The sequence below is a fragment of the Cygnus atratus genome, chromosome 1 (genome assembly GCF_013377495.2).
Source record: "Cygnus atratus isolate AKBS03 ecotype Queensland, Australia chromosome 1, CAtr_DNAZoo_HiC_assembly, whole genome shotgun sequence".
In the NCBI taxonomy this organism is placed as follows: domain Eukaryota; kingdom Metazoa; phylum Chordata; class Aves; order Anseriformes; family Anatidae; genus Cygnus; species Cygnus atratus.
The window spans coordinates 101,020,912-101,078,215 of record NC_066362.1 but is presented as its reverse complement, the minus strand read 5'-3'; the positions used below and the strand labels follow the sequence as shown (position 1 = coordinate 101,078,215).

Below are 57,304 nucleotides of genomic sequence, written 5' to 3'. Positions count from 1 at the left end.
AGCTGCAAGGCATTTCATACTGTTACAACATTACCCCTAATGCTTATACTCTCTGTGGAAAATACTGTCTGCATCCAAGTTCCTCAATTCTAAAATAGGATAATAATAATTTGATATGGAATGGTTTTCTAAAAGTTTTGTGTTGAGTTAAAACTAGAATTAATCTGTGGAACACCTACTATTTCTTAATATACATTAAGGATCAAAATGTGTCATAAAATAGTACTTGTGGTCTTATTAGAAGAAATTAATCACTGAGAATTATAAATCATGAAATTAACAAGTCAAATAAAAATACAAGTCAAAACAAATAAATTAACATTTATTTATCCATGTGTAGTTGTTTAGTTTAAAGGTCATAAATCCAAATCAATATAAATCTCTGCCAGGACATTTGCTCCTTTATTTAAAACTGGTCCTGCTAACCTAAAGGGCTGATCTGTGCAAAACCAAAATAAATAATTTTTAAACCATAGTATTATATTTGGAAAATCTGCATATGTTTCACTAAGGCGATATGAGATTGTACTATTCCTTAGGCATGTGTATAGATGAGGTCTAACTTATCAAGTTTTGTTTTGTCCAGTGCTTTTATAATATAGCTGAAATCTCCTGCTTATAGTGGAACTTTTTCTGAAAGGTAACAAGCCCCCAGCAATGTTGCCAAAGCGTGCAGAATACATGCTGAAGGATATAGAAAGGATGGGAAAATATTACCAGGTGCCTGTAACAATTTCAGCAGATGACTTCCAACGTATCTTTGGTAAAAGTAAGTAAGAGACTTAACTTAGATGATATTTTTCAACTCTGGCTCAAATTTTCCATGACAGTAAAGGTTAAGATAAATTCTCTTACCACAGCCCTTTCCTTTATCTGGGAGCACTATGAAGTCTGTGCTTTTTTTTTTTTAATCATGAAAGGGAACTTCTGGGGAAAGATACCTGTAAATGATTTTAACATTGAAGGTACTGTGAATCAACATAAGCTTTACCATTTGGGAACTGTTACATAGACGGTCATACTGGTTTTAGGTAATACTTCTGCAGTCCATATCTGTTCCTGATCCTGTGCCTTGTTTCAGCATGTTTCTTTGTCTCCCCATGAAACCCAGGCAGTCTTGGAGCCATGCGCTTTATCACAGCCGCTGATATGACACAACCAAAATACCTGGAACCCTTATCTAGAGAGTTCTGGATGCGTTTTTGGTCACAGGTCGGTATTTTATGAAGCCAACATCTTGATCCTTTCTGTCACCATTCCTGTCCCACTTCATTCAAATGTGGAATGTGAGCAAGAGAAAGGAAAAGTCTTTTCATTAAAAGTCATGGCAGGAAACATAAAGTGATAGTGGTTCAGGAATCACTACGAGAAAAGAACTAGCTTCTAATCAGCTTAATTTGCCATTTCTTATTTTCAGTATGGATAGTGAGTTCTGTGGGCTGAGTGAATCAGTAGTTCGTGTCAGAAAACACGCAATGCGTTCCTTGATCATGTCTTAAAACTTTTTCTGAGAAAATTTTTCCAGTAGTATCAACTAACATTGTTTTTATTTCTGTTTTCTTAGAAAATTTGCTTTCAAGTCCAGAACTGAGCTTTTGTTCATATGTACTGAATTACTTATTTTATTCTTTCACCAGCGTGAAGATATCAGTCAGCTGGAGAGTATAGTGGCTGTAAGTGTCTCCTTTCTGTTGGTGCTTCTGCATTTCTGGTACAGATTCTTACTGATGGCTTGTATCATTAATAACCATGGAAACAGCTTAGTGCGGCCTTACTAATTACTAATTTGTCAATTGATCACTTGGAGTTTTGAAAAACTCCGTTACGAAAAAAGATTTAATTTCTCTAGCTGCTCCATTTGGATTTATTTATTTATTTTATTTATTTATTTATTTATTTATTTTATTTATTTAATTAATTTATTTATTGTCATGCTTTGAATAATACTTGGAACCAGAATCTCCCTTTTTGTTAATTCATGTGGCAAGATACCCAGAATGGACAATGACTTATTTGTTACTACTTTTTTATTAACAGTAGTGAAAGTATAAACAGAGTCTCCAGAATGCATTGAGATTTTGCTACATATGAAATCTTCTGGTGAAATGCAACACTTCACTGGGGAAGTTAACTCTCAGTGGGATGATGAAGCCAAGCTTTACTATTAAATTCAGTGCTGTATTGCCCCCTTATATGCTTAGACATTGTACTTGCTTTATGTATTTTCTTTTGCTGGCGAGATTTTGTACAGGTTGTAATGGCATCTAGGTTTCTGTGTAAGACCTTTTTTAAGGGATCTCTCTTCTACATTCTTTTATTTTTAAATTCTTAGAATATGAAGAAAAGAAGAATTGTCCATGGCTAAGGGGTACAGTCTCTACTGCCCAACTTCCCTATCTGAAACTTGAAACTTGCAGTCCAGCTGTTTTCCCAGAGTCTAGTCCTTGTACTTTAGCTTCATCTTAGTGCATCGTTTTACCAGAATTTCAGAAAAAGTTTGCATTTTGCCTTTTCAAGAGGCAAGACTTGAAGGATATGTTTAAACATACAGGGAAAAAGTCCTAAGCCTATGAATCCATCATTATTTAAATAAAGATAAAGCAAAGACATGCAGAACTTCAGAGAAACAAACCTAATACTCAAAAGATCTGTAAGTAATTTAGCCATTCCTTGGAAGTCCATGAGTATATTCATGTTCAGCAAGGCACACAGGTAGGTATCTTCTCACTTGTTTTTGTCTGTTTTCATTCACTCTTGCAGCAAGTACTAGACCTTCCTCTCTTGTGGAACTATACCATTCAAAGCTGCAAAGGGTCCTCAGCCTTTTCATCTGAGTATTTATAGGTGAATGTATTCTAAACAATGATTGAAAAATGTTGTTTACTTGACACAGTTCCATTGTGTGTCTGTGGTATTTTTTTACTCAGTTTTCAGTCAGTAGTAATTTCTCATAACTTGCTATAGAAGCAAAGTAGTCTTTGAATCTTGTCCCAGTCTTCCTAAATCTTCCTGCACTAAAATGGTGAGCATCAGATACTATGTCTCTGTGTAAAGACTGCAGTCTAAACACTTTGGTTACCCTGCTTGCACAGCATTTTGTACTACTATCAGGCTACACTTGTTTATCTCCCATTTGAGTAGCATCAAAAAGAGCTCCTGATTGTCCTGATGTGGAGGGAAGAGGAGAAGGTACAAAAAAAAAAAAAAAAAGTGGATGCTAAATGAAGATGGAAAAAAAAAGTGATTGAGAGTGTTTTCTTTCAGGAATACTTTTACTTTTTTAAAAGTAAAAACAAAAAAAAAAAACCAGCATGTTATTTCAGCAGGTGTTAGAAGTTAACATTCTTTGTGAGATACTTTTTAAAAATAGATATTTGTAACTTCAGCATTACCCAATAAACATTTGACCTTTACCTTTGGCACCTTTATTTCATTCCTGTACTGTTTGTGTGGCAGTGGCACAGAGGAGACTAAAAAGATAGAGCAATAGTACTAGCAACTGTTAAAATTCTGTGAGTTACAAGTATCATTTACAGCTCCTATGTGGCCATATTTGTAGTAAAAACTGTGTCTTGGCATGCTAATATGGTAAGATTCTTGATTTTCCTTTTCAGAACAACTTATTTTTTTAACTTTCAAGTTACCTGATAAGTTATTGAAAAAGATGTTAAACTCAGCATTCTCTCTATTTCTGTCTAACTCCTGAAAAAAAAATTTAAAAAAATCCAGACTTAGGGCTTTAGGGGCTAGGAGTTGATAAATGATGAATAGGTTGGGAATACAGCAAGACAATGGGCAAGAAGTACTTCACAGACATTTTGTAATTTTTTGTAATAGATTTTGGGTGGTAACACTGAAGATTAAATTAGTTAGTCCATAATAGGAATTAGAATGCTTCATGGTAAAGCACTCTTAATTATATTGTCTTTCCTCAGGTTGCAGGACAGGCTGGGCTATCATCAGAGTTCACCCAGAAGCTACTTGACATGATTTCCTCCCCTGAAGTGAAGAATCGTCTGAAGGAGACAACAGAGGAAGCAATAAAATATGGGGTGAGATGTTTCCAGTGCCTCTTTTATCACAGCTATGCATTCCTTCCCTATTAAAAAAACTAGGAAACAAGGAACGTGATCTATATAGATCATCTCTCTTAGCTTTCACATGTTCAAAAAGCAAAAGTGACTAACTCCCTGTTATTAGGATTTTTTTTTTTTTGCATTGTCATCTGGGAAACTCATTCAGCCCATTCCACTTGGTTGACAAGGATGGGCAACTAAGGGACCAGTATCAAGTGATACTGTTTATCACTACTTGAAATAAATCTGTGAGTTTGTCAGGTTGCTTTTTTAGCTCACTGAAAAGGGGCACGCAGTCTGGATCCAGAGTCCCCTACTTTCTGATGGCTCCATTAGATTCATCTCTCAAAATGAAGAAGGTGAAATGAAGGGGAGGAAAAAAGTCAGCATTCTGGGGTTCTATTCCTGAAGATTGATCATGTACCTACAAAAATTTGATAACATTCTCTGTTTAATCTCCATGGTGTCAATAGGCATTTGGGATGCCTGCTGTTGTGGCACATTTTAATGGGAAACCTCATCTCTTTTTTGGCTCTGATCGTTTAGAGCTGCTAGCCAACGTTATAGGTGAGTGTACCTAATAATACAGCTAAACGAAACACACTTAATGTCTTTCAAATATTAAAAAATGTTGAGTATACTTCTTAAAATGTTGACTGGAATGTATTTCAATACAGTTAGAGTGACCAAAGATGTGAGTTCTCCATCCTCTCTCACTGGTTTGTTTCAAGGCTTTGCACTCCACATGCCATTCTCAAATTACTACTAAGTTCTTTAGTTTTCAGAATGTTCATGTTTAACTATTTGATACTGGATATTGGATCTTGGTTAAGATTAAGACTATGGCTGATACTGATTTTTTTTTTGTAGTTTTAACATTTTTATTTTAAGTCTGTTCCTTCTTAATAAATAACACTATCAGAGCTCCCAAATCCATATCTTATTGTTACATAATTACACAACTTTAATAGAAATTCATTGATTGACCATCGTCTTGGATGTGAATGTCCTTATTTTCATTTTCTGTATTAATAAAATACAGATTTTAAATTTTTAAACAGAACTGGGTTAAGTTGTGATAACTAATACAAAATGGAATTTGGCTACAGATCTCACATTTGGCAGCACCTGGAAAAGAGGAGAGCAGTAACCAGAAAGACTTATGTATATGATTAGGTGTGTTGCATTTGTGGAAAAATTTCAGCAGCAAACCTTCATTACTGTAAATTAAATTTGGCCATAAGCTAAACAGAAGGGAATTTTGGACACTTATTTACTTGTTCTGGATGGGTTTCTGATTGTATAAAAAAGTTCTTGATGAAAATGAGAGTGAGGAAGATTCGCTTTCCAACAGCCACTATCACAGTAACTAATCCTAATTGGAATGTTCTGTCCTGGTTTCTAGTCTCCACTCCAAACTGGGCAAGGACTTAAACAGATTCTGTTTTTGTTTCTCTGACTCCCCAGCCTTCTACCCTTTTTCTCTTCCTTACCACCAGCCCCTCAAAAAAGTAGTCCTAAAGACGCTTGATTTCACCCTCATGCAGAGTGTTCCAGACTTGCAGAACTTCTCATCTGTAACAGAGGAAAAGAATTCTTCTGTACAGCTGCGGTTGTAACTAGACAGCAAAGGATGTAGGAAGCAGGCTGCAGCATGCCAAACAATATAAATATCTGTATTCCATCATCAGTAGTTACCCTTCAAAAGAGGAGTAGGAAGAGTCACCCTGCTACAGAAATGTGACCAGCCAATCACTTTTCTGTATTAAAATTTAACTTTCTCTTTTTTCTGATTTGTCTTACAGGTGAAAAATGGCTGGGGCCAGTTCCTTCAGTTCCAAGCTCCAAGATGTGAAAAGTCTTGGGAAAATACATAAGAATGAAAGAATTACACAGATATGGTCAATCTTTGGTGATTATCTGAATGTATCCAATGAATGTGTTTTATGGTGAGATGGCTTTCTCTTCCTTATCTGTTAACTCTACAGATCAGTCTTGTTTCTAGTTAAGAAGTTAGAGGTTTGCCAGTATTACCAGTCTGGTTAGTTCTTTACAAACTTGTAAAAATGTGATTCTTTCAAAGATTAATGCTTGACGGTAAAGATTAAACATTAAAGATTTAACTTCTTACCAATTAAACATCTTCCCTGACTATATCTTTCCCTTACTCTAAAAGTATGAGAATTAAATTATTATGGGACTGAGATCTTGATGGTTCAGAGATTTCTTGTATCTTCCTGCTTGTCCTTTAGAAATACATACATACATGCTAAAAAATGTTGGTTATGTTCTCCTTTTATTATAAGTCTAAGATACAACAAAGACACTAGAAGTACACAACAAGGCATTCATGCTTCTCTTTACCCTGCAGCATGCCAATTGGATAGGACACCAGAGAGACCAGTGGAAGAGAGAGGGACAATTCAAGCCCAAATCAAAATCTGGGAAATCAATCAAGTACTTCAAAAAGAACTGTTTCCCAACTTGGACAGTATTTTATACACTTTGCATTGTAGTGACAGACATTTGAGAAGAGATTGACAGCACACGCATGCATTCTTGGGCACCAGCTCCAGCCCTTGTAGGGGTTTTTAATTAATGCCAGCTTTACAGTAGGGTCCTTGGAGGACAGTGGTAAATATGATGTAAACTCACTTGGTAACTGAACTAGACTGTATTATGCTTCCTCAAAGATGACCTAATTGCTGCCTATCTAAAGGTGATCTTGGATATGGCTGTAAGGGACTTCATGTTGTGTGGTTGGCAGGGGGGAAGATGTGCAAACAACAACATTAAAACCAAAACATGTAACTTTTCACTCTCTCCTCTGATTACATTAGTTAGAAATTTTACACTGAAATAGTTTGAAGTTGGCTCTGTATTAGATGAATTGGGATACCTCTTGAATTAATTTGTGTAAGGCTTGATTTTTCTGTGATTCCTTGCTGCCTCTGATGCATCACTGAAGGAAGAAAGACTAGCAGCAGCTGGAATTCTGCTTTTGTCTCTTTCTGAACTTAAAGATAAAGCGTAGGCATGCTCAGTCACTTGAACAGCAAATCAGCAAGTCCTGGAACAAATCATAAGAAAAAGACCAGTATCCTTCATGGTTTTTTAGCTCTGTGTGTTGTGGAGTGTCATGTGTTCCCCCATCCACAATTTTTCCTTCTTACACCTCTTTTACCTGTTCAGGGAATATCCTATAAATTGAGAACTCCTTCCTCCTTTCCACCAGTGCACCCATTAGTCTGGGCAAATCAAGCCTGGAATTTAAGGAAATCTTTGTGAGATATAAAAAGCTACATTAATTTAGGACCAATTCGTTTTTGATCATTTCACCCCTGAAATTTGCTACTCTCCAATCTGTGCTACAAAACTGATTCTGAGGTTCTGATGAAAATGGAGTGAATGAGACATTGCTTTAAGTCAGAACACTCCGGTGACTTGATTTACAGTGCTTGCTCAGAAACAGGTAAAGTGCATTTTTTTTGTGGAGGTAATGAACTCTGGTGGGAAGGGAGAATGCAAGGAACATCTTGAATTAATCTCATGGTGAAAGCCAGGTTCTCGTGAAACTTTATCCTTTGAAAGAGCTTAACTAAAAAAAACAGCCTCTGAGGCAAAACTGTGTTGATGTGGCAGATGGATCAAATGAGGTGGATTTTACAGTCTGCTATGTACTTCCCCAAGTTCTCTTCAAGGCCCTCAGACCTACTTGAAGTCAGTGGAAATTAAATGCTCAAAGACTTAGGTACTAAAATATTTAAACACTACTGAGAAGATTAACAAAATCTGAACTGAGTTGTTTTCCTTATATGACTTATTGTCTGTGATAACCATTAGTACATGATTACATCCTTTGCATTTTTGTCAGTGAGCATGCACATTGCTGCCACTCTCTATACCTACCTTGAGCAAAATTTGCCTGTTTGGGAATGGAGGTTTGAGCAAGTTCTGCCTCTTGTTAAGGCAATATTACTCCTCTGTTACAGAGACCTGATCATGAGCACCTGCTCTTGGTACACACTCTGACACACTCTGGTGACTACCCCAGTAAACACTGGCTGGCAACTATGCCTCTCGCAAAGCAGGCATTTAAGTAGTCTCAGCACTAAGTACTAGCTTCTTTACCTGGCCTCCCTTTCTGATCTGCTCTCTATATATGTTAGCCTACTGGGACGCCAATGGCCTGGTAACATCCACTGTGGGAATTCAGCTGTTTATATGTATGTTCTGAATGCCACCAGGTGGCAAGGCAGCTAAAAGTTGAGCATTACCTTAAAAAACATTGAGGACCTAAACCGTTGTGTCTTCTACCAGACACAGGGGTCAGTGCTAAGCACTAGTAAGAACTGTCAGCTATTTGGAAATAGCTGGAAGAATGTTCCATAAAGTTGATATCTCTTCTACTAAATTAGTTCTTCAGAGCTTTACATCCACATGACTTTCAAGGTAGCATGATGTTTAGCTGTCAAGACAGAGAGGATACCAAGCAAGGAGATGGACTTTTGACCCAAAGCAGACACTCTGAAAGATGCAGGAAAAGCTTGACTTTGAATTCTAGGGAACAAGCATGGAGTTGTGTTCCCCTCTGTCCTATTACAGACCTCACCAGGAGATACAGTCTCACTTCCCATGTCTGGTAAATCTGTGAAACTGGCATGGAGGAGTAGGTGCCACCAATGCTACACTAAAAGCAAGCAAACAAAGATACAGATAGGCACAAAGTCAGAAAATAAGCAAAAGAAAGTGGCTCAGTAAAATAATGAAATCACAGGAAGCAGAGGATAGGTGCAGAGAAAGATAGATGGTGCTTGAGCAAAGGAAACCCAGCAATGGAAGAAACAGAACAGAATAAAACTGAACATTGATTAGAGCAGTAAGAGGTGTCTCAGTGAGAAAATGTTCACTGAGAGGGAGCAGGCAACCAAAAAAGGCAGAGCTTAAGTAGATTAAACAGGCCAGAGTCAGTTGGCCGCAGAAGAGCATTTGGGGAAGAAGTTATAGGATTAACTGTATTTACTGTGAAGCTCTACAGTATTTGTTGCACTCTTTCAGTGAGGCTAAGGATGGCCAAGAGGCCTGCTTCCACCCTATGCCATTGGTTTATGGTTCTGTTCCATGTCAGTTACCTGTGCTTCTTACCCAGCCTGCACTGAAACAGTCCTCCAGCGATGACCTCACGCACAGCACAAAATGGAGGCCTGCAGAACAAGATAGTTCTTCAACCTCCTGCAAATACCTTCTTGTCATTTCTTGTCCTTTCAACCTTCAGCAAGCAAAGCCACCTAAATTAAGTCTCTCTCTTTTCTGCCATCCGTATGGATGCAGGTGCTGAACACACCTGGAAGGCCCAGCTGATCAATACATGGCTGAGAGGCTGGTGCCATTGCAAGAATTTGGGGTTTTTTTGATCATGGTGATCAAGCATTGATGACCTTGACCAGGAGGAAATCACAAAATGCATTCTACAAGACAAGATGAAAACTAGATTGGTGATGAAGGCATTAAGAAAAATATCAGATGAGAAAAGCTCTGCCTTAGTGCTCTGTAGACCTCCAAAGTCATCTAGCTGAAAGGGTAACAAGCTGCTGGTATGTAAGGAATTTAGGTAGCTGTTGTTTCACATTAGTAAATTTAGTGAAGCTTTAGGCCACAGTACGAGTTTTATGTCACCTCAACCTGATATGTAGTGGTGATTGAGCAACAGTGAGCAGCATTGTGTGGGGATTTGGGTGGAGCTGATGGGGAAGGGGGGGATGTGCTGACCAAGGAAGGCACCAGATGAGAGCCTGCCCAATTGGACTTGGCTCAAACAACTATTTGTTGTTATTATAATAATAATAGCATTGTTTATCTGTCATCCCCTGTGACATCCAAAGAAGAATATTGCGCCTTAATGATGGAAAAACTCAAGAGTGGGGTATGTGAAGAGGTGCAAAAACAACAATAGGAGTAAGAAAAGAAGAGGGGAGAATTGTGAGAAACAAAGCTGTGTTTTTGCAATAGAAGGTGTTTTTGCAGTGGAAAATTCCACTGACCTTGCATATTCAAAATGATTGTGCGGCATAGCAGTGGGGAGTATGTTAAGCAGATAAGGGGAAGGTCCCACTGTCCCAAAATAAGGAGAATAGCTAAGAAAAACAGGATGAGCAGTACAAAATCAGTAAAAACAAAAATCATGGGCCCTCTAGTCACAAGAGAAGAAGGAAAAAAAAAAGGAAAAGGAGAAATTAGCGGTTGGTCAAATAAAATTGTACGTATATGGTATAGAAGTGCGTCGAGTAGGTTGTGAACCTCTAGTACTCAGTGAATGAGGAAACGGGAGAAATCAGGTGTCGGGTAGTAGGGCATATAAGGTTATGATAAACTTTTACTGTGCGCTCCTGCTTGCAGGACGCCTGCCATTGCAATCGCGAATAAAATAGCTTCACAGAAGATCCTGTCTGAAGCAAATTATTGAGATTTTTCTCACAATATACAAAGCCAGTACATGTCAGTGAATTATACATGGAATCACAGCAGAAAAGGGAAAGGATTACCAGGATCATGTTAAGACAGCAACGACAGACTTTTCTGATAGCAAAGTCATTATAGTGAGGATAGACTGAAGAGCACAAAGCTAAAAATATGAGCCTTGTCTCAGTTGGATCAACAGGTTTAGAAGTTTGCAGCAATGAAATGGTATTCAAAGGAGGGGAATAAGAGCAGTCAAATCCAAACAGAAGGACATGGTGCATATGCAAAGCTTTTGTGCTATGTATGCACCTACAAGTTTCCAAATTGTCAGTAGAACTGCTAGAATCATACACTGTATGCGGAGGGAAGTCAGACCTAAAAGGATGTAGTATGGTTAGGAGCACTTTCAGGGAAAATACCTGGATGGAAAGGCAATTGAACAGCTAAGGTTCTTTTTCAAACTTGCAGATAAAGCAGCTTCCAATTTTTCTCTGTCCAGATAATTTGAACCAGTTGGGATTACTTCTCACAAACATCTCCTATCAGCCTGAAACTCTGAAACTTTGAGGGAATTTTTCATATTCTGATAGGGATGGGCGTGGTTAAAAGAGTCTGAAGTACAAGGGTGGAAGGGAGTAACCTCTGCTAGGCCTGTCAAGCTTGGCAACCCCTAGCAGTACATCACCATAAGTCCAGAGCCCTCTTCCCTGGCAGGAATCCCCTCCTTTTGCCAGGTTTCTGGGAAATGAGAAAGATGCAGATGGCCCTTTAAAAGCATGAGCAGTTGCTTATTAGTGTGGACAGCACGACCCACTGCAATGTACAAGCTTGCTGGAAGCAAGGAGTATCCACAAATTATTGTGCCTTAAAAATATTAGGGAAACATAATATTAGGGAAAATATTAGGGAAACATAACATAATCTACATGGCATAGACCCCAAGGTATAGAAGTTCATTTATAAATACAATGGGCAGGGGGGATGTTCATTGTGTTAATTTCTTACATCATCAACACTTGAAATGTTGTGAAATTACATGTTTCAGTGAAATATTTCTACTCTTTGGGGGGGGTGGGAGAGGGAGAGAGAGGGAGAGAGTTAGAGATAGAGACAGAGACTGAGACAGAGATAGAGATATTGAGGGAGGCTGTAAAGACAGCTTAGTAAGATCTTGGCCTTGTTTGCAAAGCACTAAATAAGAGTCAGTCCCCATCCTAAAAATATTTGTTCTCCAAGAGACCTGCAAGGAATCTGTGTGCTTAAAGTCACACCCAAGATAGTTTGTTAGAACTTGATATTTAATTCAGATTACTTGAATCACAGTCCAGTTCTTTAGCTACAGGAACAGTCTCCTTGCTTCCCCTTTTCTTGCTATTATTCCTTAATAGATGAAAATCACGGGGAAAAAAAAAAAAAAAAGTGCCTTTCTTTAATTACAGGAAGGGATAGACACTGTTATTTAAATCAGAACAGTAAACAAACAATATGCAAACTGTTTACAATTACTTCCTCAAGATAATGTTATCAAAAAGCACCTACCTTGGAAGCAAGGAGTATCCCACAATGACAGGATATCGGGAGAATGTCAAAGATGGTTTATGTAGAGCATAGGAATATATAGGAAACAAAACCATGGATCATTTATTTGTTTCTGAAATAATAAGGACACATAAAAATAAGGTAGGTCTAGTGGTACAACTATGTATGGCAACAGAGAACATTTGATACTTGCTTTGACAAATATTTAGCATACACAATAAACATGAACCACACACTAACTCTAAATACTCAAAGAACCTATTAATGAAGAATCTGGGAAACTTTCTGCTTGTGTGAAGGACTAAATATCTCTTACTGTGTTTTTACAGCACATATCACAATAGAAAAAAAAATAGAAAAATCACCAGGTACCAAAGACCTGGAGACTTTGTCAATATCAATGGATCTACACCCAGTTGTAGACTGACAACTGGCAAGACGTCTGGGTGTCACATACTGCCTCACTTCCAAGCATGAGAAGTAGAGGGTCTTGTAGTAGTGACTCTGACAGGAGGCTATTAAGCCTTTTTTATCAAGTAAGACAAAATTTGGAGGGAGCTGTGAGGAACAGAGAAGGCAGCAGATGAGAATATATATCTCATCAGTAGTTCCAATATATTTAAACAAGTCTCTGCAGGCTGGACTATGACCTTCCATGCACTCAAAGTGAGAGCACTTGGATGAGAGCTTTTCAAAGAGTTAACAATGTTTCCTGAATCACTCTGATTCTTTCAGCTGCAGGTAAGGTCACAGAACAGTTACGAATCAGAGGTTGCCATCAGACTCGGCAACTCTTCTCAATAAACAGTGGAATTATCATGCAGATCATTTTTGGCATCAAATATGACTTCAGTCCAACACAGATGTCCATGAACAATGTCCAATCTACCCTGCAATTCCCCCTTCATTGGCAATCTTCTCACAGAAAGACCCTTTGCAACCAGTCATCACTCCACACGTAGTTACCACCTATAGTAAAATTTGTCAAAACTATCTGTTCAACCAGACATACACTTAATTCCACATGTTGCATGTCCTGGTTTTTGTAGTCTACAGTGAACAAGAAAGCTATCTCTCAGCAACAGAAGCCTTAACAAAACAGAGCTCCCTTTAAAAACACAAGGAATTCCAGAGAAAGCAAAAGTGGTGTATGGCTTTCACAGCGTCGTTGCTTTCACAGTCACTCGCCAAGGCGATCAGCTCTGGGGCTGACACGTTCTGCAGCAGAGCAGGGGATCGCTGTGTGTAGGGGATTCCCTACATCGAGGCCCCTCGAGGTAGCTGAGGGAGGTCCCAGCACCCAGCAGCCCTCACGAGGGTGGCAGATGAGGCTTGGGCAGAGCCAGGAGCGCCCCTCCTCTGTCGTACAAAGGGGGCCCCTGAGGTGTGCAAGCTGCCAGGGCTGGCTCTCAGGGCTTGGTGTGCATGCACAGAGGGCGCTGAAGCTTGGCCAGCTCATCCCAAGAGCGATGGTATACACCTAGCAGAAGGCTGTGGCCACAGCTGATGCAGTCTCACAGACAGAGCTCCAGGGGGAACATGCTGCCATCGAGGTGTCAGGCTGCCTTGTGTGCCTTACTCTTACACCAGTACAGGACAGCAGCAGCAAGCACGGTTGTGGGAGGTGTGTCCAGGTTGAAGAACTGCTTCACCAGGTGGCACAGCTTCAGGAGGAGGTGGGCAGGCTGAGGAGCATCAGGGAATCAGAGGAGATTGGCTGGTGGGGTAGAGCTCTGCCATCCCTAAGACAGGCTCCTCAGCCAGCCACAGCCACTACGCAAGAAACAAAGGTTCCCCTACCCCCTCGACACCAGGCAGAGGGAAGGGATCTAAGAGACAGGGGGGAGTGGAAGCAGGTTCCTGTTTGGCACAGCAAGCGAACCCCCCTGCTGCATACCTCACCTTCCCAGGTGCCCCTACACAACAAGTATGAGGCGCTGGAACTGGATGGGCAAGCAGATGACAATGTGGACAAAGGTCCATCCACATTAGGGGAATTGCCCAGGGCAAGTCAACCTACGCCCCACACCACAACAACCCCCACCAAGAAAAAAAGAAGGGTTATAGTCATAGGGGACTCCCTTCTGAAGGGAACAGAGGGTCCAATTTGCCATCCAGACATGACCCATAGGGACAGGGAAATCTGCTGTCTCCCTGGGTCTGAGGTAAGAGACATTGCTGGGAAAGTCACTCACCTGGTATGTCCCTCTGATTATTACCCTTTATCGTTTTTTCACATTGGCATTAATGAGGTAGCAAAGAGAAGTCCAGGAGCGATGAAAAGGGACTTTAGGGCTTTGGGGCTATTGTTTGAAGGATCAGATGCACAGGTAGTGTTTTCCTCTATCCTTCCAGTAGTGGGGATCGACACTAAAAGGAACAGGCAGACCCACCAGATCAATACGTGGCTCTGATGCTGGTGCCACCAACGTAATTTGGGGTTTCTTGGTTGTGGGGAGGTCTACATGACACCAGGCCCACTGACTCCTGATAGGAAGCACCTTTCTCAGAGGGGATTTTTGCCCAAGAGTTAGCAGGTCTGATTCATAGGACTTTAAACTAGATTTGAAGGGGGAAAGGGACAAAACTGGGCCTGCCAGAGATAGGCTATGAGACTGCACGCCAAAAACTAAGGGACTGTGTGCAAAGCTGGCAAATGTGGTCCCAATTTTCAAGAAGGGCAAAAAACAAGATCCTGGCAATTACAGGCCTGTCAGTCTCACTTCAGTGCCTGGTAAAATTATGGAGATTATTCTGGGAGTTATTGAAAAACACCTGAAGGACAATGCAGTCATTGGTAACAGTGAACACGGGTTCACAAGAGGAAAGTCATGTTTAACAAATTTAATTTCCTTTTATGATAAGATCACCCACCTAGTTGACCAAAGGAAGCCAGGTGATGTAATCTTTCTGGATTTCAGCAAAGCTTGTGATACTGTCTCTCACAGTATCCTTCTGGACAAAATGACCAGAATACAGTTAGATAAAAACATAATAAGATGTGTGAACAATTGGCTGACGGGTCAGGCTCAAAGTGTTCTTGTAATTGGGGTTACATTGGGATGATGACCTGTAACTAGTGGGGTACCCCAGGGCTCCATTTTAGGACCAGCCCTCTTCAATGTTTTCATAAACAATTTGGATGTAGGATTTGAAGGTTTTTTGACCAAGTTCATGGACAATACCAAATTGGGTAGAGCTGTTGTCTCCATCATGGGTGGTGAGGCCTTGCAGAGAGATCTAGGAAAACTAGAGAGCTGGGCAATCACCAACAATATGAAGTTTAACAAGAGCAAGTGCTGGATTCTGCACCTGGGAAGAGGCAACCCTGGCTATATGTACAGACTGGGGGATGAGATGCTGAAGGGCAGCCCCACAGAAAGTGATCTGGGGGTTTTGGTAGACAGCAAGCTGAACATGAGCCAGCAGTGTGCCTTGGCAGCCAAGAGGAGCCTACTCCAAGAGGAGTATCCTGGGGTATGCAGAACTAACAGATTTTTCTTTCCTGAAAAGTCACATTTAAGATTAGTGTTTTCAGGGCTGCTTACACATTTAAAGTACCCAAGTATTTAAAATTAGTGAAGCCAGGAGGAACCAACTGTATCCTGGGGTGCATCAAGCATGACATTGCGAGCCAGTCAAGGGAAGTGATTGTCCCAGGATTAACCTGGATTGTCTACTCTGCACTGCTGCAGCCCCACCTTGAATACTGTGTGTAGTTTTGGGCACCACAGTGTAAGAAAGATATAAAACTGTTACAGAATGTCCAAAGGAGGGCTACAAAGACGGTAAAGGGTCTGGAGGAGAAGATGTATGTAGAGTGGCTAAAGTCACTTGGTTTGTTTAGCCTGGAGAAGAGAAGACTAAGGAGAGACCTCTTTGCAGTCTACAGCTTCCTCATGAGGGGGAGCAGGAAGGCAGGCGCTGATCTCCTCTCTCTGGTGACCAGCGATAGGACACGAGGAAACAGCTTGAAGCTGCGACAGGGGTGTTTCAGGCTGGATATCAGGAAAAGGTTCTTCACCGAGAGGGTGGTGGGGCACTGGAACAGGCTCCCCTGGGAAGTCGTCACAGCACTGAGCCTGCTGGAGTTCAAGAAGCATTTGGACAACGCTCTCAGACACGTAGTCTGATTTTCTGGGTGATCCTCTGGGGACCCAGGAGTTGGACTCAATGATACTTGTGGATCCTTTCCAACTAGGGATGTTCTATGACTCTATGGCTATACAAATAGTAGCCTGGTCTGGCATGGTGCTCTTTATGAGACTGCAGCTGTTGGCTGACATTGGAAACAACAATTCATCCCACGGAAAAAAACATGCAAAACATGTTCACAATGCTATGCTTGAACGTACCAGGATAACAATTCAGATGTCACACAAACTGCAGTACTATGGCACATGATCATGGCACATACCAGATATTCATTATGATCTACTGTTACTAATTTGGCAGTATCCATCAGAAATGCAAATTCATGTTAGAACTGGATAAAACCCATACTTACCACTAAGTAAACTGACAGTTCACACCTTGCAAACCACGACAAGCTAAAAGATGCATTCTTTTCAGCTCACATACCTTCTTGCTTTCATAGCGTAACAAAGAAAATGCTCTTTCACTGACACATATGAATGCCTATTTGAAGAGATGTAACTGAAATGTAACACATTTTTTTCCAGAGGCAAAAAAGGAAAGTTTCTAGCTTCTTTTCTCTGAGGTATGCTGCTTCTATGGTATGGCTGGAGCAAAACAGAGTGAAAACTTGTGCTTTTTTTCTTTTCTACTTTGTTAGCTTTATGCCTTGTTAGCAATTCAGAGCATGTCAGGAGGGCAACCCTATGTATTGTCAACATAAGCAAGAATATGTCGCTAGGACCAGGGACGAAGACAAGGACACTAGAAATATGCAGCAAATACATGTTAACTTTTCTTACTGCATATCATCTGCTTTGGCTTTATGTCTGCAGAAAGGGGATGCAAGCCCTGTTCTACAATAAAGTTGCTCTGCATATTCAAGTCTTATTCTCTCTTATTTCTAGCATGACCTAATATAGTCTAGTATGACAGTACATGATCTTTCCATGTTCTTTTAACTATTCTCAATTGATTTCTTAATTTCATTTTAAAACTATTTCTTTCTCCTCACTTCCTCTTTTCACAATACATATTCCACTTGATTCTTTCACAATATTGTAGCAGTTGGATCTTAACTGCCCTCCTTCCTTGCCTCTCGTCACAGTCAAGTTCTCTCCTCCTCTTTATGATCCACATTAGGAGCAGTCAATTACCATGAAAGGAGAAGTCACCCTTGTACTCCATTTAGTAGCATTACAGTGACTGGAGTGCTCTCCGTCAAAAGAGCGTATACTGCCAATTTACATCTTACATGTAGCAACATCTGATTATTCAGCAATACAACTATTGCATGTGTAGAGATCCTACAAAGTGTAGAAAGTCCTCCAACAAAAGACAAATGATACAGACCAGACTAGGTTCTGTCATCAAACATAACCAGCTGCAGAAAGTTCTACCAGTGCAAATGAAATCTGAGGTTTATAGCTTCTGTCATAAGCAGGTTGCAGAATAAAAAGCTGAGAAATTTTCTAGACCTTCTCTTTTTTTTATTTTATTTATTTTTTTTATTTTATTTTCAGAGAAAACACTAAAAATATGAATATAAAAGGCTGAAATAAGAGATAAAATCTTCAAATACCACAGCCTTGGTAAATGCTTGTTACTCTTCTGCCATTCTCATGACATAAAAGGGGGCACTGCTTCACTAATTTTAAATACTTGGGTACTTTAAATGTGTAGGCTGCCCTGAAAACACTTCTTAAACACTTTTCAGGTATCCCTGAGAGCTATCCCTGAGGAACTACTAGCAACAGTAGAAGCTCTCCTTGCTACAGTAGAAGCTCTCCCTGCAACATGAGTCTTTCTATGAACACATTTCTACCATGACTGATACAGAAAAGTCACTGCAGGTAGAAGACAGACATGCCAACAAAACACCATACAGTGACTACACATACAATGACTTTCACCTTGATCCAGTAAGAACTGGTATAAGCTGGAAGACAGAAAGAATCTGCTGGTTCCCAAGAAACGAATGTTTATTCAGCCATGAACATTCAAGCATAACAGCCGTTCTCAAAATTACACACATTTTTGAACATCCAAGCACAGGTGTAACTTTGTTGGGGTTTTACTTCCTCATAATCGAGACATCAGACTGACCAAAACCGTATCAACCACAGGTCATGGCAGCACCATAGATACAACATAATAATGCCTTTGACACAGAGTAGTCTCAACAGAAAAAATGAAGTCATGCTTTACAAAGGTGACTAAGCAGAACCTGGAAGTCAAAACAAGTGGTAGACAAGACAGGAGAAGGTGGTTCTGTACCACTTTGTTCATAATACTTGTGCAGACTCTCAGAAATTGCTTCAGGAAAAGGTTATAGACTTAGTGATTACAGAGAGATTAATGGTGCCATGGTACCTACGTCACAAGCCCTTGGGAATAAAGCAAGTTCTCTGCATACCCACCTGATAAATGAGGTTACACTAGGTACTAAGTTAATTAGTAGCAGCCTGGGCAGGAGGTAAAATAGATAGTGAGAAGAAACAGGGGAAAGGTGAACTGATACTTAGAGACTGAATGAAGAACAAAGATCAACAGTGAGATACTGGAAGAAAGACTGAAAAACAAGACCTGTGGTCTTAGAAAATCTGCTGTCAAATGAAGACTGATCCCCACAGCATGCCTGAACAATAGAGAACACAAATAGAGAACGCTTTTTTATAAAAAGCATCTCTACTTCACATGAAAGGGAGATAGTTTAGGATGACAGTATAAATGTCCTTGTTTACTCTCCCTGACTTGCACCCCTTGTTTTGTAATCACTGCATAGTAATACCTATCAGGCCTTTCCCAAAAAACTCTGGGTTCTCTAAATTTGGTATCACCACAAACTTCCTGATGTGGTCATGTGATTGATTTTTCATTGTTATGGATAGTGACACACTGTAAGCAACATCAGTCTGAACCAGAGTAAGTAGATAATCAGAATGGCAAACAAAGAAATTTCACAAATCATTCAGAAATGCAAAATGTTCATACGGCATTGTATCTTTAGATTCACAAGGCAGTCTGTATCATATTGAGAGAAATGCTGAATTAATGCACTCACAGTTGCATTACAAAGTATTTTTCTTGTAAATGCATAAAAATCATCCCTAAAGATTCATCTCAGAAATCCGTAAAATTCCATGAATTAAATATACAATGGTTACTGTGGTGGTTTTACCCCGCTAGGCAGCTAAATTCCACCACAACCATTCTCCCACTCCACCTCCTCAAAAGAAAAGGAGATGAAACTATAATGGAAAGAAAAAGGTTTATGGGTTGAGATAATGATAATTTAATAAAAGGGAAAAGAAAGAGTGGAAAGCAAAAAAGCAAAGCAAAAAAAAAAAAATAAAGCAAAGGCTGAGCAGAAGCAAAGAGAAAAAAATTATTCTCTACTTCCCATCAACATGTGATGTTCAGACGTCCTCTGAACCAGGGTCTCAACACACAAACACAAATAGCGTTTTTTTGGGGAGGACAGATGTTTTCATAATGAGGGGCCCACCCCCCACCCTTTCTCCTTCCCCTAACCCAGCTTTTATTGCTGTGTGACATCATATGGTATGCAATACCCCCTTGGTCAGTTTAGGTCAGCTGCCCTGGTGATGTCCCCTCCCCACCCCTTGCCCACCACCAGCTTCCTGGCTTTGCAGGGTTTGGAGAGGGTCTTGATGCTGTGCCAGCACTGCTCAGAAATAGACAAAACACTGGTGTGATACCAGTGCTGTTCTAGTTACAAGTGCAGAGCACAACACTATATATGGGCCACTGCAAGGAAAGTTAACTCCATCCCAGCCAGACCCAGAACAAACTGAAATAAACTGAAGTAATAAAAGCAACAACTAATGCAACAGAGATACCCACCATTTCTAGCCTTTTTTTTGTCCTGGTATTTCATAACTATGTCTATAAATACTTTTTAAAATGGTGCACCAATCAAAACCACTAAAAAAAATCTCAACAAAACCTACTTCTTTTTAGCTTTCCACAAATCAAACAGAGCCTTTCCAATTGCATAGTTTTCCATCAAATAATGAAGATTTTTCCACCTCTATAACTTTCTCCTGACTTGGCAAAAAGGCCTAGCCCCTATGCAGTTTTCACGTGTCTACTTCCCACAGCAGAACGTGCAGATGACTGCAGTGCTGTGGCTCTCTGCAGAAGGAAGCTTGTAGAAAGCTAAGTACTTCAAGACGGGATTTGATAGTCAGTGTAGATACCAGAGCTGGAAGTTGCCTCAAGTCATCAGTCTGTGCTAGAAATTCCTGATACAATTAACAGACAAGGTGAATCAGCTTCTACACCTTTCTGCAGGGCTTTGTTGTTTACTCAGTCAAAGAACTTCCTTCTACTCCAATAGTTTGGGCTGGGTTGATCAAATGGTGCACACTGCAGACCTAAGAGATATTTCTGCTCTTCCTCCCTTCCCCTCCACCGCTCCAGTTATGCATTTCCATTGCTTCCTTTGAATGGGGATCTAGTGGTTAGATGATCCTTTGGAGATCAGATTCAGCCCAATAAATTGGCAAATAATCCACTCTGGAAAAATGTAAATATTTTCTGGCTAGCTTAGACAGCTGAGCTGGCTCCGTGAGGGATCATCTGATCACTAGAATCCCTCAAGGACAGGCCTTGATAGATGGCAGATGGAGAAGATGGCAGAAGAAGAAAGGGCTACCATTTTCCACAGCAGTTATCTATTAGTTTTATTCAGCTGCCTTGTCAAATCATACTTTAACTTGCTACTTTAAAAAGTGGAAACATTTTCTTTGAAAATAATTCTTCTGATAGTGATGCTCTTTTATTAGAATAGCTCAGTAAGTAGAACACTTAGACAAGGTCTAAAGTGTATTTTTATTCCCTCCTGAACCAAGGAGGATTTAAATCTTTTATCTCTAAGGAACAGTTCTAACCATTACCAACCTACTAGCTACCTGGTTAGAAGGAAGTTGCTGTTTGTGCTCAGGCATCAGACTCCACCACCATTCAGTCATACTTTCTGTGTAGAGAAACTGTGAAAACAGTTTTGTCAAAACCTCCTTATCAGTTAAGGTGTTCTCAACCCTAGGCAACCCCAAAACAGAAAAGGCTATAAGAAACAAATCAGTTTTCCTATTTAGATGATAGTCTTGCAGAATTACATGCTCACACCAGAAGCCTGACTTCCTCCTCTTTACATGGATGTTAAGTCTTGCATCTTCAATGGAATTCTCTTGAAAGTAAAGAATTGGCAACAACCAGAGAGCTGAAAGTCTTTATATGTCACCAGCCAAAAAGGCAACTCTAAAGGTAAAAATAATAGAAACACAGAAGCATAAACAAGTCTATGCTAGAAGGGGCGGTCATCTAGTCTGAAACCAGGGCCTTAAACTCAGCTGAGTCTTAAGTATTTCCAGCCAAGATGATTCCATCACTTTTCTGGGCAAGTAACTGCAACATTTACTTGTTTTCATGTTGAAGATTGTTTCTCACATTCAGAAGGCTCCCCTCTTCCCTATTGCCTCCTGCCTGTCACCATGCATCCTTGTGAAAAGAGTACCACCATCCTCTCTGTAACTACCTACTAGGTGTTGGAAAACCGTGAGTAGGCATTCCCCACCTGTCCAAGCCTTCCATTCTCTAGGCTGTACAAACCCACTTCCTTCAACCTCTCTTAACTTGTCAAGTTCTCCAACACTCAAATCTTGGTGGCAGTTCACTGGATCACATCCAGTTGTTCAATTGTTGGGAGGACCAACACTATACACAATAATCTCGGTATGTCATAACAAGTGCTGAGTAGAGCGAAATAATCATACCCTTGGTCTCTTGACTATACTCTTACTGATGCAGCTCAGGACAGTTTGCTTCCAGTGCTTCTAGCACAAACTGCTGACTCCTGCATAGCTTGTTGTTTATCATGACCACCAGGCTATTTTGGTAGAGCTCCATTCCAGACCCCAACCTGCTTGACATTATTCCACCCATCCATGACTTTACGTTTATCTTTGTTAAACTCCATACCATACCTTGTTGGCCCATGGTGAATTATAACCTCAATATTAATTAATAAACAGTTAGCAGGACATATTCCTATTACAAATAAACATGAGCTGCAGCTAGCCCCTTAACATAACTCATGTTCAGTGTTTGAGAACTTCCAATGATTTTCAGATAAAAAGGTACAGGTGGTAACAGACTTCAAAAAGTAATTCTGTACCTGCTCTGTTGATTACCAATATTCCTCATTCCCAGATACACCTGGGAGTAAAAAGGATTTTAATCCAGCCCTCTATAAAATAGTAACATTTTTTCCTTTTGTCTGTAAAATCAAAGAGGGCATAAAACAATATCTGACATGCAGCACCCAATCAGGATAGAAAAATGTACAAATTTACATTTTACAGAACTCATAAACAGATTTATATGTGGGCCATGAGATGTAGGCTGGACCTGCAGTCCTTCCTGCTTTGAGAGGCAGAGATCAAGATTCTTCTGCTGTATGGAGAGAACGTAATTTTCAGAGCAGAGTTTCTCTTATGAAAGTAGAACACATCTGACGCAGGTAAGCACTCCCCCTCTGTTTACTCCGCCCTCTTTTCAAATGAGTTTCCTGCTTTTGTGGGACAGACCTGGAAGAGCTGGAAAAGTGTAGAAGGTATGTGATCGTCTAGAAATTTTTTCAGAGTCAGAACTTGGAAAGCTGAGGTTCTACTTTCCCAAGGAAGACTAGCACAACAGGATCTCCCTGTGGTTTTGTGCCTACCCATATTCACTAGTTTCCAGCTTTTACTTTCAAAATAAATCTTCCTCGTGTCCCTGAAAGAAGACTCAAAAGGAGGAAGGGAGAGTTTTTACTGGTATCCTGTCCTCAGGTCAGAAAGGGAAGAAGCAGGGACAGAAGAGCTTGCATGAATCTCCTTGTGATGAAGATAGAAGTTAAAACATGACTGTTTCTACCTACCAAAGCCTCGTTCTGGTAAGTCTATGTTTAAAGCTGACAGTAAATAAGGTAGTAAGAACATAATCTGTTCAGAAATAATGTGTTTCTTTATCTGGCATTTATATGTATATACATTTACATATTTTTGCTGTGTAACAAGAGAACACATTTAGTGTGCAGAAGCACACAATGTAACATGGAACTATATAAAACTGTATTTGTTTGGATATTTATAGTAATTAAAACATGCCTATTTTGTCATACTTTTTTCATTCAAAGCAGTCTTCATCAAAACGGTGGGATATATGTTAGTGTAACACATACTAGATGACTCCCTAATGATTGTATTTCTTGAATACCACAGATCCTTGGTATTCATTCCATATTGATTGTACACAAGAACTACTGTCTCTTTCAGAGATATGTGGTTTGGAACTAAGGATAGGAGGGGCGCTGGTGAGAATAGAATGGTGAAAAAAAGAAAAGTAGATCAAAAGAAAAGGACTGAAGATACAGACTTTTGCTAAAATGTGTCTACATTTTACAAAAACAGACATACTGAAGCTATATCTAGAACCTAATATAACGTTATTGCTAAAATGCTACACAGAGGACATTCAATTACTGGGACAGAGAGCACCTTTGGCTACCTTTATTCTGTGATCTGAACTAGTACCTGAATGTTCATTGTGCAATTTTAAAATGTCCTAGAATAAACCTTTACATCTATTCCATCTATTACTTTTATGCAAAGTGCACAGAATCAAATTTGTATCCTAGACTTAACTAATAGGTAACTCTACCACTTTAGATAAGCCTGAGAGTAAGTGCCAATGATCTATTTATGCATTTTATGTCTCGTGCCTTCAAGTCCAAGCATTCCCATTATTCAATATGCACTCACACAGGAAATTCTAGTAAATTTACATTGGCATCTATTTATGCACAGATCTCCCAGGCTTACTACTGGATAGTAATTCCACGATGGATAATATTCCATCATAAGAACATACAGTCTATAGCTGCATGTTCTCATGATGGAATAAACTTGTGCATGCATGTTATTTTGGTCATGATACTGGTAACGTGTTTGTATGGCCACATTTCAAGCTGAAAAAATATTTTATCTTCTACAGATGTCTGTCCCCTTAACTGGTTATCTGTTCTCGAATGTCTACTACCACCACCCATACTACCATGTGGTTAGAGTCACACTGGAAGAACATCCGCCAAGCCTTGTTGCTTCTTTTCACTGCTGCTCTTCTCATTGGGGTCACCATGCTAGCCATTTCATCTAACATTAACCCAATAGGCTACTTCTTCCTAGGGGTAGGTGGAATATGCCTGATTGGCTATTTGCTGAGCGTGTTTGTTGAGTGTTACTTGAAGAATCAACACCGACGTGACACAAATGAGATACCTCCAAACAGACAAAGCCAAGCAGGGTAAGCACCAACTCAGTTATTCCTCTGTAACTGTCTCTCTCTCTCCTTAAAATCATTTTGTTTTGCTGCCCTTCCCCTAGGGAATCAAACACAGAAACCATTCCAGAAGACAAAAGGTTTTTTTAGGTTGTTTTCCTTCATTACTCTGGTATAGCTTACAAATGTCTGTGCTATGGATCTCCTTTATCCTGTCCAATATATATTTTCTTCCTCCTGGGAACTGATCCACTAACTATTTCTAAGGTTTCCAAGGTTAAACAGATCAGGCCTAGTTTTATCTTCCCTTGAGTAATCAAGTTCTGTCGCCAATGAGTCAGACAAGGAAAAAGAAAAAATGCTGTGGTAATACTGAACCTTAGCTCGGTTTAGTTCTATAAACCTGACCTCCAAAGCAACTGTTCTTTGGCAAACTTTGAAAAAAGAACCTGTAACTGGGTGTGTTTCCAGTCTTAAAAACCCAACTTGACACTAACAGGACCTGATTTTGAGAATCTCTGAATACTCACACATCTTTTTGGATTCATGTATGTTTGCAGGTTGCACTTTATCATCTAATTTACCCACAATCTGTGTACTGTAGTTGAAGAGTTTAACTTTATTTGTATGTTTGCTTCCTTGTCTGTATAATCCAGACAATCATTATCCAGGTGCATAATTTGCTTGATGTTGAAATGTACAGTGTTGTAAGAATGCAAAAATGTTATTGTGTTTATTTTTAGAAAGATTAGAGAGAAAGAAATTCTGTAGTTGTTTTTGATAATTTGGGGGCATACTAAAAGAAAACTAGTATCTATTTATTTAAACATATGTCCTAAAAGGGAAAACATTTCTAAGGTAACAATTTTCTCTGCAGACATTCTTCTTAAGGCAGAATAGCAAATCCTTGTTTAAATGAAATGATTTATTTTTCTCCACTTACATTCTTAAATACTGATGAACACTGAGCTAATGTGTTAAAACAGAGATAAAAAGCAAAGTCCTGTTTTATTCAGAGAAATAACTAGCAATCAGTAATTCCTTGTAGTAAATTTTAACTGCTGGCAGATTTTAAATGAGTAGATATCAAGCTAAGCCTAACACACTGAATTTAACAGTGTGTTTTTGTGGTTTTTCTTTTAAACTTATTCTGGTGAATGTGGGAAAATGGTCAGATGAGCCACTCTCTAGACCAGGAAGCAAGGTATTAAGCTGGCTGGATAAGTGAACTGATGCAACAACAGAATATGACATGCAATAATACCACATGAAATATCCTGCCTCAGTTCCATCTACTGATTCTAGTATGGTCCCTATTCTACATTATTTAAACTACAAGCCTCTACATAAAAAAAAAAAAAGTAAAAAATCAGTAAAATAACCAGTGTAACTGACATTCTGCTTTTGTGCATAGGGTGAATGCTGCCTATGAAGCACCTACATACGAGGAGGTGATGACTATGTCAGTTCCAGCAATATGGACAATTGCATCCAATCCAGGCTCAGTGCCCTCACCATTGAGTGACCCTCCCCCTTACAATGTAGCTATTGAATCACCTGCCCAGGAAGAGACTGTGATGGAAACCCTCAGGGTCTCAGTGGCATCAGCCACAAGGAGCACCTCTGAGACAGACACAGGCTCCAGGATGCACTTGCAGCTGGTGCTGCCCCCAAGATTGCGATTTGCTTCAGATATCCATGAAGTGAAAGGTACCACAGACAGGTTTGAGCCACTGGAGCCGCTCACTCCACCACCTGCTTATGAGAGTGCCATCAACGATGAGGTCTTTGAAGATGTCTTCCAGCCCTCCACAGTATGATTAATTCCACCTTCTATGAAGGCAGGACCAAACCCCCACCTGGCTGAACCTCATGGTTCTCCTGGAGGGAAGGTGAAAGAGCTGATTTTTTTCATGCCTGCAACAGGAGAAGTTTGTCTTATCATTCCTTGAACCAGAGCTGAACTACAGACATAGCATCTAATTTCACTACAAACTTTGCACACTAAATAATTCAGTGCAATACCATGATGCTTCATCTTGGCACAAAATAAACAAAGTCACTGAAGAGAAAATTGTGTGACATATAGCAACAACCGAAACTGGAGATATATCTTTATGGGGAAGAAGAGCGAATCATAAGGAAAGACAAGCTGCCTTGGAAAGGGGAGGAATAGAAACAGCTCTGAGTAGATTCTGCCTGTGCATTACTGTTTGCCTGTGCAAACAGTATCACTGAGAGTTTTGTGATCATCAACCACCCTAAATTTCCTATTGAGAGACTGAGACTGCAGTTCCCTGATTGAAAAGTTTTGGCAGCAACAAAAACTTATGATCTGTGCTATTTGTTGCTACATCTCTGCTGCACTCACACCACATTCTCAGTTGTGCTAACATTGAGAGGAGGAGGGCTGTATTCATTTGGAAGCTGATACTACCTAATACTATCACTTTGCTGCCAATCAGCTCGAGGTTGAAAACCTCACAGCAGTTGTGGCATTATGAAACAATGTGTTATTTAGAAGGTTCTCATCCTACACTGCCTGCAGGTGATGAACATAAGGAAGACAACACCATTTTTTATTGCAGTGCGAGAGGTCAACAATGGAACACATACCCTCTGCCTGGAGGGCTGCGCCGAGAAGAACCTCATTAAGTTCAGCAGGGGCAAGCGCAGGGTCCTGCACTTAGGGAGGAATAACCCCAAGCACCAGTACAGGCTGGGGGGTGACCTGCTGGAGTACAGCTCTGCAGAGAGGGACCTGGGAGTCCTGGTGGACAGCAGGCTGACCAGGAGCCAGCAATGTCCCCTCGTGGCCAAGGAGGCCAATGGTATCCTGGGCTGCATTTGGAAGAGTGTTGCCAGCAGCTCAAGGAAGGTGATCCTGCCCCTCTTCTCAGCCCTGGTGAGGCCACACCTGGAGTATTGTGTCCAGTTCTGGGCTCCCCAGTACAAGAGCAACATAGAACTACTGGAGTGAGTCCAGCAAAGGTGTACGAAGATGCTTATAGGACTGGTGCACCTGTCGTACGAGTACACTCTGAGAGAACTGGGCCTGTTTAGCCTGGAAAAGAGAAGACTGAGGGGAGACCTCATTAATGTATATAAATATCTGAGGGGAGGGTGTTGAGAGGATGGAGCCGGTCTCTCTTCAGCTGTGCCCAGCAACAGGACAAGAGCAAATGGGCACAAACTGAAGGACAGGAGGTTCCGGCTGAATATGAGGGGGCACTTCTTTACTGTGAGGGTGACAGAGCACTGGAACAGGTTGCCCAGAGAGGTTGTGGAGCCTTCTTCTCTGGAGATACTCAAAACTCACCTGGATGCCACCCTGTGCAATGTGCTCTAGGTGATCCTGCTAGGCAGTGGGGCTGAACTAGATGATCTTCAGAGGTCCCTTCCAACCTCATGCATTCTATGATTCTGTGGACCACCAGTTTTGACAGCTCTACAGTAGGGCTTACTACACTGTTATAGTACAGACTCAACCAGATCACTTGATATACTTTGTCATCATGACAAGTGTTTGTGTAGGAAGGTCAACACTCCAAGTTCACCGTAACAACCCCATGCATGGGCATTTCTCTCTGGTACCTGGAGAGGGGCAGTCTGTCTGTCAAGGCTGTGACTGTAGCAGAGAGCACCTGAGAATAAGAGTCACAAAGCACAGGTGGTCTTCATCATGACAGTTCTGGTTTGGAGCCAGGTTCTAGCTTTCATCAATTAGTGATACTATTCAGTCTTTTAAAATGGGCAAGATTAAGTGTTAGACTCTGTTAAAGTAGTTTGCAGTAAGCAAAGAGACATTCAGGTCTGGTGAATGTCCAAATTAAAAGGGAAAGACAAACAAGAAAAAACAAACATGGTCATCCAGATCTCCTTATGACTGCAGGCAGCAATCATCACAGCATTGTTTCATAAGCCTACATCATTTTTAACTCATATCATTCATAGGCTAAAAGCAAATAAATTATTTCTTATTGTTTGATTCTTATAGTTGAAAGAAAACATTTTGTATGTTGTTTATTAATAAACAAGACTACATAAAAATACCTAGTGGCATTGTTCACTTTTCTTCTCAAAATATATATTTCACAAAGCCATGATTTATACCTGCTTACATTATGCTTTTTTGACAAACTTAGCTTAGAAAAAAAGTGATGAGTTCAATTTCTAAGTCTGCAGCTGAATCTCTTTATTACTATTAATGATGAATCAGCTATGAAACCTCTGTCATAAAAGCAACATGAGACAAGTTTGCTGATAGATGTGATTTTTTATTTTTTTTAAAGTCAGTCATTTTCTGCATGTTTCAGAAGGTGTCCTCTTGCTCCCTGTATCTGCAAAAGAACAAACCACAATAAACTACAATACAGGTGTATAATATGGGAAAAGACCTATGCCTAAAGTAGACAGCCAGGACTTCTCTCAGTGTCAGGAAGAAATTCAGTTGATTGGCACAGATAGAAAATAGTCAAAAGAAAGACAAAAAGAAAGTCATCAGTTATGAACACTAGGGTTTTGTTTTGTTTTCTTTATCTCTTTCAAGTGTCCTCTGTGCGGCCTGCATGCAGCTTTTCTTCCCTTTTTTACTTGCTCAACGTTAATTAAGCCCTTCGCTTTTATTTCTGCTGCAACACGTTAATAACAAAAGCGCTAAAATAGAAAACAAAAACTACCACAGAACTGGTATGCTTGCAAAGAAAGCACACCTATTAATTCTAACCTGCTCGCAGAACCCCTCCCGTCAACCTGATTTTGCAATCACTCTAGCCTCTCTGCTTCTACAACGCGCTCTAGGAACCCGTTCCCCAGGGGACTCTTTTACCACACCCGTTCCCGCGCCCACCCGTGAGAGCGGGCAAGCTGGCGCACGCGCAAAGCGAGGCGCAGGGGCCGGTGAGCTGCAGGGCGGCTGGGCGGGCGCGCGCGCGCGCGCGCGCATGCGCACGCGCAGAGGGCCGAGTCTTGTTTACTTTTCGCAAAGCGCGGAGTGTAGCGGGGGGGGGGAGCTTCTGCGCAGGCGCCGTGACTGGGTGCCGTTTGAATCGCTGGGCCCGCGGCGCGGTGAGCGGCGGCGCGCTCGGTGACGGGAGGGCGGGAACGCGGGAACGCGAGGAGCGCGCGCGCTCTGCGGCCTCGGAAAGCGGCGGTGGGAGGGGGAACGCGCAGTTCCCTGGCAGGGCCCGGGCCCGTCGGGGAGGGTGCTGGAGGCCTCTTCCGCCTGTTGTGGAGCGGCTCCTGCCCGGGGAGGCCCCTCCTGGGCAGAAAGGTGGGAAGGTGAAGGGCAGTTCCTTGCTACAGAGTCCGGGTTTGGTCTCCCCTCTCGCGCTAGGATGCTGGGAGCGTGCGGCATGCAGCGCTGTCACCAGGAAGCGCTAAAGAAGAACCGGGTGATGCTGGCAAAGCAGCTGGTTTTGAAAGAGTTGATGGAGCATATGATAGAGAAGGACATCATCACCGCTGAGATGATGGAAATGATACAGGTACGCGGCTTGCGCTCTGCTGCGCTGTCAGCTTTATTTCTGCCTAAGCCCAGTGCCACTCTTGGCAGTGGCAGCAAAGCAAAACTCACGTTCTGCTGTGTTTTATTGTGTGATTATGTGTGGAGAGCATGCACCAAACATAGATAGGGCTTGTTTGCAACATGCACAAGAACTGTAAGTTACTTTGGGTGGTAAGGATTTTGACTGAAACTTAATAAATTATTAGTTTGCATGCTGGCATGTAGTTGTAGTAGACTGTTCTTCATGAGTCCGGTGGTGTCTTCCAGCCCTTTACTGTTATTTTGTGCTTCTCTTTTTTTTTTTTTTTTAATCTGTAAAGGTGGAAATACTACCAATTTCCAAAATAATCCTGTGGGAGGAAATAAATAAACCTATTATAAACAAGTTTGTTCTGGTGCTTGCACACCTTTCACATTGTTTAAATATTTCATGTGATTTTGTAAATTTCGTGAAGAATTTTACATGACCCAAGACTCTAAAGATGACAAATATTGTTCATAAACTTTTGTTACTTATGCTGAGCAGTGGGTACTTAGGAAAAGAAGTCATTAGAAATAGTTTGGGATTGGCCCTAAGCATACAATAATACACTGAAGACTGCAAAAAGGAGATGCAGGTCTTCAAAGAGAAAGGAGACTGAAGGTAATGACTGAAGGTGCAAGTCAAGTACATCTTAAGGGTCGTGTAAGCAACAGAGAGGCTCTTTGTCAAGTAAGGTTGATGGTCCTGTCTTAAGAACAGATTCTAAAAAAATGATGGGCTGTTTGCTGGGTATTAGTGCAGATGGTATGCACCTGAGATTGGCAAAGTTTTTTCAAGGAATAAGGAAAAAACTTTTTGATGAATTTTGACTTGGTGTGCACCAAAAGACAACGTGAAATTCTTCGTGATACATCAAGGATACTTGTGCCAAGTCATGGGAGGTGCAGGCAGTCTTACCTGAAGTAGCTTCTATTCCTAGTGAAAGAGGACAAAAATAATAGGAAGATGGTAAAAGTCAAAGGGTGACTCAGGAACTTATAAAGTATGGGTGGTTACTAGAGATGCTCAATTGCTGACCAGCAGTTAGTCACTGGAGGGAAAAAAAAAAGTCCTCTTAAAGTCAGGATAATGACAAATACAATTAATCTCTTAGAAAATACTGCTGTAGTCAAGTTGTTTTAAACTAAGACAGGGAGGAAGAAGATTAAGGGAGTCTTCCCTTCTGGATATAATAAGTAAAAGAAGATGCAGAGGTACTTACTAATGGATAATCAGTAAGCAGAAAGTTTTTAGGATGGAAAAGTCAGGTAAACAGTACACTTTCTACACAAAAGTGAGAGCTTAGGTGTGTATGAATAGAAATAGCAGCTTGATCAAGAGAACAGAGTGACTTGAACTACTGTTGCAGGATATGAAGCTGGAAATTACAGCAAAAATATAAAGTTGACGGGCAAGAGGACAACATTCACAACTGAAACAGTAATGCTGCAGAGTATGCATTGCACTGGCAGGATAGAAATGACGGGAATGTTTGCAGGATAATACTAATCATTAGAGTGCAATAGATAAATTAAAAGTAACAGGCATTTAAAGGAAAGATCTTCTGAGCCAAAAAACACTTTGTCCTTTTTGCAAATTCATAGTACTCTAGAAGAAAAACAATAGTATTACACTCTCTGGCTTAAGTGTGTGCTAAGGTCTTAGGAGAACTGTTACACAGACTGTTCTTGAAAATGTGTCATAACACTAACTATCATACACCTTCCTGGAAATAGCGGGAGAGAAATGCCACTGTATCTGACAATAGAGCGTAGGTTTTCCTGGATTTGTCAATATCTAATTTCTATGTATACCTTACCCCACCCAAAAAAAAAAAAGGTCATAGAATGAAGAAGATCTGGATAAATAATTGTTTTAAGCCATCTTGTCTTTAAAAAAAAAATATGCTGGTGATATCTTTCTTTGATTTAAAATCAAAGGGAAGAATAAACAAATTGGTTCTGGAAATATCTTAAATAAACAAACAAACTTTTGTAATCTAAGGGAAGTGAAATAAACCAAGGAGCTAAGGGAGATGTAAGAAGCATGGAATTTAGAGTTATGGAATGGTTTGGATTGGAAGGGACCTTTAAGATCATGTAATTCCAACCCCTCTTCTATGGATAGGGACACCTTCCACTAGAGCAGGTTGCTCAAAGCCCCATTCAACCTGGCCTTGAACATCTCCACAGATGGGGCATCCACAGCTTCTCTGGGCAACCTGTTCCATTGCCTCACCACCTTCACAGTAAAGTATTTCTTCCTAATATCTAATCTAAATCTACCCTTTTTTAGTTGAAAACCATTACTAGTTGTCCTATCACTACACTCCGTGACAAAGAGACCCTCTCCTGCTTTCTTGTAGGCCCCCTTTAAGTACTGAAAGGCTGCTATAAGGTCATGTTGAGCTGGCAACGTGCTAAGAAGCTCATGTTGAGCTTCTTAGGACCCAACACGCTCAGGTCCTTCTCCTCAGGGCTGCTCTTGATCCATTGTCCACCCAGCTTATATTTGTTCTTTGGATTGCCCCAGCTCAGTTGCATGACCTTGCGTTTGGCCTTGTTGAACTTCATGAGGTTTGCACAGGCCCAGCTCTCAACCCTGTCCAGGTTTCCTCTGGAAGCCTGTCCCTTCCCTCCAGTGTGTCAGCCGTACCACACAGCTTGGTGTCATCAGCAAACTTGCTGAGGGTGCACTCAATCCCACCGTCACTGTCACCAACAAAGATGTTAAAACAGTGCCAGTGCCAATACTGACCCCTGAGGAACACCACTCATTACTGATCTCCACTTGGTCATTGAGCCATTGACCACAAATCTTTGAGTGTGACCATCCAGCAAATATAGACTTGATTTTAGTAAGAAGTTTGTTAAATAATTTAAAGGACGGAACACTGTAAAGGACGGAACACTGAAGTCAAGGGACATTGTTGATACAAAAATAAGTGCTATTAGCTAATCATGAATGAACATAGCTTGAAATTTTAGTAGTAGCATTAGATCAAAAAGATTTTGCATTATCATTCCAATGCTGCAGGACAAAAGCCAAACTATTTTGAAGAACAAGCTGATTATATTTTATGAAAGAAAACATAATGGTGTGGAAGTTGTGCAGCATAGGGTTTACACGTGTGCCTTAAGGTGTTTTGTCTGATTTTCCTATGATTGCTCGTGCAGTGTTAGTGTTTGGTTCTGTGTAACTCACCAGTCATTTCTTATCATTTAAAAAATGAAGAGATCTTGGATCACAGTGATAATTTTAAAAATGTAAGGTCAATTCCATGGAACCCATGAAACTTACTTTCAGTAGCCAATATTTTAGTATGTGATGTTTCAGTTTTCTACACAGGGAAGGCTTTTATAAATTAGACAATTTGTTAGCAGATGTCCTGCTAACATGCTAAAAATTAGAACTTCCTGTGAATGTTTTACAGAAACGTAAATTTAATTTTTGATTGTTGCTTTTTCTCATATACTACCATATATTGCTTCATTGGTGTAAATGTAACACATTATACATATATAGTGTCTTTTTGGAATTGACTGTATGAAATAAATATTTTCATTCACAATTTCCAAGGGATTTGTGTAATAGTGCCTGAGACCATAAACACATTGAGCAGTAGTGAAAACGGGTTCTGGACTTTGTGTATTGAAGGAGGATAAGCAGATACTATTCAGACAGTAACTGGAAGTAAGAGGTTAGAGAGAACAGGGTGTATTACTGTATGAGGAAATGTATGAATTGTTGGCTTGCTTCACTGTCATATACTCTCCCCCTTGAGCTAGTAGGAACAGAGGGGTGGGAGTGAAATAAGCTAGGAAAAGCTGTAAAAAAGGATCTAGCATAGCTAAGCATGGTGACAGGATATTTACGTGAAGGAAAAAGATCGAGTTGTTCTGAAGCTTAACTGAAATGAAAATGAATTGTGTTGGCGTGTTACTTTGAGTGTTGGTTTTGTTTCTTCTCTGGATCTAGGCCAAGTCTGGGAGCTTCAGCCAAAATGTGGAATTCCTCAATTTGTTGCCCAAGAGAGGCCCTTATGCCTTCTCAGCCTTCTGTGAAGCTCTACGAGAAACCAAACAGCAGCATCTGGAGGAAATAATCTTGAAGACAGAATCCAACCTAAGCAATGGGATTGCACGGGTATATCAGTTTTAAAAAATAAAATGGATGGACTGCATTTGGGGTTGGGTTTGGGCATACAGGCATTTTTTTCAAATGTTTAGAAAAAAATGCTTTTAGTGGAAAGGATGGGATTTAGTTGCAAATTGAAACTTGCAGTAGCCTTAGAATAAAAAGATAGTGAAAAGAATTTGAGATGAAGATAATTTTCACACAGAAGCAGAGAATGGTTGCGGTTGGCAGCAACCTCTGGAAGTCATCTGGTCCAATCGCCCCCTGCTCCAGCAGGGATACTTACAACAGGTTGACCGGGACCATGTCCAGACAGGTTTTGAATATCTTTAAGAAGGGAGACCTCACAACATCTCTGGGTAACCTGTGCCAGTGCTCAGTCTCCCATCTGTGTCGGGTTGTTCAGACAGAATCTCTTGTGTTCCAGTTTGTACCCATTGCCTCTTCTCATTACTGGACACCACTGAAAAGAGGCTGTCTCCTTTCGGATATTTTTGCACATTGATAAGATCCCCTTAAGTCTTCAGTTTTCCAGGCTAAGCAGTCCTGACTCTCAGCCTTTCCTTATATGAGAGATGCTCCAGTCCCTTAATCATCTTTGTGGCCCTTTGTTAGACTCCCTCCAGTATGTCCATGTCTGTCTTGCACTGGCAAGCCCAGAACTGGACACAGTACTCCAGGTGTGGGTTCACCAGAGCTAAGTAGAAGGGAAGGGTCACCTCCTTCTATCTAATCTGCTGGCAATGCTCCTAATGCAACCCAGGATACTATTAGCCTTCTTTGCCACAAAGGCACATTGCTGGCTCATACTCAGCTTGATTTCTACAAAGGAACCCAAGACATTTTATTCAAAGCTGCTTTCCAACCAGTCAGCTCCCAGCATATGGGGTTGTTTCTCCCCAGGTGCAGGATTGTGCACTTCTTGTTGAATTGCATGAGGTTCCTGCACATTCTTAAGTTTAACACGTTCTTACTGATGTGTCATCAAGAACACAAAAGCTGCATATTTTTTTTCTCTAAAATCTTTTAATTTAGTGTTAAAAGATTCTCCAAGTAGAAAGCTACTAAAAGACAGTCTTCTCTGCTGAAGGGAGGGACTTCCCTTTCCTAATTTTGTTATCTTTATTCTTACCATTTCACTCTCTGCTGTTGTTAACACCAGACTGAAGGAAGAATTTAATAAAGATTCAGTATTCTCAGTGCATTGAGAAGGATGGGAACTCTCAGTAAGCGTGCTTTATACTAAGGAAGAACGACCAGATATTTCTGAGCAGAGATGTTGCCTTATCAAAATTTATAATTTATTAGACTAGGCAAACAATGAAATTTTGAAAGCAACAAAAAAGAGGAGTTATTGAACAAACCAAGTTTTGGCAAAAATAAGAGTAAGGTGTCCCAAAAGGGCATTTGGGTAAAAGTAGAGATGAGCAAAGAAGGGAAGGAATTTTGCATTAACAGGAAGTGCTGCTGCTATCTTGTCATGATCTGTTTTATTTGGATGTAAACCACAGTATAGTGTTTTATGTTAAATTGTATATAATATATATAGAATATATTATAGCAAGTCGTATATGTGTATGTAAATACCTTTATCTTTGTTTAGTAATACCTACAGCTTTGTACTGTAAAGAAAAAAATAGATGTCTTTTGCTGATCTTTTCATGGATTTGTTGGATGTCTTGTAGCTTGAACACTGTTATGGATCAAATCTTCCACTCCCTCCAAGTGAATCATGTAATTCAAAGAAGCCACGCTGGATTGGTGAGTCATACATTACATCATGAATACCTGATTGGTTATCTGGTTGGTTGACTCTACTTTATTAATACTCTCTTACTTCAGTTTTACAAATAAACTTGCCACCACTTTGCTCATCCTCAGAATACAAACTTGAAAATGAACTGACTATATTATGATCAGATATAAGAGGCAGAAATAGGCTGGAAAATTATATTTAAATGGCATAGTGGAAAGAGAACCTAATTAATTCTAGTCAGCTTCATTTATCCTTACAGGAAATTTCATTGCTTAAGTAGAATGTGTCAGTTGTAAAATTTTACATCTTCAAGGGTTTTCTTCTTCATTTAGATTTACAGTAGAGTATAAGTGAACTAGAGCTGTGGAAAGATACTGATCATTGACAGTATTCTTCTTAACAAATAATTGTAAGGTGGTATGTAAGGTGGGCCCGATACAGACTGCTGTAGCTTCCCATTGAATTCAGCAAATCAACTTTTCTTTAGCAAGAATTTTTGACTTACGTCAGGGATCTGGTTGTTGGAATGGATCTCCTTGTTAGTTTATATGTTATATCTGGTAACACCTGGAGGGTACTCATGCACCCTAACCACAGCTTTAACTGTGGTGGTTATTAGGAGCTCTCTCTGGTATTAAAGAACAGACGTCTAGTTTTCAAAGGTTGTTTTTTTTAAAGCTACAAAGGTTACAGTTTTTTTATAGAGCATTGTGGTGGTGGTTTTACCCAGCTGGGCAGCTGAACTCCACCACAACCATTCTCTCACCCCCTCTCCTCAGATGGAAAGGGGGAGAAAAGACAATGAAAAGGGCTCAAGGGTTGAGATAACGACAGGAAGATAGATCACTCAACAATTATCATAATGGGCAAAACAGAATCAGCATAGGGAGATTAATATAATTTATTACCTATTACTAACAAGCTAGAGCAGTGAGAAACTAAAAGCCAACTAAAAACACCTTCCCCCCTCCACCCTCTTCTATGTCCTCCCCCTGAGCGGCACAAGGGAATAGGGAATGGGGGCTGCTGTCAGTCCCTAACACTTCGTCTCCACCACTCCTTCACAGTCACTCTCTTCCCCTGCTCCACGTGGGGTCCCTCCACAGGATGCCGTCCTTCTTGAACTGATCCTGCGCAAGCTTTCCTCAAATGGCAGCTCAAGAACTGCTCCAACATGGGTCCATACCAAGGGGGTCTATCCATCAGGAACAAACTGATCCAATGTGGGTTCCCCACAGGCGGCAACTCCCGACAGATCACCTGCTTCTGTGTGGGCTCTTCTCCACAGGCTACAGCTCTGGCCTAGAGTCTGCTTCTGTGGGGGCTCTCTGTGGGCCACAGCCTCCTCCAGGCCACATCCACGTGCTCCACCGGGGGCTCCTCCACGGGCTGCAGCATGGAGATCTACTCCATGTGGGACCCATGGGCTGCAAGGGGACAGCCTGCTCCACCGTGGGCCTCTCAGAGGCCACAGGGGAACTTCTGCTCTCGTGCCTGGAGCACCTCCTGCCCTCCTTCTGCACTGGCCTTGGTGTCTGCAGGGCTCTTTCTCACTCCTTACTCTCCCACGTGTTGTTGCACAGCAGTTTTTTTCCCTTTCTTAAATCTGCTCTCACAGAGGTGCAAGCAGCGTGGCTTATTGGCTCAGCTCTGGCCAGCAGAGGGTTCCTTTTGAAGCCAGATAGAGCTGGCTTTTATCTAACATGGGGCAGCTTCTAGACTCTCCTCACAGAGGCCATCCCTGCAGCCACCTACTACAAAAACCTTTCCACATAAACTCAGTACAAGTATATGGTCCTCCAGCTGGGAGAACCATGTCTCAAAATGCTGAAAAAAGGATTTCTAGAGACCATGAATGTTATTAGCTCAGTCTCTTCTGGACAGGGGAAAGAATGTCTATAAATGGCAACTAGTTAACTCTCATTCCCTTTATCTGCTGCTGACCAGAGGTAAAGGGTTGTTCAAAGGCAGAAAGAGCATTGCACTTTATGGAAATTAGAAATGTCTGGTTTGATCACTCATGTACCTGTTCAGCATAAAATGTGAAATAGAATTGTGTCCAGTGAGAATGGGAATCTTTTATAGAAGGAAGAACACTTTTCTATTTTAATATTTCTAGTAATAGTTTATCAACCTTACTTGGAAATGGATGAGATACTGAACAAAATGACAGAAAAGCACGCTGCTCTAATTTTAGATATAAATTCTGTTTTCACACTCTTTAGAACTAAACTTGATAGGCCTTAGGTTAACCCACAAATGACACAGAGTATTAAAGGTTGTTGCCAATAAAAAAATATAATAAATAGGTATACCGTACCAGTATGTTTGTTTTTTTTCTGCCATTTTTCATCATGTGTGTACAGTCCCTGATCAAACAAAATTTTTAGATGTATGAATAGAATAATACAGGAATGTGCCTTTAGACATCCATAAATATGTACTTATTAATATGCAAATTACTACCTTATGCAGAGACTTTTCAGTTAGTATTTTTTTGTTGTTGTTATTGGTATTTTTGTTTTGCATAGAACCAGTGGAACATTCTTTGGATAATGGAGATGGTCCACCAATTCCTCCAGTGAAGCACTGCACTCCAGAATTCTATCATGATCACCAGCACTTGGTAAGTAGTTGACAGAGAAAATCTCTTTAAAATGTGAGGTATTTGAATATATCAACTGAACATGTACTACTTACAACTGAGTTGAAACATGTACTTCATTGGGATGTAGATTAGTGTTATGCTCTTGCTGTAACTGAGAGCTCTTACCAATAACGTTTGATTTGATGTAGTTCTCATTTAAAAGTGACAAGAAATTCTGAGAAGTTCTGTAATTCTGTACAAATCTCTGTCTCTGGGTTTTGTTTATGAAGAACTTCATGGAATGCCTTCTGTTCCGTTGCTCTGTGCTTGTAAGCTGTGTATATTACTGCCTCACATTTATTTGTTTGCATCCCCATCTACCTTCTGTGTTCTGTGTGCTGACACACTCTGCAAATGGCTGTACAATATTAGAACTGTTTTTCAGCACACTGTCACAATCTTGGGTGTTTTAATTGCTAACTGTATCGGGAAATGTCTCCTTAGGCACAAAAATTAGGTCAGAGTTCTGTGCAGTCCTGGGTAGAACAACCTGAATTTCTAATCCTTTTCTGTAGCTGCAGAAGTTATGTAGATAGTCGTAATTATTTTGTTTGTTCTGTTCGTAAAGCATAGGTTGTGGTGATGGTGTAGGCTTAAGGAAAACTAAGCATTTCATATAATAGGGCAGACGCTTTACTAGGGTTACACTACATGTTAACGCTTAACATTTCTGTTAAAGGCTCTATGTTGTTACAAGGCAAAGCAGGTTTTGTTTTGCTTTGTTTAGGTTTCCCCAACAGAAAGTTACAATTGGGCAACATCAGTGTGAGCCTAACTCACCTCTTTTTATATCTGTGTCTGTTTACACCCTATTTGATATGGTCCTTCAGTATTAAAATTTACTTCCGATCTAGGTCCCTCAGTATTAAATTTACTTCTGGTTTACAGGGATTTGCTATTACTATTTACTATTGGTTCGTTGTTAGAGTGGGAGAGGCAAGCTTGTTTCGAAGACACCTTTCCTAAATTAGCTTTTTTCCCTATTAACATTTTTTGACATCTTCTTGACTTTGAGAACTGGTCACTCATTGTCCCTTTCTGCTACCGTTGCACTCACATGGTATTTTGTATCTCTACTTGGTCCCAACCAAAATTAAGAACTGTTAGCTCAGTCTTTCCTAATGTTATACTAGGCCTTCAATGGGTATGATGAAAATATGTTTGGTCATACTAGTGTGTGTGTGAAAGGAGGAGAAAAATGAAAAACGTTAGCAAGAGTTAATTCACAGTATGAAATTTGTAAGCTGTGTTCCTTTTAAAATAAGAAATAAGGCAAGGTATTACAACATCTTATTAATAGTTTTGTAAGATCATCAGTTGTGGAGACTTACAGAAACAGTTGCCTTTGAAACCCTTTGCAATATAAACATTTGTTATGTTAAACCACACTTTTTTGACCTCTACCATGCCTTCTCAAAGTAGAAATCCTGCAGATTATTAGTAATCAACCTAGGACATAGGGTTTAGTGTTCTACTCTGAAACTCTATTATTTCCTTGTATAGTCTAAATTTACCGATTTTAAATCTTCTTCTCAGGCATATAAACTGGTATCGGAGCCCCGAGGCTTAGCACTTATTCTTAGTAATGTCCATTTCAATAGTGAGAAGGACTTGGAGTATCGCTCAGGTGGAGATGTGGACTGTACTTCCCTGGAGCTGCTTTTCAAGCATCTTGGGTATCAAGTGACTGTCTTTCATGATCAAAGTGCAGAGGTAAGCGGGATACTAGTACTTTACAAACAGTATGGCTGAGTTAGTAGCTGTTACATGAGCATCTTAAGAGGTCTGCTTTGGTTTAGCTAAGCTTGATCAGGAAGACATGAGTAGTCACTTTTGAATAGAAAAGGAGGCTAAATGGGATGATGTCTGCTAGCATACCAAAAATAAGAAGCTTGGAAAGCAAAGGAGTTACCATATAAAGTAGGATCACAAAGGACCACAAGAAGTACTGCCCTTGTAGTGAGAGGTGCAAGAATATCTAGACCACACCTGGCATGTGTGTTAATACTGAGAATGAACAGGCTCCAGATTACTCTAAGTAGCCCTTTCCAGTGTTCTGCTATCCTAAAAGTTATGGTTTGCAAATATTTAAGTGGTACAGAACCTGTTAAAGAGTGTTTTATTCAAGAAGGCAGCTTTTACAACATTTTAAGTCTTCCACACCTGCCAAGTTATCATATTCCCTGAAGTTTTCTGCCTTAAATAGTTGATGTGTTTTGATTATATTTGAATGTCTAAAGTACCAGAATATGTATCCGGTAAGATGGTCCAATATCCCAGCCAGACTCCAGTGTCAGTATAAAACCTCTGTAAAGTATCAGTTGCTTTCTTCTATGTTAAATCCACATATACCAACTCTGATATTTGCTGTGTCCCCCTGTTGGACAGTATGGAAAAGTAGAAGTCCCAAGTTATTCCTAAGAAACAATGTTATACCTAGGACTGAATGATACACAAAAGAAAAAGAACATTTTGCTATTTGTTATGGAACAGATGTCTTTTGTCCTGTAAATCTGATGTATGTAGTTTATTCTGTAACTGGAGGGCCATTTTTATTTTTCCCTTCACATTAGCCCATTTTCCCTATGTAATTCTGGGAAGGATTAAGCATTTTTTCTCTCTTCCAGGAAATGCAGAGTGCGTTGGAGAGATTCTCTAAGCTGCCTGATCACCGGGATGTGGATTCCTGTGTAGTAGCTTTACTTTCCCACGGTGTAGAGGGTGGAGTTTATGGCATTGATGGCAAACTGCTACAGGTATATTACTTTGTCCTGGTATGTTGTAGGTTACATCTTGGAAAGTAAAAATGGAAGGAGAAAAAAAAAAAGGAAAGTGAATTGATGGGGAAGCTGAGGATTTACATTTTTAAAAAAGCAAAAATAAGAGCTTGTGGGAAGAAAATGGCAGAGAGAGCTATGAGACGTCTGTAAGATAAGGAATGACATAGATATATGCCAGATAAGAAAGTTGTTACCCTATTCTCTCTTCCTGTTACATGTACTAGGTAGAGTGCATGATCTCAAACTAATAGGAGCTTAGGGTGCGGTGGATGTTTGTCACAGAGTTAGTCGATAAAGGATAAAATATCAAGAGTAGTGAGGTAATAACTAAAATATAGGGAAACAAGGTGACACTGAGTTTGGCTCACAGAAGGCTGCAATAAAGAATACTTAGCTTTTTTCCTTCTCTCAGTTGCAGGAAGCTTTCCGGCTCTTTGATAATGCAAACTGCCCAAATCTCCAGAATAAGCCCAAAATGTTCTTTATTCAAGCCTGCCGGGGAGGTGAGTGCCCAAATACTGGAAGCCATGATTTGGCATGCCATTAAGGCTCATTTTACACACATACACACCCTCACATTCAACTTGCTGTCAACTCTCCTCTTTGCTTCTCTCAGGTGTAAGTGGGATCCATATTCACCTCCCTCTGCCCTGCTGCTGCCACTGCATCTGTTGCTCTGTAAGTGTCTTTTGCTCTGCATGAGGTGTGTGCATTGACTTGCAGACCCCAGAGCACCTCAGATGTAAAGCTCTATCATAGCCCACTCATATTGAAACTTTCTCTTGCTATATCTGCAATAGGGGGAGTGGGGCTTACGGTGCATCAAATTACAGCACAGCATGGAGTGGTACACTAGCACTGGAGTCTTGTCTGAATACCTGTCTTTCACTTGATCCTGGATATGTTGTCTCTTGTTTTGTTGTCTCATGAGCTATCAAAGTTAGCTGTTACTTGTTTTTTTGTTTTCTTTTTCTTTTACAAATCTCCTGCTTTCAATCTTTTTTTCACATACTATTGCGATTATAAAATTGTTCTCTTAATTCTCAGATTTGTTCTTTTTCCACTCTTTATGTTTCTGTTGTTTTTTTTAATTTTGCTATTCATTTTTCCTTCTGTTGTAACTAAACATATGTCTATAACAAATTACTTTTCAGATCTGATAATGGCCAAATTTTCCATAAAGTGGACTTAAAAAGATAGCTGTGAAACCACAAGTACTCCAAAGAGAAGTTCTGTCTTAAAAAGCTTTGTTTTTTTCTCTTATGATAGAAAAGTTCTCTTTTCTAACATGTATGCTTTTTCCCCTTCTTGTTTTGTTTTTTGGTTTTAGTTTTCTGTTGTTTTTTTTTTTTTTCCATTTTAAGCTGAGCTGTATAGTTTGTCCTCTAGGCAAGAGCATGTTTCCTTCACCTATTATCATGTTTCATCCTAATTTGGGAAAAAACTATAAAGCCTAGGTGAAGTATCAAAAATATTTGAGTATATTTGAGTATCAAAAATATTTAATCCTTTAAGCATTTGGGAATATTGTAATGTGCATCTTTACACTATAAATATAATGCAATTCTGTTCCTTATGTTATTGAATGTTTAAATATTCTTGAACAAATGTGAACATGCAGATTCTTAACAGTATGGAAATAAGTGTAATAAGCCAGAATTGTCTGCTGACCTATTAGGTAATTAGGTTTATTTGACTGTAATGTTACTATAATGGATCTGTTCATGTTAAGACATCCTGTTTGGCCTTCCTCTTCCCAAAAAAATTTTAGTTAGGAAAGAGTGAGAAGCTTGCTATGCAGAATGCTGCAGAACTGGGATATTGCAATAGGCAAAGGATTGAGACTTGAGCAACTGAAAGGGGAAAAACAACTTTAACTATTTTATTTAAATATATTTTTTAACCTCATGTGTAAAGATTGATTAATAGTCGGAGAGGAATACTAGTTATGAAGCAATTGAGCTGTCAGCAAAATGTATGCCTTTTGATGCTGGCATTTAAAGGTTAGACTAGCCAATGCTGCTTTAAAAAACAAAAAGTATTTAAAAGGCTGTCCAAATAGTGTGGACAAGTAGTAGATTAGTAATCAATATCTCTATGCCTTGCAAGTTAGCTGAAAGCAGTTGAAGTAAAATGAGAAATGCAGAGGATATTTTTTCCCCTAACTACATGTAATAAGCCTTATCTTTCTCCTATTAATGACACATGAAAAAATGTAGATAAAGAAGAGTTGGTATGGTCTACTTCATTTCCAAAGGACTTTGGAGGGAGTCTACTAAAAAATTGAAGTAGTCCACTTACTGTTATGGATCAAAACACAATGGTGACAAAAATCAGTGAGAAAAGATGACTAGTCAGATTTCACCATTACATCAAATGAGGCTTTAAACCTGTTTAGTATCTGTGTTTAATATAGTAGTTGGTTCATCAAAGTGAAGAACTGCGATAAATATTGACAAATGTGCAGTTGGCAGTTACTGAAATCAATTGGGAAAAGTGAAATCTATGAGCTTCAGGGAAATTTAAACAGATTGGATCTTTTTGGATAGCAGTTATTGGTGATATAAATTAGAGCTTGAATATGCAAAGTAATATCTTGACATAGTTAATGCTTTATACTTTTTAGTTACATCAGGAAGTTGACTGGAATGATGATTGAAGACAAATGCATAAGGAAGACCTCTAATTCTGAATTTTTAATGAAAAAATCTTTTGATTTGATACACTGCAATATGGAATGATGATAGCATGAATAATATAGCTTGGCTATAAAATTACCTTCTTCTTATCTGAAGTAACATATGCTATGAACAGTCCACTGAAGTTTTAAGATCACAGAACAAAAAGGGATTGGAGAAGAGTAATAAAAGGCATGGGGAAAAAAAGTGTGGTTAAAAATGGAAAAAAAAATGCATTGCTATCTTAAAGAGAGGAGGAAGGAACATAATGGAGTACTCCCTAAATTTTGAGATAGGGAACCTTAATCATAGACTATATGTAGCCTATAAGACAATTACACTTTTCCCGCTGTTGTTTTCATTTTGGAGGAAAAGAAGAACCATCTTGCTGCATTATGAACTGACCATCTCCTGTGTGTGCTTACAAGATGCAACTAGTGCCACTGCCTGTAAAAGGGTTAGAAATCCAAACACATTTCTTAGGTACAACATAGCAACAGAGACCTAGCACCATCATAACAGGAAGGCCTCCGAAGTGGATGCTTATGCTTCCTAAATCCAGAATCTGATTCATGCTATTAGGAAGTAAGTAGAGCAGTAGATTTTTGTCTTATAATACAAGAACAAAAGGGCAAAATTAAATAGAAAGCCTGTAAAAATGTAGCTTTATTTTTCTTGCAACATAGCTGGACTCTTAACGTTATTGCCACTATTGTTAGGCTAGATTACAATGGAAAATCTGTGTCATGTAAACAACCAATTGAGGCTATCTAGAATTGTCATAATACATACTAATGAATCCTGGAAAGGGCATTAAATGTTGTCCAGGTTTTAAAGTCTACGTACTGTAGATGTCTGTCTGTAGTGTTTGGAGTCAAAATATTTTTACATTTTCCTATTGCACATATTATGGTTTTGATTGAAGCAAATGGAATTATAGTCAGGATTTTGAAGGTGACATATTTGGTTAACGTTTTCTTGGAGTTAAACCATAGCAACTAACATTACAGCTCTTGTTTGCATTCTGCAATAAGTAGGTATTAAGCACCGCAAACTAGACTAGTCATGTTTTGAATTTCTAACATAGGCAAAAGTTGAAAATAGAAGCTTTTAGGGCTAGGTATCAAATCCTTCCACAGATCATGAAGAACTCTCAGAAATTTCTTTGCTTTGCCAATTATCTATATTAATCTGCATGGGAAAGAAGGAAAAAAATCAATTGCCATGCAGACTATCAGTCGCATTATATTGAGCAGGTTCAGCACTTGTTGGTGTCTGTATTAGTTTGTGCAGGAGAACTTCCAGATGAGTTTTTAAAACAGCTGAAAAAGCTAACTGTTCACACAGAAGCTTTCAGTTTGACATCAGTTGTGGCGTTGCTGACAGGGGCCCAAAAATAAAGAAAACTACATCCAGTAATTCAAGATAATTTCTTCTTTTCTTGTAATTTATTTTTTCCCTCTTATTTGTTGTCCCTCACCCCCCCCCCTCCTTTTCCCCCCCTAGATGAGACAGACCGCGGAGTGGATCAAAGAGATGGGAAAGAACGGTCAGATTCCCCAGGCTGTGAGGAAAGTGATGCAAACAAGGAAGAAAATGTCAAGCTGCGTCTGCCTACATGCTCAGATATGATCTGTGGATATGCATGTCTGAAAGGTACTGGGGAGAGGCACTAATTCTTAGGGCTTAAGGAGTTTATATGTGTCTGTCTTCCACAGGAACTTCATTGTATACGCTCTTTCTTCTCAGGCACTGCGGCCATGCGAAACACCAAACGTGGATCCTGGTATATTGAAGCACTCACCTCTGTGTTTGCAGAGGACTCCCGCGACACTCATGTGGCTGACATGTTGGTGAAGGTGAGATATAATGCCTTTCCTCTCCCACACTTACCTGGTTTCTGAAGAACCTTCTGTTGCTTCAGCTTGCTAGGATTAATATACTCTTTAAGTAAGTGTTGTTGCTCCATTCATAGCAAAATTATTACTTCCTTTCCCATTTAAATATATATTTATATACAATTCCACATCAGTTTAATCAAAGTAAAAAATGCAGTGTTTGACTCTTTCCATTACACTTGTGTGACCACATGATGAATTTAGGAGGAGAAGTAATCTGACTTGCCAAGCACCACTTTTCTTATATAGAAATAGTATTTGTTTCAGGTGGATTTCATTGCCTGAACTGTCTCGGTATGTAGCAGCAAACATTTGTACTTACATAAGGGAAAGATTAAGAAAATGGGAGGACAGAGAGTGAAGACTGCAGTGTGACCACAGTAACTTGAGCTACTGTGGAACTGCACCCCAGTTCTTTATCCTTCCTGTAGTTTAGAAAAGCAGCATACCAGCAACTAATTGTTAAGATAAACAGAATAATTTGTGAGTAAGGAAAGCGATGACACTTTCCTTACTTCCGTTTTCTTAATCCTTACAGTCACTTTTTCTTTTTTAATCTTATGTTTAGGTGAATAGACAAATCAAGCAACGAGAAGGTTATGCCCCAGGCACAGAATTCCACCGCTGCAAGGAAATGTCAGAATATTGTAGTACACTCTGTCGGGACCTTTACCTATTTCCTGGTTATCTGCCAGGAAAATAACCCTGTCAGCTCCATTGGAAGAGAGATACTGCCAAAATTGAACTCTGAGTATGGATGTCTACGTTTCTATTCTTACGGGCTGTGGCATCAGATGCCCAAGCAAGGAACGTATCTTTATGTCTGGCCAGACCAATTCTTGATGTCTTTTTCTAAGATAATTTGGCAACTCTTTGTAATCTGATTCAGTTCAGGTTTTAAAATTCTAATATTCTGATTTATTCCTTATGTATGGACGTTGATGAAAACAGATCAGCACGGCAACTAGGAAAATGTGGGAACACCCTTTGGAATGAGACATAAGGACATTTGTTAGAAATGTGAATGCAAAAAGGGAAGCAGACTATTCATACCAATTTTGGAAAAGATAAGTATTTTTGAAAGGGAAAAGTTTCATAAAATGCTACTTATCTTATGCTTTTATTTTTATTTTTTAAATACTTTCTGCTTGGTTCTTCATGCATGACAGTCAGGTTCTCTGTACATTAGAGAAGAACTCTGTAGTGAAGGAGAGTCTTTCTCCTCTCTAAAATGGAGTGTTACTGTTTCCAGTACTTGACATTTACCGCTACTACCATCTTGATCACTTGAAGTCTGTTTTTGTGCATTTTTTCTGTAGTCGAGTTATCAAGAGAACTCGAGAAGAGTTACACAAGACATCCTGGGTTATTAGAAAAACAAATGGAAATCCAGTATTTTTCATACAGATAAATGAGTCTCATTAAAATGCCCCAGAAATAATTTTGAATCCAGAAATTCTAGATTAGCTCACCATAGTCCAAGTGGAAACAACTGTATAGAGTATTACTTTTGATGATTTTGTTTGCTGTAGTACCTATATGCCACAACAGGCATAGCATTCAGACACTTCACCAACTTCTCAGGAGTCTGTAAATTGCACTGTATAACTGAATCCCTGAAATCCTACAGCCTTGTGGAAAGGGATCTCTTTTAATGAAAATATTCAAGGCAGCTCTTTACAGTCTAAGCATGTTGCTTAGATTATTGGTCACTGCAGTCTGTTTCCCTTTCATTTAAAAGGGTAGAGTTTCACATTATTACCCTGATAAATGAGTTTTCAGCCATGATCATTTTAAAGCTGTTCATTTAGTTAATGTTGTTTGCAAAGTGTCATTTCAACTGGTCAATCAGAAATGTGCTATAATCCAACACTTTGTCTGGAAGTTTCCTGTTCATTCTCTTCATACTGTAATTTGCCTCTTGCCTATATCCAGTTGCAGTTACTCCCATGTGATGTAATGCTGGGAGATGGGCATTAACATTTTCTGCAGTAGCTTAAATTCTGATATACTGGGTTATGTATGGGCTACAATCTGTATACTTGAGTCCCTGTCTTCTCCATTCTGCAGCAGTAAGTTAGCATAGTTCCTGGTGTATTCTTTATGTGTGTGGGGGTTTTTTTTGTTTGTTTTTTTTACCTTTCTTTCAGGATAGAATTATGAATGGAAAGCACAAAGAGATGTAGAGGGAGGCGGGAAAATTAGGCATGTGCTTTTTCGTTGTTCTGCACAGGAAAACAAAGGCTGTGTTTTCTCCAGCTGACAAAGGTGCAGCATTAATATGAATCTTGCACTTACCTTACACACAACGTGATAAACAGAAGAAGAATCATACCTGCCAATTGTTGCCTTAGTCTGAAGATACCACTATAGGGCCCTGCAGCTGTACCTCCCTGGAGTAGAAACACTTCCTTCCTCAGTGCTCCCTCTTTGAAATGGTGCAATACTTTACAGATACGTAAATTGACAAAGCAGTCCACTCGGAAAGCTTAGATTTCTGTAGGATTGCATCAACTTGCATTATCACTGCCAGTTTTGTATATACTTTCTGTATACTTGTATTTTACTGCCTTGAGGTGTCAAAATAAAGAATTTTTGTTTGATTAATTAATCTGTGCAGTATCTTCCATTTGGAGAGCTGTACCTCTGTGCAGAAATGGAACTTCTGTATAAGGAGAATTTTGCATAATTTCTTAAGTTAATACCTCCCAGAGGTACTTTTGAACTCTCAGGCAGAATCCTGCTTCTTGCTAGCTGGATCCAGTATGGGCTACTTGTGAAGTTTGATAACAACTGAACTAAAAACTTACTAAATTCATAAAGAGACATGAGACAGAACCATCAGTTATGAGGCTGATGTTGTCATTCAGCATGTAGAATATTTAGACTGGGTAAGCCAGGGGCTTGATGTTCTGGAAGGAAGAGCTGATGCCAAAAGGCTTCCAGAAAAAAAAAAAAAAAGGGGGGGGGGGAGAGTCTTGGAAAGAGGAAGGACCCAAAAAGGAGGCGAACGTCTGAACTGGAATAAAAATCATGAAAGAGTTGGGGAAGATCCACGGGTTCAGAGCTGCGTGGAAACTAATATGAAGGGATGCCCAGAGAGCTTGACCCATAGTGGCCAAGACTGGTAACTGCAAGTAGCTGTGCAGCAGAGCTAACACAACTTTCTGGCCCGCCTTTAGAAATAAACAGTGATCTCTCACTGCTGGGAGTTGAGACCTAGGTAATGCACCTGGGGGAGCCAGTGTGTGTGTATGTGAAATAAGAAGATTAAAGTCCCGTTCTCGTTAGTTCAAAAAAAACAAAAAACTATCCATACCCACTAAAGTTTGTTGTTTCCTTCTCAGCTGTGACACCTAGAAGGCTAAGGTGTCTTTTTATGAAAAGAATATACTGGTTTTTCAATAGTACCTAATTCTGGTACAGGAAATCCAGTAGGAATTCAGTGGAATTACTAACATCCATCTGTGCAGAAACTGTTTCTAGTAATATAAGAGATGAAGTAAATATAATATTTGTATTTTTAGAGAAATAGATTTACGCTACTGGCATAGTTTAATGAATGACTGTAATAGTTGGTTTAGCAAGAAAGTGTTAACTGGTTCATATTTTGGCTTAAAACCAAAAAAAATAAGGTCAAAAGTTTTGTTCTGTGGGAAGGGGAGTAAAAACTGAATTAGATGTAGGTAAGGTATATATACAAATCTAAGTTACATGAAAATCATCTTAATTTGTGGAACAATTCATTAAATTATTACAGTTATAGTAATTCAAAAGTGTTCTTGTTTCCCAATTTGCCTTTATAAAAAGTGATAGATACTCAAAGGATCTGACTTTGTAAAAAGTCATAGTTCTTTCCTTAAAAATTAGGATGTACAGAATGATATTGTAAGAAAGCATGCTTTTCAAAACATCAAAAGATGTGGCTGAAAATCTGTAAAACATCTTGTAAGATAAAATTTACACCAAGCTGAGATTCCTAACATACACTGCACATGTTGCAGGGAGCAATATGCTCATAACCCTGAAGAAAAATCTAAGAATATTTTTCACTACATTACATCACTAAATTACTAAGTTTAGGAGAAAGAAAAGCAAGTAAAGATAGTATTGTTATGTAATAGTTCATCTTCATTATGAAGTGATGATATTATCAGAGTATGTATACAGAAAATGGTTTCTTTTAAAGGAGAAGAATGAAACAATCTCCAGAGAAGTTATAATCAAGCATTGTCACAGGAGTAGCCTTGGTGAGGCCAGGCTTCACTAGGAACAACTAATAAGTCCTACACAGTGCTGTTTGGCCTACTGGTGCTGCTATTGCCAATTCTACTTGTAGAACTCTTTCTTGTAAAGCTCTAGGTTGTGGTTTTTTTTTTCATTCATCTGCATTTTGTACCTTGTTTATAGTTGCTGTTATGTATCACTTGAAGTCTCCAGACCACATTTTTACATGAACTGTTAAGCAGACACCTCCTGTGTAATTCAGTGCATCTTTTGAAGAGCTCAGATACATTCAGACTTACATAATTTATGAAACATAACTGGAATTACTGTGTTTAGGCTATTGACTTTTTTTGTCACTACTGAAAATTCTGATCTTCAGATGCAAAATAAGTGGAAATCAGCTTAGAAATCACCTTTCAGAGAAACAGTGCTTTAACAAAGGTGAATATTCTGCTGCATTGAGAAAATATATAGATTACAGTTTGTTATTTTCAGGTTGTTAACAAATCTACACAAACTAGCCAGTCCCATCCCTGGCCTTAGCTATTTCATGAGTCTGCTATTTGCTGGCTAGTCCAGCTTAATACTTGTTTGCAAACAGATGCGCTCAGACACTTTCACAGGCACTTCACACTCATGGGTCTCCTTGAATACCAACACAGCTCCTCTGCTCTCCTGATACCCCTAACTGGACACAGGTCTTCTTACTCACTGACTAGTCCAATTTAAAGTTCACCACCAAATTACATACACACACCCCCAAGCAGCCCAGGTATGAGGAAGATACTGATGCTCCCCCTCAGCAGCCAGCGTCTGACACATGGGCTGTCCCCCATGGTCCTTATCAGTTACAAAGTCCATGCTGGCTTTCTCCATGAGCTATCTATGTAGTTTCTTAATGGCCAATCAATTAAGTGACTAGACTCTTTTGGACATTTTCATCATCTCCATTATCCCTTCTCTGTCAGGTTTGATAGTCTATGTGGTTTTGTCTGTGGCTTCCCCTTCTTCACTAGAAAGATCTTTGACTGGATAACCTTAATGAACTAAGTGGTTTCACATTTGACATAGCCTTACAAAACCTATCTTTATTTGGTAGGAGAAATAGCTTGGAAAGTCATGGTATTGCCCTAAGTAACTGTCTGCTTTGTCTAGTTACATAGAATTCATAAATTTCCCTGAAAAGCTTTACAGATAGCAATGGAAAAAAACAGCAGGTATCTGTGAAAAAAAGCTGTGACCTGTTGTACTGGGCTTCCATGACAAGGTTTGGTTGTGGGGACTCCGCAGGAGTGGCCTCTGAGAAGAATCTGGAAGCTGTCCCAGGTTAGATAAGAGCCAGTTCCAGCCAGCTCCAAAAGGGACCCACCACTGAGCAACACTAGTTGCACCCCTGGGAGAGCATATTTAAGAAAGGGAAAATAAAATGCAGTGTGACAGCAGCTGGGAGAGACAGGAGTGAGAAAAGCCCTGCAGACACCAAGGTCAGTGCAGTAGGAGGGCAGGAGGTACACCAGAGCAGAAGTTCCGCTGCGGCCTGTGAAGAGGCCCCTGGTGGAGCAGGCTGTCCCCTTGCAGCCCATGGGTCCCACATGGAGTAGATCTCCATGCTGCAGCCCGTGGAGGAGCCCCTGGTGGAGCAGGTGGATGTGGCCTGGAGGAGGCTGCGGCCCATGGAGAGCCCCTGCAGGAGCAGGCCCCGGGCCAGAGCTGCAGCCCGTGGAGAGGAGCCCACGCAGGAGCAGGGGGTCTGGGGGGAGCTACTGCCTGTGGGGGACCCGTGTTGGAGCAGTTTGCTCCTGACAGATGGCCCCTGTGGTACGGAGCAGTGGGAGGTCCCTGTGTGGGAGCAGTTCTTGAAGAGCTGCTGCCTGTGGGCAGCCCCCGCAGGCTCAGTTCAGGAAGGATGGCATCCCGTGGGAGGGACCCCACGTGGAGCAGGGGCAGAGAGTGACCGTGAAGGAGCAGCTGAGACGAAGCGCTAGGGACTGACAGCAACCCCCGTTCCCTGTTCCCTTGTGCTGCTTGGGGGGAAGACAAAATAGTGGGTGGCTGGGGGGAAGGTGGTTTTAGTTTGCTTTTAATTTCTCACTGCTCTAGTCTGCTAGTAATAGGCAGTAAACTGTATTACTCTTCCTATGCTGAGTCTGTTTTGCCTGTGACAGTAATTGGTGAGCAATCTCTCTGTCCTATCTCACATCTTAAGCCCTTTTTCATTTTCTCCCCTTCTTTCTCTGAGGAGGAGGATTGAGAGGCAATGTGGTAGAGTTTAGCTAGCCATCAGTGTGAAAGCACCACACCTGTCTGTTCCATTCCCTACAGAGCTCTGGGCTTGCTGCTCCCTCAGGTTATGGGAGACACTAGCTACCACTCAGCTGAGGATGCTGTGTCTCATGGCAGTCATCCAGAACAACAGCACCCTGACTCTGCCATTCTACCTTATTAGTTCCTCACTCCTTTTTTTTTTTTTTTTTTTTTTGGGTGGGGGGAGGGGGGTAAAGGCACAGTAAACACAGAAGGGCAGAAAGGAGGACCTCCCTTCTTAACACCCCTGCTGATGTTCTTGCATCGTCAATATCCTATCAACCCTTCCAGACTGTGCTGAGTGGCTTTGGACTGATTTTGAATATAATGAATTGGGTTTCTTCAACATAATTTTTTGGTTGTCTTTATATTCTAAAGCCATTTCTAGTCAGAGATTAAGAGGAAAATGCACTAAGAGAAGAAAAATATGAGGTCTTTTAAAGGTAGTTCTCAGAAATTAGATGACATATTTAGATGTTAGAATGTGCATTCGTTTTGTCTATCCATCTATCACAAAGGGTTTCAAAACTTGAAATTCACTTCAGAGGATGATGGGCAACATTTTTTAAAAGAAGGAAGGAAAATGGAGAGGAGAACTTTCAGTAGTTGAAATGGGTGCTGGTTATATCAGTGGATGAATATTCATGAAGGGATGTTCAAACAGTAGGAGGAACATGGTTTATCTGTGGTGAGGTATTATGGCCAGGAAACCAGCAATAACGTGTATGCTTGAAGGTAAACTATGTTAAATGTAAGGACGGTATGTAATTTATGTAAGGAACAGTCTTCCAAGTACTGCTGAGAGAACTTGCCCTCTTAGATGCTTAACACTTCACAAAGTTGCTTCTAAAGGAAATCATAGGAATAATTCTGATCAAGTTGCAGGAAGGTTCGCTTGTCTAATTTTGGTCATTTTTTATTTCCATTCTCTTCTTCTCAAGTCTCTGTCATCAGCCCCCATTCTTTCAATGGTCCCACTGTTGACCCCTTCTAAATGCAGTGAAGAGTGATACTGCATGAGAAAGGAGAGGGAAACTTTACCTCCTGTTAATTTACTAAGCTGTCCCAGTGCCAGGGCAGCAGAGATATTAAAGCAGGGAAATGCCTGCCATTTCCAAGCACAGATTGAACAGGAGGGGGCAGGGAGTCTCTGGTTACACTCTCCCTCTCCGTCTTTCCCTCACCAGTAACCTCTCTCAGGGTGCTCTGTGGGATTTTAGCTGAAGCCTTGTGTCTGCTTCGCTCCATGATTTTGCAGTGGAGAGCAGAAGGGAAGACATTGCCCTGAACAACCCCTGCTCCACAAAAGGTTGTCTCTGGGGACATGACTAGGGATGCCTCTCCAACAAAAGCATTCCGATACCAACAAACTCTGGTGAGTACAATACCTGCAGAAGGACAAAATATTTCCTACATAATAGCTGTTCCCTTCTCTGCTAAAGGGGCTAAACGCTTTCTTTGCTTACAAATATCCTTCCCTGCTTGTATTAGGAAGAATTTGTGAAAGTTCTGCATGAGCACATGCCCCAGAAGTGCCAAGAGAAAATGAGAATATATTCTCTTTTTCTCATTATGAAATTGGGAATAGTTTCTAATCCCCATGGGTGAAAAATGTACATCATTGAATTCACCAGATGAGGAAAAATGTGCTGGAGAGACTCAGGACTGAGTGTGTAGGGACACCTGATTTGCAGAGCTTCATAGAAATGCAGCTGCTCGTTGCGAATTGGTTTCCTTCTTTTCAGAGAATCACTGAAACCTTTCATTGCCCTCTGTTATAGCTCTCAGAAGAGGTGGTTAGAATTCTGCCATGCTGGGTGTTAATGCATGCTGCGAGAGCACAAACCATGTTGCTCTCATTTGCATCTTTTAGGCACATCCCAGTGGGGTCTTGCACTGCTTTGTTTTATGGATATTTAGATGGAGATTGTTGCTCCATTTCCTGGTTTAAGTACCTGCCAACCATGGTACTAAGATTTATTGCATCCCCTCATGTCTCCTCACTTTTCTGGACAAGTTGAGGAAGCAGTTTGTACGACATCTAAGAAACCACATCCTCTATTCAAGGAAGTGGTGTTTGAAATGAGAATTAGCATCAAACACTACAAATTGTCTAATGAACAGCATGAATGGAAATCCCAGCCTCTAAAAATGTATGATGGTGACCTGTTCCTACCTGAGCATCCAAAGTTTTTGTAGCAATGTTTGGAGAGAAATTAGACTGTATTGGGGCTGCAACAAGCATGAAATCTCACCTTTTTTGAGCTACTAAAAGAAACATGGAGACCCTCTTTATAGAAGATAGCACACCTGGTGTATTAACGGAGTTGTACAGTTGCTTGTGGGAACAGAAGGCTGAGGCAAAGACCAAGACAGTACCTTTTTTTTTTTTTTTTTTGCTGTTAAGTGACCCTGCTTTTGTGCATGACCTAGTGCTTTGTAGATGAATGAAGAATTTTATGATCTTTAATGTGACCCTAAAGCCCTTTAAGACTGAAAGCTTGATTTAAAACCCTGTCTTACAAAATGGATGTAAGTTTCTCAGTGCTCTGCATAGGCACACCACAAGCACCCAGTCTCTTGGTATTTCAGCTCAACTATGTTTTACTAAGAATGCTGCTTATCGCTTGTTAAGTGCTAACATTGCTGAAGAAGCCATTTATTACAGTGGAAGGGATGGATTTCATGTCTGTCGTTCTGTTTCTGTAGCTCAACACTGAAAGTAGCTTCCTCAGTGTCAGGATTAAATTGCATGAATACTAGAACACTGAGAATGTGGGCCTAATGTACAACACAATGGGATTGCAGTGGCCTGCTTGCACAGTATACAAACTTATAAGATTTGTGGAAGGAGAACAAGAGTTGAGTTCTGCGATAAAAAATTCAAACTGAGTTGGTTTCTGAGCTGATCAAATTGTACAAGCTATTGAACTGTAAGGAAATGCTACAAAATTGAACAAAAGCATTAGTAAAGAAGGGAGCATGAGATAGCAAAAGATCCAGAAACAGAGAGTATGCTACTTGGGAAAAATAGCTATATTTCTTCCGTAACTGTAACAAACTCATGAACCTTTGGACTTTTCACTTTTATATTCATTAATTTAGAATGAGACTATTCAGAGTGTTCATACTTGTGCCGGTTTTCCTGAAGGTTTGTGGGGAGACACAACTGTTACTAGACTTCTTGAGTTCAAGGAGCAAAATCTGTATAATTCGAGAAAAGGCAAGTCTCCTTTGGCAAAACATTTGTAGGTTACTAAGCAGCTATTCAGGAGAGAAAGCAAGCCAGTGTATTCATAGGTCTGCATTTATTCATAAACGTGACTCAAATATTTGTCAATGAGAGCTTTCGTTGTCTCAACAGGATATGATTGTGTAATAAATGGTAGCTGTTTGATCTTTCAAGTGTCTGCATGGATAAACTCAAATCATTTAGTATATTAGTTGAATTCAAGTCACCCACACCTCAGATAAGCTTTGTGATCAGAAGGCAACTATACTACAATCTATTTCATTTAAGAGTGGGCTATAAATATAGGCATTCTTTGAGAATGATCGTATATTTGAGTCCTTCAGGATCAAGAGGAGCACCTAGTTACTGGATCTATTCAGGCATCAGTGCAAGGTAGATGCTCAATCACTATGATGAAGGATAAAGTATTACTCAAAACAAGAGAAATGAAGAACAGTCATAAGGCTTAGATAGCAGGTGAACATGAGACTACAATTCTGGATGTAGTCATTTCAAGTTGATCCTAGACACTCTGGGGACTTGAGTGTCTTAGCAATTTATGTTTGAGAATTCTACCTTTAGCAACATACTCTTATCAAGGATCATCATTATCACTATCTACTCCACATAATCAGTTCTGTTAGTTCTTTCTTGTTTAGTGAAGAGAGAGTAGCAGAAGGTGTATGATTGCTGCCAAACTAATACTACAGACATTAGTTTTCATACATAAAGTCACTGCTCTCTGAGCACACTGGCCTGTAGTCAGAGAGAGAGTAGGTCATCGCCTGGCTTCAAAGACTGTGGAAATGGCTGCTATTTTCCTCTGATTTATAAAATCTAATGCAGTGTCACAGTCCAATACTTAAGTCATTATACCTTGGGAAGAGGTGAGACAGTAGACTGGGTACTTGCTGGTCAGCATTCCAGGTCACAAATCATCTGAAGAACAGATCTGATAAGTCAACTGACCAATTCCTGTCCATCTGTGACTAAAGCATCTCTGTCCATTTATGTAACATGGCCACTTTATTCAATTTCTCACATACTGGCTCAGTCCTTTAGCCATTTATCTCCCATGTTCTCTTTAAGAGATTTCTTTCCCATGTTTTTATTACTTTTTTGTAATTTACTCTTTCATCATTCTCTTGTTATCTTCACGTACCTTTCTCCCACTTTTGTCTTCTGCTGTGTCTCCTCAGTTTGTTTCTCTGATGCTCCTGCTCTCAGTATATATGAAGCCAAGTGTTAGGTTTCACAGCTGTGTTTTTCTCTGTGCCTTCCCCACGTCACTGCCATTGGATTCTTTTCTAAAAATATCCCATGTGACTCTTCCCCTGTGCTGTACCAAGGTTGTGGGGGGATCCTCCACAGCCCCTCCTCCTCTTTTGCTTTCTGAAGTTATTGTCAATCATACACAAAGTAATGTTAGAAGGAAGACGAGACCTGGAGATCTGAGGTCATGAGAAAGATCACTTGTGCAGATTTGTACTGCTAATTCCAAAGGTGGAGATGGCAGATGAGACAGACGAATATAGGGTCATGCTCTACCAGACAAGACATAAG

General features: G+C 40.1%; 3 protein-coding genes across 6 annotated transcripts in view; all 3 read left to right on the top strand.

Moving 5' to 3' along the window:
• GSTK1 (glutathione S-transferase kappa 1) overlaps nt 1–6,282 on the top strand; it is a 7,388-nt gene extending 1,106 nt beyond the window's left edge. Inside the window, exons 3-8 of one of the 2 annotated variants that reach the window (XM_035545591.2) lie at nt 641–769; nt 1,112–1,212; nt 1,638–1,673; nt 3,936–4,052; nt 4,550–4,643; nt 5,882–6,282. In XM_035545591.2, coding sequence (XP_035401484.1) covers nt 641–769; nt 1,112–1,212; nt 1,638–1,673; nt 3,936–4,052; nt 4,550–4,643; nt 5,882–5,931 — 527 coding nt within the window. In that variant the 3' untranslated portion in view covers nt 5,932–6,282. The remainder of the gene's footprint in view (nt 1–640; nt 770–1,111; nt 1,213–1,637; nt 1,674–3,935; nt 4,053–4,549; nt 4,644–5,881) is intronic. The other variant, XM_035545592.2, reaches the window with a different exon arrangement.
• Nucleotides 6,283–22,822: 16,540 nt separating this feature from the next.
• TMEM139 (transmembrane protein 139) lies at nt 22,823–28,597 on the top strand. Its single transcript, XM_035545973.1, has 3 exons — nt 22,823–23,169; nt 24,270–24,578; nt 25,969–28,597. Exons 2-3 carry the CDS (start codon nt 24,304–24,306, stop codon nt 26,372–26,374), a joined length of 681 nt encoding a protein of 226 aa, XP_035401866.1. The 5' UTR covers nt 22,823–23,169; nt 24,270–24,303; the 3' UTR covers nt 26,375–28,597.
• Nucleotides 28,598–29,564: 967 nt separating this feature from the next.
• On the top strand, nt 29,565–48,924 carry CASP2 (caspase 2). Of its 3 annotated transcripts, XM_050713100.1 has the most exons (11): nt 29,565–29,621; nt 29,890–30,040; nt 34,061–34,228; nt 35,905–35,980; nt 38,507–38,601; nt 40,159–40,335; nt 41,250–41,378; nt 41,815–41,905; nt 45,587–45,736; nt 45,830–45,939; nt 46,547–48,587. In XM_050713100.1, exons 2-11 carry the CDS (start codon nt 29,891–29,893, stop codon nt 46,679–46,681), a joined length of 1,281 nt encoding a protein of 426 aa, XP_050569057.1. In that variant the 5' UTR covers nt 29,565–29,621; nt 29,890; the 3' UTR covers nt 46,682–48,587. The 3 variants fall into 3 exon arrangements, with proteins under 3 accessions (XP_050569057.1, XP_035402008.1, XP_035402009.1); XM_035546115.1 differs by having other exon boundaries at nt 29,585–30,040; nt 46,547–48,924; XM_035546116.2 differs by lacking the exon at nt 29,565–29,621 and having other exon boundaries at nt 29,806–30,040; nt 38,513–38,601; nt 46,547–48,563.
• The last annotated feature ends 8,380 nt before the right edge of the window (nt 48,925–57,304 follow it).

Excerpts from the sequence above, each read along its gene's own strand:
- CASP2 (XM_035546115.1), top strand. The coding sequence starts at position 29,891 with ATGCTGGGAGCGTGCGGCATGCAGCGCTGTCACCAGGAAGCGCTAAAG. Across the intron at positions 35,981-38,506 it reads AAAGAAGCCACGCTGGATTG|AACCAGTGGAACATTCTTTG; the intron begins GTGAGTCATACA and ends TGTTTTGCATAG. Across the intron at positions 41,906-45,586 it reads TATTCAAGCCTGCCGGGGAG|ATGAGACAGACCGCGGAGTG; the intron begins GTGAGTGCCCAA and ends TTCCCCCCCTAG.
- TMEM139 (XM_035545973.1), top strand. The coding sequence starts at position 24,304 with ATGTCTACTACCACCACCCATACTACCATGTGGTTAGAGTCACACTGG. Across the intron at positions 24,579-25,968 it reads AACAGACAAAGCCAAGCAGG|GGTGAATGCTGCCTATGAAG; the intron begins GTAAGCACCAAC and ends TTTTGTGCATAG.